Source organism: Haliotis rubra, unplaced genomic scaffold (assembly GCF_003918875.1).
Source record: "Haliotis rubra isolate DU_JTF1 unplaced genomic scaffold, ASM391887v1 Scf197, whole genome shotgun sequence".
Taxonomy (NCBI): Eukaryota; Metazoa; Mollusca; class Gastropoda; order Lepetellida; family Haliotidae; genus Haliotis; species Haliotis rubra.
The window spans coordinates 8583-80671 of record NW_025765969.1 but is presented as its reverse complement, the minus strand read 5'-3'; the positions used below and the strand labels follow the sequence as shown (position 1 = coordinate 80671).

Genomic DNA, 72089 nt, shown 5'->3' with positions numbered 1-72089 from the left:
CCACCTTAGGTTATGTTTGACATATCTACCAATTTTGGCTGAAAAATATCGAACGGTCTTTGAGTTATGCTCCGGAAACAAAATGATTATGGACGGACGGACAGACGAGGTGGGATAAAAAATGAAAAAAAATATGTAAATAAAAAAAGGCACTTCCTTGTGTTCTGTTTGTTCTACCAATTTTTGTTGAAAATTATGGAACGGTCTTTTCATATGCACTGGAAACAAAATGATTACGGACGGACAGACGAGGCGACGACTATATCCCTCTGCATTACATGCCGGGGAGATAAAAAAGATGAGCATATCTTGAACTACATGGCATTACCAGTATAGCAGTATGCTTTTCAAACAATACATAGTACAATGTTGTTTCTCAAAAGCAGTATGTTGGGTGATAAAAATATAGGATTTTGGGGGTTTATCTCTATGGTTTAAGTTCAAATCAACACATATATTCATCACGTTTTCCACAGTAATTAATTCACAAAACAGCATTCTTAACAAACAACTACTTTTAATGTAAGAAAAAATGCAATCCCTCCATATTGAAATTTGATATTTCTGTTATCGCAACCATAACATTTATTTTTAGCATCACTACTTTCATATTACAAGCATCCTTTTTGTCATCAATTTTTATGTGTACATCAAAATACAAAACTGCCTCTTTCCTTTGTCTCTTTTATTTCAAGTTAAGTGGAAGGGAAATGCTGTTCAATGGTTTGGAACAAGTTCCAGTCATTTATCGACATCATCCCTGTGATATTTAGCATGGACAGCAGCACATGAAAGGAAGTAACTCCACTAAATCGGATAATTTCATAAACTGAGTATTCTTCCATGGTACAGTCAGTGCCAATTAGTCAGACATAAGATTTACCTAATGCTGTATGACACAGCAGTGATTGATTCAAAGCATCTCTGGTTCTGCTCATAGGAATTACTGAATTTAGAAACGTTGCATTATGATCCTGTGAGTTAGTCTTTACAGAATACTAATTCATGGTTTACATGGAAACGCATATAAAATGAACATTTTTAAAAATAAGACAGGAGGACCAATGTAATTTTTTATGTAAAGTACGTACAGCATGAGAAAGATAGCCCTCAGCGAAGTTGACTTTTCGGTCTGGTCTTGGGAAGCTGGATAGAAACTCATCATGCCTCTGAAGTTGCTCCTCACTGAAAAACATCAGGAATATGTACTTGCTGTTAAACACCCCAACAATAGCCCTGCTATATGATGTCTGCCTGTAAACAGTAAAAGACCAAATGGTGTTTTGATATGAGGAAATTTCACAGAACTGCAACAACTGATCCATTTAGTCTAGTGGTGGAACACCAGAAAGGGGTTCACACATTGTACCCACACAATGGTATATGTCACTATTACAAATACTACATAACAAGTTGTTATTGCTTACACAAGGTGAACAACCATACACCGTTTACCTGTACCATAAATATGCCTATGTAAATCACATACCTTTTTCTGGGGCCATCGGAATGAGAGTCACATAGTGCAGTTCACACAAGTGGCCTATACTCAGTACTGCCATGTTGTCTCTCTGCTCAGTTGGTTCAATGAAGATTGGCTCATTTGCTATTGTTGTGATAACTCTGATGGATACCCTATACAGGTNGCAGCTGTTGCCTGTAGCAATATAATGTGGTCACCAGAAATGGGCTTAACACATTGTTCCCACCGTTTTCAACTTTTCCTTATACAGGTAGTTCCCTGAATGTGGGATAATGCTTCATTATCCTTACAAGTCCCTGAATGAGGGATAATGCTTCTTATCCAAGAAGTTCTTGAACGTACGCCGCTTGCCCTGCAACATATTGACTTATTGTGAGAAGTAGGAGAGTAGTTATTACAGCCTTAACTACAATCAAACGTGCATAGCAAGTGCATAATAATGTTATCACACATCACACAATGTTGTCATTAATAATATTATTTTACCGTCAAGTGTTACTATATATCAGCTTTTAAGTAGGAGCCAGTCACTAGATAATGTTTTGCATGAAGTTCCTTTGATACATTGCGCCCATAAAAGTACTGGTATTTAAATTTATAATAGCCATATGCATACATCACCACCTGAAATTCATCTTCATTAGTGAAACTGTGGTATAACATCAACTGTCATATATAAACTCAGTCAGTTGTTTTAGGTTTATCAAAACCTGGAAGTTTCAATGAGATAGTAATCATCTTTTCTTTTCACAGTACAAACATAAATCCAAGAGAAATAACAAATAGTGAGGCAGTTTGTAAACATGTTAAATGAGTGAGTATTTCACACCGCTTTTAGCAGTATTCCAGCAATATCATGACAGGCTTCACACACTGTACCCATGTGGGAATCAAACCCATGCCTTTTGCATCACACGAGAATAACCACTGATCTACCCCATCACCCGATAAACATGTTATAAACTTCTGTAAGTAGTTTATATCGGTCATTTTGCTAAGTACTAGTGTTGGGAATTGTTTAAAAATCTCATAATTGATGATTGGTTCATTACAACCGATCAATCATCGAACATAATTGGTTATTGTCATTTATGAAATGTTCCTGGTTATTTTTGTTAATGCTAAAATAAGGTAAAAAAAATGTAGTTCTTTGGGGTTGTTTGGTGCAAAATTTCTTATCTTTAAAGGATGACAAGTATGTAAGGAACATAAATTTCTTAGAGTCTTTAAGATAAATTCAATCATGACTTGGAACAAGCTTGTAGTACTTATGAAATGTAACAGACAAAACCAATCTTGTGAAAGATATTGTTAATGAAAAGAAGTGTCCCAGAATTCTTTGTGTTTAATTATGAGAAAACATGATCGATTGCTTGGTCGTATAACCAAGCGACCAATCTTCGATTATTTCAATTAATCGGACCACTACTAACCTGCACATACTGCACAACCTTCTCCCTCAGTTGTATGTGGCTGATGATCTCAATATCATGAATCTGGAGTTGTTGGGCCAGTGCAATAAACATACAGTTACCCTCCCCTTCATTGTTTAAAATTTCAAGATTGTAAAATGAGGCCTCGAGCTCCAGTTGTCTTAACGTTGGTGTCTTGTGTCCTGCATAAACACATTATCATAGTATCAGACATATTCTTCAATGCATGTACAAAAGTAGCATTTACCAACTCACACAATTCACAATTGATGTGAAGAAATGTGAAGAAATGATATTCTTAAGCTGTAAGCTAAACTGACCTCATATGGAACTTTTTTCATACCAATTCATTATTATTCATTTTTATTCAGTTTATGAGTCTCATACCCATCAGCTAATACCTTTCTTGGTTTCATTGCATCCACTGTTGGTTGAGGTTTGTTCCCCCTTTCCTGAAAAGTAGAAACATATACCAGCAAGTGCAAATAAATATTTAGCATAAAGTAATGCCTTGCATTAGTATAATTTAGAATTTGGCACTTTACTCCTTAATTAAGAACCAAAAGTGTTTCAACTAACAATCAGATGATTTGTTCTTTCAAAATGTGTGGGGCCGGGGTATTTGTCTGATGACTTGTTCAAAACAGTAAGTGTTCGAAACATGACATTTTTTTCACTCCCTCATGACATCATGAACTAAGAATTGAAATGGCACTATATAAACCTAGAGGATTTTTCCAAAAGCATATTTGACTGAAATGATATGTATATGTAACCATTTCTGTCTAATCTGTCTGTCCGTATACAAGAGTAGTTACTGAGCTATCAAAACAAAACATGAAATTGGTACAGGTGCCTGACTCTGAGGGTGTGGGTTCATATCTGGGATGGCACTGAACATGTTACATTTGGGATTACACTTTCTCAGTAAAGTACAGAATCTAGTACTTTTGTTGGGTTGAGTCCAATCTGGGAATCAAACACAACACATTGTGTAGTCATAGCTTTCGGCTTGTGGAGCCATGCCAATTTACTCTTACCAGAGGGGTACACAAACTCCACAGTTTAAACTACCAGTTGTCCTACGTCCATTTTTGTGGAAGCTGCGATGGCTGAGCGTTCATGGCGTCTGACTTTGTGTGCTGGCAATTAGGTGCCTGACTCTGGGGTTGTGGGTTCATATATGGGATGGCACTCAAACAACAAAAGTACTACATTTTGTACTTTACTAAGAAAGTGTAATGAAAATATAACATAGGTACACACCAATATCCAAGGCTAAGACAGAAATGCAAATGTTTAAAATCTCTGGAAAAGGCAGCAGTACACAACCTGGTCTTTGTGTGCACACAACTTCTGGAACATCTGATTAGTTTTAGAGAAATGGTCTATACATAGATTGTTCATATGGAAACAGGAAAATCATTTTCTTAAGACTTTAAACAAACATAATCAAAGACACAACTTCAGTCCTTGGTTAATGCTTGTAACAGGCTGTGATGGGGAAGTTTTCGAGCAATGCTCCAGAATTAACATCCACCTCGCTCCTTTTCAAACCATGCCCAAGCCTTTTCCATGAAAATCAATACAAGAAGAATGCCCAAAATTTCAAGTAAAGAAAGTCCCTACTTCTGCATCTATTTGATATATCTGCCAAGTTCAATTGAAACATATGCTGGTTTTATGAATTAGGGTATGCCCTGAAAACTAAATCTACTCTCTTTTTAGTCCAAATTATGTCCATGGAAAATGATAAAAATAACAATGCCGACAATCTGAATATAGCAAAAGGTATCAAGTTCTTTTGGATATATCCCCTATACTTGTTGAAATATTTCAATGATTTGTTTCTGGAAAGCTATGGAAACGACAACATTACAAAGAGACATACTAGACGCTGACGATAGACACATTAGAAGTGTCCTACGTTGTAATACCTTTTTGGTCGTGTGTTCTCCTTCTTTTGGCTGGCCTCCTTTTTTCTTGTGCATCAGGCATTGAGTCTGCTAGAAAGAAAGCAGGTGATTTTTTTTTTACATTTAGCCTACTCTGATATGAATTCAGGCATCAGCAATCTTCATACCTCTCATAAATGTGCTCGCCATTAGTATCTAGACAGCAAATATTTCAGCTACCATCAACCAATCACTCTTCATTTTTCGTGATATCAGTCCAGTGCTACTTTTCCATCTATGCTTTTGCTCAAAGAGGGTACAGTGAACTACGTCCTCATCCATTTATAACTGGTGCATAAAATCCCCAGAGGTGAAATGATAAGAGAATACTGCATTAAAGAGACAATAATAAGTGACACTACATCAATCATTTGAGCCCTTTTCTGAATGATTTCAATGCCTTGTAATGCTATGTATGAGTAATGATACTTTTCAGTGATTAGGTTTCAATGTCACAGCAAAGGCTGAAATCATTATTCCAAAACCACCACTAATTCCTTTCAGTTTGTATGGTGTCTCACCTTCCTTTCAATTGACTCTGCATTAAACAAACAGGATACTAAACGACGTTCCATGTAATACCATTGTTACTAAACGAGTTTGACTTGGTATCAAAACTCACTTCAATTCGTGTCATACTAAATTTTCAGGAGTTTCATGAAAATGGTATTTCACGGAGGCCAGTTCAGTTTTCTGTGTATTATTTTTCAACACAAATTTGATAGAACATTACTGCTTACAGTGTGTGCCTTTTGTCAGTCAAGCAAGATCTAGATCTAATACCATTGTCACAGAGGTATTAGCTTTGTGACATCATAATTGTCAACCATAACAATGCCATATATCTAGCGGTATTACACTAGTGTAATATTGCCATAAAAATATTACACTGTAGTATCTTCAACTGGCAAGTAATAAATTGGATAAGAATAATGATGCCTTACAATAAATTTGGTCAGCAAAACTGCGAAGCAAGTCACCACTGAACATAGCTATTAATTCCTTGGCATCAATTTTCACCATCTAATCCAGAACAATTGTATGAAAGGATAACTGCTGTGCCTGTTTGCGAAATATACTACAAATGCCAAATATAATTGAAAAAATGTCTTCATCATTATTGTTGTATGTACCTTCCAATGTCTTCTTTTTTCTCTTCTTTTCTTCCTGTCTGGTCATTGATGTCAGGTCTGACACTTGAACCCATTTTGTTCCTTCATTTTGAAGAGAAATCTTATATTTGTTCATTTCCGAATCAATTTCTGCAACGGTTCCCTCCAAGCACCTCTTTCTTCCTTTTTTCTGACCTCCTCTTTTGAGTCTGCTGTCCTTTGCTTGAATCCGGACTAAGACTTTCCATCCTATTTAATATACTGAAATGTTGGCATTTTTTTGGCGTTTCTTCACCATCTGTGATGATTTGCTGTTTGATAGCTTCAATACATTCCTTCTCAGGTCTGTAATAGCCTCTATTCTCTCCTGCACATTTTGGTCTTCAATGTCCTGAAGTGTCATAATAATGAATTATATATATATTATCTGCCAGTGTCAAGATATACAATATAAACATCAAATGAAATTACTTACACTTAAATGTACTTATATTTAATTACTAGAAATAGATATTACTGTTAATTACCAACTGTTAAATGGAACAATGAAATCCTACTCTTTCCTTGTTTACACTTGTCAGATCTGTGCACAGTATTATGACTTTATGACAGTCTTCAGTATGTGATAATGTAACATATCTTCCTTGCCTCATTACTCTCCGCAGACAGTTCTGAATGCTCCTCTTCTGAACAAGAGTAGGCATCCACTGAATTGCCAGCTTTCAACAAATTCTGGAAGTGCACTGGGGGGCAGCCGAACATTGCATGGTATGGTGAACAACCTGTAAACATATGAAGTTATTCTATTTACTTGTGTTTTTATGTCACAATAAATATATACATCTGGTCTCCACTAGCACAGCCTTGATATTTTCAGAGTAACCTGAAAGGGTGCATTTTGCCATAGTTTTGATATATATCTAAAAGAACTCATAAATCATTGCAATTGTTTGGATGGTTTCTCGATTTTAACTGATGTCAATTTTGCAATTACATGCTCACAGTATGAAGAGGATAATTGTGTGAATGTGCGCTTCACATTGTATGACATTGCCACATGGAAGCCCTCACTCAAGAAACTTTACCCAGAGCTGAATGACGGCTTTCATTATGAATTCTAGCATAGGCAGGTAGCTTTTCAACCCAGTTGAAAGTCTCAGGTTCAGAACTCTTCTTGAAGTCGAATTCTAAGTGTGTTATCCAATCACGGTGGGATCGTTCGCTCTGAAAATATATTCAAGAACAGAACATAAGAAATAGATAAAACAATTTAATGAACAAATACCATATAAGTCAATGAAGGGTAAAATGCACCTAAAACTGAAAGGTGTAATGGTAGAAGAAAAAGCTAATCTTAGAAGGTGTCATGGAATAAACATGTGAACTGTCCTACACTGATTCACTGAATGTAAAGTGACAAACATATCTGCAACTCTGCATATGGAAGGGATGACACACCTCCATTGAAAGCTGTCTGATTGTCACTGTGGCATATATAGTGCTCATCATTTGATATCAATGAGCAGGGTACCAGGGTTACAAATTACATCCTTCGTATCAAGCCTCAGTACGATGCCTCTGCACCTGTGACCTTAATCTTGCACATGAACTTTAAGCATCACACATAATATTTTTATGATATTTGTCACCTACCTTTCCTTGAGACTGGGGATGGTGAGCGCGACTACGGACAATTTTCGTTCCCATGTCAATGCACAATTGGTTCAACGCTCCCTTAAATTCTGAACCTTGGTCGCATTGGAGAATTCGTGGACTTCCCCATCCATATTCATAATATATTCGATGAAGTTCTAAAGCAACAGCGGAGGAACTTTTGCTCGACAGTGGGCGAAGCCAGAGAAATCTGGTGAATACATCTATCACTGATAGCACATACAGGAATGTTTCACAATCAAGCTCCACCTGCATGCCACTCAGATCCACAAGGTCAACTTGATGTCGCCCCATGGGTTTTCTCGAAGTCACTGGTTGCATGTTGGGCGCATTGGTGAATGTAGGGCGTAAAAGCTGTCTGTCACCCTGTCTATCGATAAAATCCTGTATGGTCTCTTGTGCAATCCCTGCATAATACTCGTTGATCATTGTCTTTATTTTCTTGGCACCTGAACCTCGTAACTCTTTGTAGAATTTTGAGATGATGTTGTCAACTTCTGATCTTTGAATGACAATCTTTCTTTCCTGATCAATAATTTCTTGTCTGTACTCTCCATGGACCGGGCTGTGAATTTCCTCCAAGCTTAATTTGAACTTGTTTATTCTTTTGATGGCATTGTAAAACCGGTAAGTCTTCATTTCTTTTGGAATAACAGTATCTTGGAGCTTGTACTTAATCCACTCATAGTGCTCATCCGACAGAACACCTACAGATCTGTGTCTTGATTGTGTCTGAAATGCATTAAAATCAATCAAGTTCAAACGTACTTAAAAATAATGTCATGTTTAGAGATTCTTTTCCATCTCAAGTTATGTGATTAACCTAAATAATGTATAAAACCTATTGAAAATGAAAATTAGGTATCTTACAAAAGTTATGTTACAGATATTCACTGTACAAAAAAGTAAACATACTCATCCAGTGTCAGTGACACATACATGCAATATGTTGGGCTATGCCAAGGTTTAGAAAAAACTACTATCCCATAATTATCAACAACGGCCTTTTGCCTCTTGTAATGTTTGTATTGTTTTATTATATTAAGCGACTACATGTTTCTACATTACTCCATATACCATGCTGACTACTGAATAATGGCTAAAAGTATAAAACAGAATTATGTGTTCAAATGAACTTTGACAGTGATGCATCATGTTATACGTATGATTCCACTTTTGGGGGTTCAGTCCCATTAAGCATTTGAACTCTCACTCTCCAACAAATGTCCTGCATACAAAGTATGCAATTTAACTGGCTTTAACTGGAAATGAAGTGATTTCATATAAATGGTAGTCCAGACGCATACTGAGCGTACCCCTTTGATATGCCAGTGTGAGTCTATATGAGCTAAATAAGTCAAACTGTAAGCACGTAATCATGGTAGAATTTTGTACAGTCAATACTTACACTTGCCACAGAGGTTGTACTGGTGTGTGTCTTCTTCCTTACATCATCTGACATCCTGACAGCTTTTCAGGAAACTCACCTACAAATAACATGAAACAAGTTGGTTCTTCATAAATGAAAGCATGTGGCTCCTAACACATACACCATACTTGCCTTGGACATATATTTCACATAAACATTACAGTTTTGAGGAAGTTTGAAAGTAAAAATTTCATCCCATGGCATACTTTCCTACATGATGATCCTTAGTCTAAGAAAGGCTCCTACCCCTAATCGGTATATCTTGAATGACATATCTTATGTTCAGAAGTATTTGAATAGCAATGCTATTTAATACAAAGAAAACTACATAAAGAAGGTTTGTTTTTTAAGGTTTGAAAGACCAAACAGTCTCTGAGGCTGTGCGGGAGATTGTTGAAGGTCATTGATCCTGCATGGAAAAGCACTTAGCTGTTTCCATACACCACTGTCTTTACTTTGGAAACAACAAGCAATTTCTTATCCTGTGAGCTGAGAGATTGGGACGGCACACACACTTAGAGGATTAGATAGATAAGAAGGTGCAGTACCAGTGAGACAGCGGAATAAATAGATAGCAATATTCCAGCAACAAGGTGCAGTACCAGTGAGACAGCGGAATCCCAAATAATATATATGAAGTAATATATACTATAATTATGAACAAAACCTAACCTAACAATTACTAGAAAACTCACCAAAATAACTAAAAGCCCAACCCCCAACCCCCATAATTACAATATATAAGGTGGAACCACGTTACCTCTGTTAATCTACATAAGAAAGAAATGGAACCATAGGGAAGGACCTCTTTCCCATAAGAGAAAAAGGTCCATCCGGAACTCGTCTGGAAGCCATTGGATTTGGAGAGTGTACACTGGCATTGTACATTAAGCCTCCAGAAAAAACACACATCTTTAACACAATGCAGCCCTTTTTGCCCTTGTTTTTCAACTCATGGTTACAGGTGAAAAATGTTGGCAGAGAACATGGCTTCCAGTGGTCCTGATGCTGGTCCAATCAGACACGGCAGTTTGATATCCCTATTTTTGTTTACTCTGTGCTCAAACAACTGAAGTGATTTAGTTTTCTTTGGCAGATGATTCAGGCCCTAAGTCTACACCTGCCCAGTCCTGGGCGACAGACAGGGCGAGACAGGAACTAGATGAATGTTCAAGTACTATGAAAAACACCAGTAGTGAAGCCATACACGAAACATGCGATGTTCACTTTCATTTGTGCACATACCTAAAACGTCAATCCGAACACCTTGCGTCCACCAGGGAAGTAGATATATATCAGCAGGATGCAACACTCGGGGCCCAACACTCGCTCACTGATGATAAATTCTTCAGCCTGACATAGATCAATGGAAAATTTCATGTGATGTCCAAGATAACAGGATTACATTCTTATACCACACTCAACCATCTCCAGTCTTCTCTGATGACAAGCTTGAAATTCCCGGAAGCGGTAGCGATTGGCTGTTGAAATCCAAAAAGTGTTTTCATGGGCTACTTCCCCGCCATTCATGCACACTCTGCAACCCAGGGTCCCAGTCGGAGAGCGGAGTACCTCGTCACATTCAAACAAATAATCCACTTAAAGTCATACATATTATAAATAAACATCCGTGAAGTAACTCACCACTATTATGTAACATCATTATAGTTGTAATAACAAGGAAGAAAACGAAGTTTAATTCACTGCACTACTTCCAATCTGTGCAATGAGCCATTGTTTACATTAGTTGTATGGTTCGCCTGCGCACTCCTTGCATAACATCACTGTCATCATGTGACTGGACTTTGGAAAGAGTTCCCACGCCTATTTTTTGATGAGCAAAGTCTTTAGTTTAGTCTAACAGTTTATAGTTACAAATTAGGTGGGGGGTACGTAAGGAACTCTTACCCTGGTTTCTCCTATCTCTACGGTGTAAGAGAATAATGAGCACGTAGGGGAAATCCATAAGAAACAGATGTATCCTTTAATATGAGAAAGAAAGTCTATCTATTGTGCTATGATGTACTATATATAACAGGCTTTGTTTTATTTGTTTTGGATTTGCTGCTACGGCGATAATGGCGGACCCATAATTGTGTACACAAATGTGATATACTAGTACATTGTACACAACAGAGTTGGGCTTCGATAATTTAACAGTAAGTGCCCACCACCCCCACCCCCACCCCAACACACACATATACACGTCATATTAAACATCAAGCATAACTTTATAACATAATTATTATTTACAAATTTGCTGAACCCACCCAATACTCACATACTAGGAGAATTACCAAGTACTACTGTGAATGGTTTTGGGGTGTGCTACGCCATTGAAATTGGCAAAATATGTTTGCTGTTTGGATTCTTACCTAGACTCACAGTTAGACTCCCTTATATTAACATAATTTTGTCCATTCAGAATTTCACATATCCACATTTTCTTTTTGATATGCTAGCTACTGTTACTACAGCCACATGTACACAAATCCTCACCTTTGTACGTCTTACTTGATCTCTACAAGCACTAATAACATGATCGCATCATAACATAATGCCTCATACTGGTATAACCTGGGGTAACAGGGGCGGTGGGGTAGCCTAGTGGTTAAAGCGTTGGCTCGTCACGCCGAAGGCCCGGGTTCGATTCCCCACATGGGCACAATGTGTTAAGCCCATTTCTGGTGTCCCCGCCGTGATATTGCTGGAATATTGCTAAAAGCGGCGTAAAACTAAACTCATTCAGTCAGTCAGTCCTGGGGTAACATAAATCAACACAATCTGATGTCACCAATGCCAGACAGAAAGTTTGGAATGTCATTCTTTCCCTCTTTTCTGTCAATGCACAGGTTCTGGAGGCGCTCAGCTGTCCGGATTCGGAATTTCTCACTGGCTTCTGTCATGAATGTGTGCTAATGAAAACTTGTGAAAAGGGGTAGCAATAACATATAAAAATGGGATTTTGTTCTGTGTTGGTCATTTCAGGTGTCAGATTTTGTACTGTGGTATTTTTTCTGGGTGGTATTTTGTGTGGTTGGGATTTTGTCCATGCCCCCATGAACGCTGTGTATGTCATAATCATGAACTTTAAATATCATGCCACATGAAACTAATACAATGGGTGTGAAAGAAAACATCCCTTCCAGATGTCACTATCAGTGACAATTTTGATGACGCCTGGCAATTCACAGACACAGTTTATTTCAGTAAAAGGCCTCCTGCCAGAAATACACACTTGGTCACAATTTTTACACAATGTGCATTTACATTTTTCAGATCTTATTTGCATGGTACATCTCTGTCTTATTACATGACTGTTATTACTATACTTCCCATCTAAAGTTTAGACTCACTGGTGTAAATATAGCCACTTACTTCAGGCAACTGTTCTAAACTATATGTTGCAAAATATTCCATACTGGTAAAAGGTATTGTTTACACATGAACTGATGTATTGTAAAACAAATTCATAACATTTAAAAGATTATTGTCATGAGTTCAGTATATGATAACAATCAGTGAAAATTGGTGAAATCTTAACAAAATTTACACAAAAACGCAGCTGTTTACATGCACAGTATTTGTACTTTTTCAGCAATTTGATGCTTGATCCTCGTGCAGTTCATGTGCATAAAGTTTGCAGTTGGTTCCCAAGTTAGAGGAGAAATCAATGTTCAATGTAACCATCTATACAATGTATATACATAACATATAGTGAGTTTTTGAAGTGAGTGTTAACTTTTGGTGGGAAGTATATTCATCAGTGCAACAAAATTTCTGAATTAATTTCCTTCTGTACACCAACTATATATAAATTACTTGCTAACTATCTTCAAATAGAAACATTACCCTTTTATTTCATCATGGTGAATACTTCTCTTCAAAAATAACAATTGTATATGTACCAGTTTAAACTGCTAACTTAAAATGACATCTAAATTTGGAGAAAAATAATGTAAAATATTAAGGAAGGTCCCTAATTCGTAACTATTTTTCAACATTTAAAAGAGATATGTATTTGCTTTCATAAAGAGGGATACAATATTCCTTGAAAATTATTGGCCTGCAATACTAAATTTGGCGTGCTCCCTTTGTTATGATTGAAAGGAATTTACCCTTAATTCCAACCTCATATAGTCACTATGTTAATATGATAAGGGTCTTGCGGCCCAGTTAGGGTGATGATGATGCTTTGGAGGTCGCCTTCGCCAGTTGGCATGTTAGGGTTCTGCTGAAATCCCTTATATAACTGGCATGCGTGTCTGGTTGTGGGGAATTAACTCAGCAAAGAGGTCAAAGTCACAAGAAGCTAATCACAGTGTTATTGACAAGAATGGAATTAAATGGGGTGGCCACAGAGAGTTGGTACAACCCTCTGCGCTAGAGCTAACCTGTGTTCAGAGAGTCTAAACCCTAACCAATGCAATACAGAATGGGGTGTGTTCTACAAGATCTACTGTAATGACCAGACATAGGGGAGTATTTAATCCTGCTAATTCTACTTCAACTAATCTCGTTCACACATTTACTGGATGCTTGGATGCTTACTCTGGTCCAGATCTTAACAAGCCTAATTTGATGTGTCTATGAGTTGAGTCGTTATTACCTTAGGCTAGGATTTATCTGAAGACATCTGTGAAAGAGTTTTGAATCCTCGCTAGCTTCAACCAACTTCTCCTTCTCCTGCTTACTGAAGTACTACTCCTTTTAGCTTTAAACACATTCTTCAAACTACCCCAAAATGGTAAATGCATTCAGACTTTGATTAATATCTCTGTGATCCCTCAGAGCTCTATATTTACACTGAGAGAAGTGGTGTTCGGTAAACAGGTCCTAGCTTTGCCAACGTAAAAAAGTCCTCTGTGAAAAATGTCCAGTTTTCAATTCTTAACACAAAATGTATAGAAAAACCATGCTTTTTTAGGTTTTAGGTTTTCATTGTCACACCTACAACAAGTGTAAAGGTCTTATGACATGTCATACTGAAATGTTGATATAAAAATCATATGAAATGACTACAGTCAACATTATAGGTTACATACTGCATGACATGATGACATGACATAGTCTAGGCCTACTGTTATGTATGAATTCAGATGTTCACCTAAGTATCAGTTTCAAATCTATTTACCATTACATTGAACATGACATAAGCACATCAGGTTTGTTACAGATGTCTTTCAAAAGTTCAATGTGAAAAGTTTATCTGTCATTATATGTGATTTCTTCATGTCTGTTTTGTAAATCTTTTAAGTCAGTCTTGTCAAATAAATAGCTAGATATCTTTTTACTACAAAGGGACTTGTTTACCATGGACTTTTACCGGTACCTTTTTACCGAGGAATATCTTTTAAGTCCTGTAACCCCATAGGAGGTTGCTCATCATGGTTGCAATTATCTGTAAACCCAGGTTTATATGCACCCTTGGTATGAGTTGCAGCATCATGTAGCAACATTACAAATAAAGATACAGAGTGATCATTGCTAGAATACATTCGGTTGTCAAGTTACACATTGAATGAATGAGTTTATTTCTGTCCTGGCCCATTTTGCCAAAATATTGTGGTTAGGTGCCACAGTACATTAGGAGGATATCATGTATAAATTTAGTGTAGAGTGGACACACTAAACATAAAAGTGATATTCATATTCTAGGTAACACAAAAGTAACATAGCCTTACACTTTATGTAAATTCTACTGTTCTTAATACACTAAACAGTCTAACAACAACTATCATAAAACCCACACACAAGATAGACACAATCAGTCTATATGATCTAAACGGGAGACCAAACTCCTCAACTCCAAACAGTAACAAGGTACTATCCAAAATGGATCTTCTCTAAATGATTCCAGGCATAAACCAGTAACTTGTATTCAGATGCACTTATCAAATTTTATTATACTTATATAACATCTAGGTTGGTATAATTAGCGAAACATCAATCTTCTCTCTGAGTTTGAAAAATCTCTGGTACAACATGAGATATCAAATACAAAATAGAGGTAAATCTCAACAGTCTATTGATCTAAACCGGGAAAGTTACAAACTTCTCTCTTTTAAACCTCAGGTTCCAGCACTTACAAAGAAAAACAAAATAAAACCCACAAAAAAGTAGAAAACACAAACAAATCTAAAGCTGCAAGACGACTAAACTACTCAAAATCAAACCAAAACAATCAGTCAAATGACCTGTACCAAACAATAGATGACAGCTCTTACAATGAACCCAACTTCAATACTTTGGTTGAATTCATTACGGAAGTGGCACTTAGATCCACCCCCTGTCTATATCTACAAACCTTGGATGGAAATATACTTACAATCTTCACACTAGCAAAAAAAAATCAGAATATATACCAAAACACTCAAACAGTCCAAGAAGGCAGTCACTATCACTGTCTCACACTCCAACCTTCAAGGAGCAAAAAAGACCAGGTTATTACTCCTAAAGACGATAATATGGTAACTCAAATACATACACATCATCACTTTAATTTTTTGGTTCCAGTCATGTTTTTATTTATGTCTTTTATCGTGTCGGTAAGTGTATTACAGTGGAACTGCAATGGGCTAAACGCCCGTCAAAACTAATTTAAGGCTCTGCTAACCAATAACATAATTTCACCTGATATAATTCTCCTACAAGAAACCAGAATATCAACAAGAAAATCTATATATTTTCCACATTACAATATCATCACAAAAGATAAAACCACAAACGTGAAAGGACCCCCAAAGGGCGGACTCATCACTTGATAAAACAAGGCATCGATTACAAACAAATCGATATCAACTAAAATGAAATAGAAAACATAACCATAAAAATAAAGCTAGTAAATAATCAAACTATAAACATAATAAATATATATATACCCCCAAATCATAACACAACCATTGAACATTTAAATGTCTTCAACAAACACATTACAAGCAGCACCTATATAGCAGGAGACTTCAATACCCACAGTGGCCTCTGGGGAGAGGATGCCACCACCTGTAAAAGAGGCACTATAATAGTAAAATGGATAGAAAACAATGATTTAATTATTTTAAACCAGGGTCAAGCCACATGGCACAGGTTAACCAAAAACCAATCCACAGCAAATTGATCTCTCATTAATAAACCCTCAACTAAGCCACGACTGATCATGGGTTATTGGTACAGATTCCTGGGATAGTGACCATTTCCCAATTCTTACACATTTAAATGGCAGTCTTAAAGAAAATTTAAATATCCACACATCAAACATAGAAATAAGGAAAAATATAATTTTAATACAGCAAACTGGGAAAAATTCAAAATGTTATGCACACAACAAATTGAACAAACCAACTTTTTTGAAGATGCAGACAAACTAAACCAGCAAATAATAGACATGTTAATTACTGCTGCTGACCAAAGCATCCCCTTAAGTAAATGCACAGAAAACACTCCAGTACCCTGGTGGAACAAAGAAATAGATATGGCCAGAAACAACAGAAAAAAACCCGATCTGTTGAATTTCTGATTTGAGAGTAGTAAAATGCAATCGACGGATGAGCACTGTGATTGTAGCTATTAATTAGTTATCAAAACATTGGATCATACCAAAAAAAGACTCAAGGGGTGTTGGATAGTGTGATTCACTATATTTTTGTACTTTTGTACTTATCTTTGCCTACTCTAATGATACACTGAGAAATTGATGCATAAAATATATGTTAGGACTCTCATTATTTTGTACTTTTGTACAAAAATATATCTGATGCTTAAAATATAATGCATTCATAAGGAGAAATCTATACAAATATATTTTTTACACACCTGAAGTACACCCTAACAATTTTTCTAAAATTATAAAACTATCACTATTAATCACAAATATCTTTCAACTGATGGTATATTCCCATCATAAAAATTAAAGGTGCATGTGAAAGAAGTTTTTAGAATAATAAGTAGAAAAACTCGAACGTCACCCTGTAGTATTTCAATGGCGGATCAGATCAGATCGGCGATATGTCATATTGTTCACACACCTCAAATACACCCTAACAATTTTTCTAAAATGATGAAACTGTCACTATTACTTGCAAACACCTTTCAACTAAAGGTATATTTCCCTTCTATAAATTAAACGAATATGTGAAATAAGTTTTCATCGATAGAATTTCATCCTTGTCTTTCTTCACAAGTAGTCTAATCCAGTACAAGCCGACCCCTTAATTAATGAACTTAGACACGCCCAGTGTGTTAACAAGGTCTGAAATTCGACCGATTAGCACAGAACCACTCAAGCATGATTCGACGGATCGGCACTGTTGACTGTTCGAAATCCGACGGATTAGGCCGTAATCGTAAATTACAGTCAACAATTCCAAAACAAATCTCAAAAGGCAGCATCCTACAACACACACAAAATTCAAATTTCACTTAATACTCAGTGTTTTGGGGGTTGTTTTTTTTATTTGCTGTTTTTGTTCCACCTCATTTCTTAATAAGTGTACTACTCCATTGCCGAATTACCTCAGTTGTGCGTGCAACATTAAATAAAGCAAATAACAACAACAACAACAACATTTGCTAATGTTTAGACTTATATTATACTATATTTTATATGATATATTCATGTGAGAGTAAATTCATGTGGTGCAAACAGATTTGTTGGTATTCTATTACATCTTTCCATCGATGACCTTTTTTCCTACCCATTGAGGGTTTTCTGTCATGGGGCCATTTAGCCTGAGGGTGTTTTGTGTGGGGGCTTTATGTCCTGGTTGGCCTATTGTCGTTCAACCCTGCGAAACCATCATGAAAATTCTGTCTTCATCATTAAATATTATTAAGAATGTCATCATTACATATTCCAAAGAGTATATTTATTACTAAAGAGGTAATGATATAATCACACATTTCACGGTGTTTGTATAGTTGTCTGTGTGTAGGTTCTATTTTAAATGAGTTTATTAAAACTCCCTCTAAACTTACAACCCTCTAAATCGACATTTTTCAAGTGTTACCAGGTGATGTGGGATTGGAGGAAGTCCAATGTACAATTTCACGGAACTCTGAAATTAATGGTTCAAGACAGTCAACATCCTGATATACCCATACATACCTGGGCTCACTTAACCAAAACCATAGTAAGAATGCAAATGTTTAATGCTTTGAGCCCAACACTTTCTTCCTGCTTCTGCCCATAAACATTACAAATTATATGTGCTACACAATATACTGTTAAAATCCTGGTGTAAAATCCTCAAGCAGCAATACTTGATACATGGTAATATCTACCCAGATGTAGTACCTGCTTATACAAGTTGTCAGCAACACATTCTACCACAGCAGAAGTGTGCATTCCCCACACCTCTGATTCCTACAACACTTGAAGAATTTTGACATCAAATACATATAACAATGTATTAATTGACAACTTGAACACAGTGTTGATACTACATCTTCTTGAAAGGATAACCTTTAAAGCCTACTCTGACATGCTAAGCATTGCTAGCATGACATGTCAAGATCCTAAACTGGAGAAAAGTACCTGTAAGTATTTGTAGGATGAAACAATTACTGATTTAGAACCATTAAAATGAAACCTTTCATAATTCTTCAATCTACCATCTTGACAGAATATCATTTGCTTGCTTCTATCTACATTAACCATAAGTTGCCATGTAGTACAATAACCTGCAACTTATACAGTGTCTTTTGTAGGCTAATAACACTACCATATCCTCAGCAAACTGCAACATGGAAGCATATAATACTCCTCTGTCCATCATCACCTAGAAAGTAATTAATGTCATTCATATACCAAAAAACCCAGAAATGGTGACACCTGACAATCCTGCTTTACATCAAATAAGCATTCCAAGAACTCTGAGTGGCTGTCCTGAAGAGAGAAAACAACATATAACCTTTGAATACACTGCGGTTATTAAACGAAACACTTTGCCTTTAACACCATTAACCCACAGCTTATACAACAAACCGCTCCTGGATACATGGTCAAAGGCTTTAAGATCAATATAGGCACAGCTGAGTCTACACTTATGCAGAGATAAGTATTCAGATAACAATTATACTTTCCAACCAAAGTAAAAGCATGTTAGAAATAACTTTAAAAAATGTTCACTTGGAAGCTTCCAACAAGGTTGTGCGTCAACAATTGTATGATATATTGACACTCCATTTCTTGTGAGGAGGTATTCTAAGTGCAATTTTCCACAAGTCAGGATATATACCAGTTTGATGAAACAATTATATTACTGGATCATGATTAAGGAATACTATAAGCATACCACTAATACCAGGGACCTTACCACTGTGCATATCTCAAATAGCATCTAAAATCTCTCAGAAGGAGACCTCTCTGTCTAAAACCCCTCCATATGACACCTTGAGTCAATGAAGTTTTCATAAACTTAAATCAAGTGCTGTTATGTTGTTAAAAGTTGTTGTTGGATTTTACACTTGACCTAAAACAGCCAAGAGGGTGCAGGGAGGGGCCAAGACATCATTGTGCATTTAAGGTTTTCTGTGCACTTACGGACTGCTATAGGAAACCTTAAGTGCACAGAAAACCTTAAATGCACAATGGACCTTTTTAAAAAAGGCACAGCAAAAACAACATGCATTTCATTTCCTACCAGTCCCCTGGGGTGCTTGGGGCTGGATGAAGCTCTCCTGGGCAGTTGGCAGAACCTCTGTGGTGCACACTGACTGTCCGCCTTGACGCGCCGAGGAAGCGGCCCAGCTTGGCTGAAATGGGAGAGAGAGTGAATGAAATTTTCAGTCTAGAGGGGTTGTACATGGTCAAAGGGATCAGGTTCAAAGGGGTGTTGAAAATGCCATGAAAATGATTTTATATTAATTACTTTAGAGGGAAGTTAAGTTGAAAATAATTGAAAGTGATTTTAACTGCCAATCAGTAAACTCAGTAAGACTTGCCAAAGTACCAAAACACCCTGGCAGTATGGTATCTTTGGAGGGATATACTTTGCCAGACATTTAAACTGGCCGAGGTGTTGACATGGTGTTTCTTTTTTATCCTTAATATATTTATCTGCACCTTCACACCAGAAACTAGTAATTTTACCATTTGGAGGGATTCCTCAGATACTTCAGATACACGAACCAAATTCCAGAAATATTTGTTGCCATGCTAGGTTACCCTGGGATATAAATCTCAAATATTTTTTTCAAAGTTTGTAGTGCCCTGATAGCCATGGAAAGGTAGCATTACTTTGGCCTGCCTGGGTAACCTTTCCTTCCTTCATTAGACGCCCTATTAGAGCTGACGCTATTGAAATACGTGGAGATAGTTTAATTAGATCTGGCAATATGTACGTACATATGTATTGTATAAGTATTTAGTTGGTTGACAAGAGATGTTATTGTGTTTGGTTGGAGAGTTATGAAAAGTCAGGACTGAGCAATGACAATATTGACATGTGAATGTTTCCATCGCAACGCTAGGTACCGTGGTTGTTCTCGAGGAGGCTTTCTCGCTTGAACTCCTTTACTGTGGGAAGTTGCGTCGCAAAACTTCAATACAGCACATTATATTGAATAAACGGCACGTATACTTCATGTTTACATATACCTCATATGCATATTGTAGCTGTCACATTGTATAAGGCAATAACAGACGAAGAAGCATAGGTCAACTCCCTCTACTAGTTACGCGGAAGATACTGTGCCGTGTATGTGACGTAGTGACATAAGCTCCGCCCACTCATGAATATTCATGATTTCTGTGCACTTAAGACCATTGTAGGTTTAAGGGCACAACATACGTGTAGTGACAGCTTCCTCACACTCCACATTATTACATCAACACGCAACTACATGTTACAAGTCCGGTATTACTTTACCCATACAGGGTCATCCGATATTGCTGTCTTGCTGCATAAAAGATGGACTGTTGCATGGTCAGGATCACGGCTGTTGATCACTGGAGTGTCTGGTCAAGACTCGATTATTTACAGACCGCCGCCATATAGCTGGAATATTGCTGAGTGAGGCGTAAAACTAAACTCACTCACTCACTCACACAATTAACAAGAACAGGTTGCTGGGAACATATAGTCTTACGTACAATTACCACCTCATATGTTAAGTCGGGTTGTGACAAAAGGCAAATGTTGCTGGGAACATATTCTAACCAAGAAAGACCACCTGGCCTACTTGGTTGCGTATGGACAACCAGCACAGGATGTTGGGAACACATTCTAACCCAGAATGACAGCCGATAGATTTGGCTGCGTCTTGACAACCAGCACAGGTTGCTGGGAACACATTGTAACCCAGAATGACAGCCGATAGATTTGGCTGCGTCTTGACAACCAGCACAGGTTGCTGGGAACACATTGTAACCCAGAATGACAGCCGATAGATTTGGCTGCGTCTTGACAACCAGCACAGGTTGCTGGGAACACATTGTAACCCAGAATGACAGCCGATAGATTTGGCTGCGTCTTGACAACCAGCACAGGTTGCTGGGAACACATTGTAACCCAGAATGACAGCCGATAGATTTGGCTGCATCTTGACAACCAGCACAGGTTGCTGGGAACACATTCTAACCCAGAATGACAGCCGATAGATTTGGCTGCATCTTGACAACAGCACCTGGGATCTAACCCAGAATGAGCCGATAGATTGGCTGCATCTTGACAGGTTGCTAGGAACCAGCACAGATAGATTTGCAACCAGCAGCACAGGTTGCTGGGAACACATTGTAACCCAGAATGACAGCCGATAGATTTGGCTGCATCTTGACAACCAGCACAGGTTGCTGGGAACACATTGTAACCCAGAATGACAGCCGATAGATTTGGCTGCATCTTGACAACCAGCACAGGTTGCTGGGAACACATTCTAACCCAGAATGACAGCCGATAGATTTGGCTGCATCTTGACAACCAGCACAGGTTGCTGGGAACAATGACAGCCGATCGGCACAGGTTGCTGGGAACACATTCTAACCAGAATGACAGCCGATCGGTTTGCGTCCTGACAACCGGCATATCTTGCTTGAAACCACCTCAAGCTGACATCCCAGTGGATCCCACTGATGTGGTCAGATAAGATGATACGAATCCCCTAAGCTGTGATATGGAAACAACAAAAGAATTTGTTCCAGTGCATTCAACCTTTTGGCAAAGACCAAGGTTACATGTTTTATTCAGCCAAAGAACAGACACACCAAGATTTTAAATATTTAGTGTAATAACTTAGTATTACAATGCCATATCAACTGGAATAGTAAACATACAATACTCTATCACATCATCACAGTCAACACTATGTCCCAAATGGATCCCCAAGTTTGAATACAATACAACTATATATTTGCTGGGGAGATACAGCCCTTCTAGCAAGACCAGTCTTATGTAGGTGCTCCCCTCAACCTTCTGAAAATGACAGTGGTCTCTCTTTATATATATATGATGTACGGAGGTCGTATAGCAATACACTCCGAATTACCATACTTGGTGTATGTCTCAAGACACTATCTCCAAATGGATCCTTGATTGTGAACACAATACACCTATTTGCTAGGGAGATATAGACCCTATAGCAGGACAACTGTTACGAAGGTGCTCGGCACGACCTTCTGAAAATGGCAAAGAAATGGTATCACTTTATATGTGTATGATGTACGGAGGTCGCATAGCAATAGGCTCCGAATTTTCATACTTGGTGTATCTCTTAAGACACCCTCTTGCAAATGGATCCTTCCATGCAGGTAGCAAAGGTACTGTAAGTCCCCATGGTCCCTGGTATGGTGATCTACCTTCAGTTGTTGGCGATCTATAGCCTGTTTTTATATTGTATTGTCCAAATATTGCTATTAGTTTTAACTTTCCACACTAGTTTTAATTTTAATTGTGATATTCTAGTTGTTTTACTGTCCTTTAATGACAGGTTTTTATAATATACACATATTCCATTTCAATGTCAAATATGTTCTCGTCACGATATGGCTTAAATATTGCCGATGTGACGTTAAATATTAACTCACTCACTCACTCCAAATGGATCCCCAAGTTTGAATACAATACACCTATTTCCTGGGGAGATATAGCCCTTCTAGCAAGACCACTGTTACGTAGGTGCTCGGCTCGACCTCTGAAAATCATATACTAGTATATGTATGATGTACGGAGGTCGTATGAAAGACACTAAACTCCCATCTCCCACATGATCCCAAAGTTTGAGGTACAAGTGTTCAGTAGGTGCAATCTTGACCTTCTGTAAAGCAATAGACACCAAACTCCCATACTTGATGCAACTCTTAAGATGTCATCTCCCACATGGATCCCAAAGTGTTGAACACGCTACAAGTGTTCAGTAGGTGCTCCCTCGACCTTCTGAAAATGGCATAGTAATGGTATCTCATTGATATGATGTAAGGAGGTCGAATAGCAATAAAAGCCAATTCGAATACTTGGTGTATCTTTGAAGACGCTATTCTCTGCTATAAAACATAAAAATAATGTCGAAACACCGAGGCCAATGTGAAAGTGAAATGTGTACCATGGCTACGTGAAAAACGATTTTGATTGGTCAATCAAAAAATAAAATCAATTTTGGATTAAAAAAATTCGTCTGATTTCATGACCGCTTCACTGCGCACGTACGCAACAACACTGCCACATCAGTTTGACCACCAACATGGCTAATATCAACACAACAGACGTGATGGAAATGCTGATAAACATTTATTAAAACTCAAAAAAATACAATTATTATATGATTTTTTTCCTCCACAATTATTAGGGAACCTCACTATCATAATTATTACCTTCTATAATGAAAATATTCAAACTCAGTTACAATACACAGCCCTAAACATAAACAAACAATATCTAACATGTAAATCAGAAAGCCTTGTAAATTTCATCCCCATCTATACAAAATGTGCAGCAAATCCTTATTAAGTATTTACCTACCTGGTAAATGGTATATTTGTTTCCATTTAGAATCATAAGAATGGGAAATTCGCAAGATAACGGTCAAGATAACGGTCAAGATAACGGTCAGGCGAAACACAGAACTTACGCCGCTCACACTCAATCATGTCCCGTTGCATAGTTAAAAAATACATGTTAAAAAATTGAACCACCAGAATTCCGCCTTCTGCCAGCTTCCCACAAGGCTGTCACTGCTGGTGATCTATGTTCGTACACTTTGAATAAAGTTTGTCAACAATCCAGTCCCAAATGATGAAAACAATGTTCCATGAAATCCCAAGTTAGTCGCATGTACACAAAGCAGCACTGTCACTCTTTTTCGTCGCATGCCGGGGTGGAGGCACCTACAGCCTATGTAAGTGAAATCATGATCCACACTCGCTGGTCATACAAATCTTCCAATAGTTACAGGTCGTAGGTCGATCAGAAAAAGGATCTATTCTTCGATTCTGCTGGGTTCAGATTCGACAGTCAGTCAAGTATTTTCCACTGTCACTCAAAATATAAACACTGGCTGTCCGCCATTTCAAACTGTTGCGTAACTGTCAACAACTACAGACTGCACTTCCAAGAAAATAAGTAGGTCAGACGATTCCATTATAGTGTGGCCAGGGGTTAGAGTAACACGGCACGCAAAACAATAGGCTGGTTTTTGGTCGTGTGGGTTGGGATTATATAAACCAAGCTCTTAGGTATTACATTATTGCATTGAATAAACAGTAGTTAGTTTTCTTTGGACAGAATATTATGTATGTTGCAATGTTTAAAAAATACGAACGGCACCTTCCACTCCCTTTACAGACGAGTTCAATTCGCCTCTCGCACCATGCCGGATTTCGCAGTGTTTTCCGTGGAAGGAAGGAGTTCGATTTTAAATTGGTTATGGTAGAATGGAGATAAACGTATTGTGTTGTAAAATTAGATGAATGTTAGGCAGAATTGTTCTTTAAATTAATCATTTGAAACCTCACGCTACGCGTTCGATTCCCAAATGAAATTGAGAGACTATCAATTCTGCCTAACATTCATCTAATTTCCCAACACAGTACGTTTATCTCCTAAATAATATTACTTGTTTCATAGAATAAGTGTACCTTTGCGTCGATGTTTTAACACTTTTAGCTTTCTTTTTCAAACACTGCTCCAAAACCCATCCTAAAGACCAATGATCCTCTTACATTTCGTTTGGTTAATTATTTAATACTTTTTCGGAAAGAAGGCGTTTACCGTGGAGCGATAGCTTTAACCACTTGGCTACCCCACAGCCCCCGTTCAACACATATCCACAAGCAACAGAACAGTACATCTTCAATCGTGCGTTTGCCAGCATCTACAACGTGTAATGTCAGATCTACTTGCGGCATCTTGATAGGAAATGTATCATTTTAAACCACGTACAAGCAATTACATTTCTGCAGGAAATACGGCATATCTCGGGAAGGCAGATTGGCCTCATTGTTGTCTGTCAGGAAGCCGCTATGAGTTTAGTTTTCCGTTGACCTCTTGACTTCCTGCCTATCATACACACGCAGTCACCAGAGTCTCCAACCGTCCACAACACGACTTACAGCTTCTTTGAACCTATATTCTATTTGTCAATATGGCGGGTAAGAGTTTTACTTGTTTGAGTGGCATTTTAGAAGTTGAGACGTACAATATGGAACAAGTTTTTATGGATAACAACTTCTTAATTTCGTGAGTGCGACGTTTCGATACAGATTCTTGTACCGTTGTCAAGCAAGCGGTGATACATGAAGTGGAGGAGCTGCATATTTATACTGTGTATAACAATGAAACAACATACATTGTAATTGACAAAGGAAACAACATATTGCCATATTGGTTAAGCAGTAAGCTGATGAAGCCAGTGAGTACCCAATCTATTGTATAAACATCGCACCCATTGTATAAACATCTCCTTCATTGTACCACTCCTGTATTTATACATCTCTGGCTTCCATTCACTATCCTCTGTGTACTCACTGGCTTCATCAGCTTACTGCTTTAACCAATTATGGCAATTATGTTGTTTCCTTTGTCAATTACAATGTATGTTGTTTCATTGTTATACACAGCATAAATCTGTATCGAAACGTGGCACTCACGAAATAAAGAAGTTGTTCAAAACTTGTTCCAAAGAGTTTTACTATAAAACAGCTGCTGGTCTTTCACGAAGAGTGACGAATTCATATTTGGTTTCTGAATTATCTTAGTTACTTGCACATGGGTAATGCATGCATCTCGTATTGATGGGAGTTGTACTGCATGCACTTCTGTTACCGTCATACAGTATACACACATGTATGCATTGAATGTTCATGACTCCGGAAATATATTCTACAATATATCATATGTGAGTGAGTTTAGTTTTCGATCGTATTTAAACTAAACTCACTCACTCACTCCGTCTGAAACGATTGTTGTTCAGACATATCCCCTTAACTCTCTAGTGCCCCGTGTGCATGTATCATGTATACAACATTTAACCTGTGTGATGACTATATGCTGCCTGACGATGTAAGGGTTGTCTCCCTTAGACTACCTTGGAGAATTCCATACTGCACTTTCGTGCAAGTGGAAGATTAGCTTTTCACACAGATCATACAAAATAGTCAGTGCCATGTTGACTGCTTGTACCCCTGCATTCGGATTTTCATTCGTACAGTTTACAGACGAAATACTATATTTTAAAAATTAAGATGAAACGCACGTTTTTTCCTATTCGTATATAAACGATGACATGTATAAACGTAAGAGAGCGAACCTGACCACGTCATTTCGTTAATCACGTGTAATGTGTGTGCGTGTGCCCAGATCGTCATGTATACAAGTGAAGTATTAAAGAAATGGTTGTAAGTAGTAGTAGTAGTGGTAGTAGTGTAGTTGTGTGTAATAGTTGTAGTTGTGTGGTAGCAGTAGCAGTAATGTATGTATGTATGTATGTATGTATGTGTGTGTGTATGTATGTGTGTGTGTGTGTATGTATGTATGTGTGTGTGTGTGTATGTATGTATGTATGTATGTATGTATGTATGTATGTATGTATGTATGTATGTATGTATGTATGTATGTATGTATGTATGTATGTGAGTGCGTGCTTGTTTGCGTGCATGCATGTATGGATGGATGGGATGTATGCGATGCGTGCGTGCGTGTGTCTGTGTTTGTGCACCCATACAGCGTGCCTATTTCACTCACTGTGTTGTGGTTGTATAGCTGCAGCTTACAGTTCCTGGCCCTGGGACCTGATTGACGCAAATAATGCAGTCTGCTGTTAAAGTTGCATAAACGCTGCATGGCTGGGTAATTTGCTCTTTCAAGGTTATTTTCAAAGAACAGTTTGAATAGGTAATGTTTCAACAGCTTGAATAGGCAATGTTTCAACAGTTTGAATAGGCAATGTTTCAACAGTTTGAATAGGCAATGTTTCAACAGTTTGAATAGGCAATGTTTCAACAGTTTGAATAGGCAATGTTTCAACAGTTTGAATAGGCAATGAACTCTATGTAGACAAACTAGAAGTGCTAACCCAACAGTATAGCCAGATATTTCAAATTGGACAGTTCCCAGATTTGTGAGTTTAGGGTCATATGTTAAATCTTGTATGAAGACTGACCCACACAACTATAAGGGATTGGTATATATAATTGGTAGTACACGTATATCTTTACATTATATCCTCCATGTATTCTAAGCTTACATCAGGTTTTAGCAACAGCTGCGAGCCCTACTTCTTCGTTCAGGTGTGAGGTCGGTATCTGGCAGTCTGCCGCTATTCATTATACATGTATTTATTAACAGGGTTATCGCAACTTTGGACGCATCTGGCGGAAAGGGCGTTCACCAGTCTAAGTAAACTTAGGCTCAGTATTATTTCGTTACACTGCTATACTGAGTCTAACAAAACCTTGTGGAAGGTCGCGTCAGGTAACCTTTTCAGTTGGGCAATCAGAACACAGCTTACCAAATTGCGAAAGTTGACATTCGCACATACCGTTTGAACTTTTACCTCGAAAAAGTTTTGTACCCGAACGATTCCGAATGCTATTTTCCGTACGATCGCTTCCGAGTGATGCACATGGTGCACGCCAAAACCGTGAGTAAACAGTCGCTGAAAATAGCGTTTTGTCAGTATTCAAGGATGTCAGATTGCGGAAATATTAGCTAATGATAACCATGTCAACAGAAACCCCAAAGCGTGTATTGTGCAGGTCATATATCTGTGTTTAATGAGGGTTTTCATTTGTTGTGAGATCAGTGCTGGCGACCGGGGAAGAGTAAATTCATTTTGTAAGTCCCGCCGAACCCTTAATAGTAGCCGTTGTCTGATTGTTTAAATCCGTTCTGTCTTCTCGCGTTTGATTGGACGGTCATAGGTCGCTCAAAGGTTACCTGACGCGACCTTCCACAAGGTTTTGTTATACTCAGTATAGCAGTGTAACGAATAATACTGAGCCTAAGTTTATTTAGACTGGGGCGTTCACATCTGTGGCAATAAAGTAAATGTGTTGCCTTGATGTTTGTGGATGACGTGTCAGGTGTTGCGGACACAGCTCTGGGTTTACGGAGGAGAATGAATGCTTTAGGGCTATTTTGTAAGCAAACAGGGATGGGGGTTTATCTCAGAAATAAATAAGGTCGTGATCTTTAGAAACTCTGGGCCCTACGTACCTATGAACAGTGACAAACACTCATTCACTGCTCGCTGCTACCAGAATTAACAGTATTCATGAAGGCAATCATGTTCTGTTCCAATTTTGGACATTTTTGGAAACATGATGTTTCCAATTTTGGACATTTTTGGAAATATGATATTTCCAAATTGGAAATTTTGGGAAATCACAATTTTTTTTCTTGTGCATGTTCTGACAATATTCTTCTGCTATTTCAGCTAAAGCAGTGTTTGAAAATATCACTGGTGAGTACTGCATGACTTCGAAAACGATTTTCTAATGATGACCACCATGAAAGTCTTCATATTGACATACTCCATGCAAAGGATTCAGTAATCCGGACACATGTTAATGCGGGCTATTTGTATTGCTTTCATTGTGTTATAGCACAATAAGTTGTGAAATATGATTAACTACTTACATAAAAAGCCTTTATATCTGGAAAGAGTCCCATGGTTTATATCTTAATTTACTCTTTGTCCCTTTAGATGCAACAAGGACGTTGATACAGTATCAAGACGCAAGGAAACATGTTTCGACGTATTATGAAAGATCAGCCCTAAAAATACTGAGAAGAACTGGATCTATATTCATCAAGGGAAAATCAGGCTCAGGAAAGTCCAACCTTGGTCTCAGGTTACTGGCGCATATCAACTCAGAAACTAAACGGACGCCTGTTGTAATCACATCTGCCTCTCAGTGGAATACCATTCCAAAGTCAGGAAAAGAAAACTATATTGTCATGTTGGATGATATATTTGGTTCCAGCAGTATGGTGCAAACACGTGTTGATGAATGGCTGGGAAAGTTCAATACCATGTGGCCATTCATAGAGACAGGAAGAATCTTCATAGTCTTAACATCAAGGCCTGAGATATATGACCAGTGTGCAAAACAACTAAACACAACCATACTTATGAGAAACATCAAATGTTTAACTCTGGACAAAGACGAGTTTAAGCTAAGAGAGAGTGAGAAGAAGAGATTTTTGAAGTTGTTTTGTGGGAAGTCTGGTTTCACCAAGGAAGACTTCCAGGAGATAGTAGAGAAAGCTGAGCCGCCCCTTGGGTTTCCACAATGTTGCAATTTCTTTGCCATCAGCAGACGAGCACAATCAAATGGCAAACATTTTTTCTTGAAACCGTATGAGTTTATCGCCCAAGAACTAGACATCTTGGAAGAGAGCGACCCTTTTGGGTACTTTGTGTTGCTGCTTGTGATGATTCATAACGGTCGATTGGGATCAAATGAGTTGGACTCCATCCGACCATCAGAGGACTTTCGTAAGGCAGTTCATGCTTTGAAAGACATTTACAAGCTGCCATGCATGCCATCACGCATCAACATAAGACAGAAAGCTGAATCACTAAGCGATGTCTATCTCATACATTGCAACAAAACTTTCCAGTTTTGTCATCAATCAATATTTGATGTTTTATTTCTGAAAGTGAGTCAAAAAGATCATTCAGTTTGTATGAAGATATGCCCAGCCCGTTTGTTGGTTGAACATGTGAGAGCACAAAAACAAGAACACCTTTCTTCAACCAGTGGTATGTTAGAGATCCCATTCGAGAGCTTTGGTTTATTAGCTGATAGAATCACTTCAATACTGTTGTCAGATGAGGATATTGAAGTACTTGACCATCAGTCATTACGAGAAACATGTTTCGTCCAGTTCTTGTTTCACAAATGGTGCAAAGATGTTGCTGTATCTAAACTGTTCAAGGCCACTTTCAAACACGTTTTGAAGGCAGAAGTGCCCAATCCTTGTAGAGAAGGTGAAATGATTTCATTGTTTGAATGTGATAGTATGCTGTCGTGCATGGCATTAAAGGGAAACACTGAACTTGTGAGCTTACTTATACCCGTTTCTGAACAATATTTGAATTCCTCAGTGCTTCAGCAGGTGCTTGCATGTGCCATATTTGGCTGCAAGCATCAGCTGTATGATATGCTAATGGCAATGGGAGTACAATTCAATGACGATTGTTTCCGAGCATTGTGTGCCATCCAAAAGAAAGATATGGATATAGCCAATCATGTTGTGTTTTCACCAGATGTGCAATATTTCAAGATGTCAGATTTTACCAACTTGTTCACAATTGCTTTTCTGAATCACAACCCGCAGATGGCAAAACTTCTTCTGAATCCCGACCCATTGCACTTGCCGATCTTTAGTGCATGTGTAAAAATGCTATTTCAGGTTTTGGAAGAGCTGTCTTATTCACAGAGCAGCATGTTTGAACTAAATGACTATAGAGATGAAGCATACACTACTGTCATTGAGGGGCTATTGAGGACGGGCTGCAAGATCGACCCAGAGTCCCTCCTACTTTGTGCAGCATGCCATGCAACAGCAACAGCCATGCGGTGTATATTCAAGGTATGCCCCCTCATTAACGTGAACAACATGCTTTGTGAAAACACTGCTCTTGAACTGGCGCTAGTTTATGGAGGAGCTGAATGTGTGTCATTACTTCTGAACCACGGTGCGGAAATATCTGTGACAGAAAAGAAATCATCAAAATCAAGTGTGTTACATATGGCAGCAAAGTCGAAAAGAAGTAGTAAACAGAAACTGGAAATGATGTTTGCAAAAATTGTGGCAGATCCAAAAACTACTGATGTTCACAACCAGGCAGGCACAGATATGCAACAAACAGCTATCGACATAAACGGCAAAGAGCGAACGAAAGACATTTCAATCCCCATGAGATTAGAACATTTAGTAAATAAAATAAATCTGTACAAACAGACACCACTTCACGTGGCAGCCGCTGCTGGAAACGCAGATTCAGTTGAATTCTTGATACGTGCTGGAGCTAGGATAAATGATCAAGGTGATTTTAACATGACCCCACTTCACATGGCCATGATGGTAGGTCATGCGGAGTGTATCACACACCTTATAGAAGCAAATGCATCTTTGGGAATTAGGGACGAGTTCCAAACTCTTCCTTTAGACATAACATTTGATAGCAGCATCAGTTCCTTGAAGGCAATTGTTTCAACTCTGAAAACAAGCTTAGAAAACAATAGAGAACTCAGTGGTCCCTTGCTCATAGCCGTTCAAAATAATGAACTAGACAAAGTAAAGCTGCTGTGCGGGAATGGAGCTGATGTGAATTCGAACTTTGCTGATGGAACTCTATTACATCACGCAGTTGAGACAAGTGATATCGACATGGTGATGTACCTATGTGAGGAGGGGGCAAGTGTTCATGCCACTGATATTGATGGGCATTCTGTTGTTCACAGGGCAGTCACGTCAGAAATTGAACCAGTGGAAAAACTGATGTATCTACTTGATGAGAGACATGCACCTGTTAATGTTGAAGACAGAAGCTATAAACAAACTGCCTTGTTTTCAGCGGTGTTATCAGGAGATGATGAAATTGTCGAACTTTTGATAGAACGACAGTTCAATCATATGCATACCAATATCCATGGCTATTCGGTTCTTCATGCACTCTGTCTTCAAACGAATTTCAATGAATCCGTTTTTAAAGTGTTGTTAACATTTGATCACCAATTTCTGAACATCCAGTCTAATGAAGGCAGTACTGCTCTTCACATACTTGCAACAAACGACAATGCATATGGCATGAAAATGTTACTGACGAGAGGCGCTGACCACTCTATTCAAGACGTTGGCGGTATGACCCCATTTCATGTTGCTGCGTTGTGGAGTGTTGATTGCCTACAGCTTCTGCTCCATTTTGAGGCAGACCCGCACATCAAGGACTCCAAACGTCGTACTGTACTCCACCATGCTGCAAAGGCAAGTAGCACCAGTAGCCTGGAACACCTCGTTACATCAAAACTAGATTTAAATTCGGTTGATGAAGATGGATGGACAGCACTTCACTCGGCTGCGGAATATGGACGCAGAGACAACATCAAACTACTGTTGGACAACGGGGCTGATCTGTACATTCAGGACAATCAAGGGAGAACAGCCCTCCATGTTGGGTGTGAAGAAGGGCATTGCCAAGCTGTCGATTTACTTCTACAGACAATGTCAAACCCGAACGTACTGGACGAAAGAATGAGATCGCCACTTCATTTCGCTGCAAGAAGGGGAAGTAGCGACAATGTGAAGCTCTTGCTAGACAAAGGAGCAAACCCTTTTGAGAAAGACCTGAAAGGGAGAATACCACTTCATCTAGCTGTCAAAACCAATGATAGTCAATGTGTAAAGTTGTTGATCGCTGCGAAATCGGATGTATGTGCTGCTGATAAAAATGGCGACTCTCCCTCTTCATCTTGTAACCAGAAGGACTCCCAGCTCCAGCTTTGAACTGCTTCTTGAAAACGGTGCCAGTTCCAACATTCAGAATAATGACGGAAACACGGCACTTCATCTTGCAGTTTCCAGGGGATTAAACAAATACGTGAAATGTCTTTTAGAAAACGGTTCAAATCCATGTGTACAGAACCACACAGAACAAACGCCATTACAGGTTGTTACTAAAAGGGGGAATCAGGACTGTGTCCGTCTTCTGTTACAATATGGCGCCAATGCCTCTGTGTGTGATACGTAAGGAAGAGGCCTTGATCACTTAGAACTGAAGTCTTTACAACTTACAAGTTAAGTGCTTAATAGACTCACTCACCTAATGAATACAGTATGCTTGTTTGTAGCATTGATGAAATTAACGAAAATGCCTGAAATAGTGACGTATCTGTTTGACGTGAGACAATAACTTCCCATTGTAGCATCATGAACCCATTGTAGAACTGTCATATTTTCAGCAGGGAGATCAGGAGATGATGAACTTGTGGAACGTAGGCCAACATTTCAATAATCTGTATACATATGCATGTGGATATAGCTCGACATAAGAAGATTGATTCTAAGGAAATTACATCAAATCACTTTTACTATGTGTTGTAAATGTGGATGAACAAACATAGCGTGATGCTTTAAGATTTGTATTGTGTGTGTGTGTGTGTGTGTGTGTGTGTGCATGTGTGTGCATATGCGTGCGCGTGCGGGCGTGCGGGCGTTCGGGCGTTCGGGCGTTCGGGCGTTTAGGCGTGCTTTGTATCCTCTATTCCATATTATTGTTTTCTTATATGACAAGGACCGTAAACCGGTGGCTTGTGGTATTTAACACTACTTAACCGGAAATGAATAAACATGTGACTGTACTTATCCTGGGCATGATGAGGGCTTGATAGGATAGCTACCTTCATTTATCATGTGTTTAAAGAAATGTGACTGAAGAGCTTTAACAATTATTTTGTAATTGTAGCTAGATTTGCGGGATGTCACAACAAAGCTCAGTATTATCTGAAGCCTTTTTGTACAGTCCGGTTTTGCTATACCTTGATAATATTTTTATGTGAGTGTCCCTCCGTGACATAATTCGTTGGAATTAGGATGTACTTTATACACAACCTACGTTTTCGTCAAGCAAAGGTGAGAACATCAACGAACTTTTTAACTGGAGAAAATCACAAATCACTCGGTTGTCTTCTAAGGGTATAATGGCCAGTTTTGACGAAGGTCGTGTAAGAGACAAGTTTTGTGAAAAAAGGTGATTTCACTAAAAATCCCTACGAACGTATAAAAGATGACAGCCGTCATATAGTTAAGAAAGGACTAAACATTGGCAGCATCATCCATCAGATAAGCGCCATACTACTTTCTTCAACGTGGTTTGGGGGCGATGGGCTAGCCTTGTGGTTAAAGCGTTTGCTCGTCACAAATGTTATGCAGACAAAGTAAAGTATTGGATGTACACACAGGTTGTACGCGCATACCACCATAAAGGCATGTATATTGTTATAAATACATCAGTCAAGAGTTATTTTTTCCACTCTGCATTTTAATTATTATCATAAAAATATGGACATCAAAACGAAAACAATCTTTCTTTCCGGTTAACTGTTACCTCTGCCACAATGAGTGATTGAGTGAGTATGGTTTTACGCCGCTTTTTAACAATATTCCATCAATATCACAGCGGGGGACACCAGAAATGGGCTTCGCACATTGTACCCATGTGGGGAATCGAACCCAGGTCTTCGGCGTGAAGAGCGAACGCTTTAACCACTAGGCTACCCCACCGCCCACTGCCACAATGAGATGTGCTGATCTCACACAGTTTAAACAAAAGATGTGCCTTGTATTTCATGTTGGAAATGTCTACACACATAGTAATACATACTTCATGATATAGGTGACTTTCAAAAATATCATAAAAGGTGAAAAACTATATATATTTGTGTATTTATCGTTCACGATGTTTGTACGATTTCCTGCGCAAGCAGCGGATTCCGGCTGAAAGGTAGAGATATGGCCACTTTGTTGTGTAGAAAAATAGGCATATTGTCACTGTCACTGAGGAATATCTTTATCATCATTCAACATTAAGGTGAAACACCATTGAAGGAAATTCTTCAGGCGTCTTCCTTCATTAAAGAGAAGAACGCGTAGGTACGTGATTTGCAAATTAGCTTTTGGTAGTGGTGTAATACACTTCGATCGTGGAACGAAAGAAGCGATATAGAGCCGTGATTATCAGCAAATCAGGATCAGTGATCCATCAGGGTTATTGCCTAACTCTACCCTGACTTCACTAAATACTGGATTGTGATTTGTTAATTATAGTTATATACCTCTGATTTTCCAACACAGTGTGTATTTTTAAAAAAAAATCTTAATAAACCTTTATTCAGATTTAGATGAATCTATAGTTTCATCGAAAAATAATCGACAAGAAATACCCTTTGCCCAATATGTGCCATGGAGGCACTAGCAATTTATTGAATTTTAAGAACAGAAGGTGTTGTGCATGAGTATCAATGTATAAAATGCGCAGGGTACAACATGTAAATATTGAATAATTCTTTTATTGAATTTCATTGAATAAAAATATGTAAAATGTGCATTTCTATGAATCCTTGTTTGTAACCACACACACACACGCACGCACGCACGCACGCACGCATGCACGCACGCACGCATGCACGCACGCACGCACACACACACACACATCCGGACGTAAAACAAGATTGAGAACAATCTCACACGCACCCTTTAAACTCCAAGTGGATTTCACTGACATGAACAAAGACATGCTACCTTTGCACCACTTAAAGGACACCAACCCGACATCTTTCTCAATACTCACGGCCACAAATATTGACCCATTTCATATACCCATAGCAGCACCCACAACACCCAACTGGCACCCATCTCAGGACCCACGACGATCCAAGTTAGCAATCCCTTCCTCCTATATTTCCTGTGTAGATGTATTCAGTCTACCTATGTTAGTTAATGCTGTTGCTATAGACCCAAGGACCAAGCATGCTCCTGAAATGAAGAAACAAAACAAAAAAGTTATCCTGAAAGTGACTATTTAAACGACCTTTACACAAATATCCAATACTCAGTTGAGTTTCTGTGCATGTTGAAAACAGGAGATCCTTCTTTGTTTGTAGATTACTGTCACAGATTGAATACAAGTTATGTTCCATATGTACATTTGTCATGAAATCACGATAGGACGAGACGTCTGTCTGTATCTTTGTTTGTAGATTACTGTTACAGATTGAATAGAAGTTATGTTCCATATGTACATTTGCCATGCAATCACGATAGGACGAGACGTCCTGTCTGTATCTTTGTTTGTAGATTACTGTTACAGATTGAATAGAATTTATGTTCCATATGTACATTTGTCATGAAATCACGATAGGACGAGACGTCTGTCTGTATCTTTGTTTGTAGATTACTGTTACAAATTGAATAGAATTTATGTTCCATATCTACAATTGTCATGAAATCACGATAGGACGAGACGTCTGTCTGTCTCTTTGTTTGTAGATTACTGTTACAGATTGAATAGAATTTATGTTCCATATGTACATTTGCCATGCAATCACGATAGGACGAGACGTCTGTCTGTATCTTTGTTTGTAGATTACTGTTACAGATTGAATAGAATTTATGTTCCATATGTACATTTGTCATGAAATCACGATAGGACGAGACGTCTGTCTGTATCTTTGTTTGTAGATTACTGTTACAAATTGAATAGAAGTTATGTTCCATATCTACAATTGTCATGAAATCACGATAGGACGAGACGTCTGTCTGTCTCTTTGTTTGTAGATTACTGTTACAGATTGAATAGAATTTATGTTCCATATCTACAATTGTCATGAAATCACGATAGGACGAGACGTCTGTCTGTCTCTTTGTTTGTAGATTACTGTTACAGATTGTAGTAGTATATACAATGGGGTTCTGGATCACTTTCAACCAAAGCCTCTGCAAAGCCTTATTTGGTAAATAAGGCTTTTGTCGGGCCCTTAGCTCTTGCTACCATTTCCCCTACTATGAAAAAGTTTGGGCCGATAGCGGTTCTGGATCACTTTCAACCAAAGCCTCTGCAAAGCCTTATTTCACAAGTAAGGCTTTGGTCGGACCCTTAGCTCTTGCTACCATTACCCCTACTACAAAAGTTGGGGGATGCGAACGCACCTCCTAGCCGCGCCGGGGGCATGGCTGGAGTGTGTTGGTATCCTGGGATTGCATGGGCTGCGTCTAACGTGCCGCTATGGCACTATTGTGCCGCTATGGCACTATTGTGCCGCTATACCATGTTTACCTCGATGAAACAGTTTAATGTGAATCGCCTATGATCTCTTTGGTGTTTGTAATAAAGGCTTGCCGGGCTTTTTTCACCCCTTGTTCTATGTACTTTTTTTTCTCGTCCTCGCTGATAGTAGACTTACGAGACTTGGATCGAATCTCTTGTTTCATTTTGTTATATTTTGTGAGTTCAGAGAGTATTGAACTAAACTCATCCTCTGAGATCTTACTGTCAGTGAGTGCAGTGGAAATACGCTCACTTACTGTGTTCAGCTTTGCTTCAGCCAGAACCCTGATCTCGTCGTGTTTCAATGCCTTACGATGCAGTCTACGTGATGCCAACTTAAGCACCAACCCTAACACCCCTGCCACCCCAGCTGTTATTTCAATACCTAGTACTATAGGTGCAGCCACGATGGTAGCTAACAACCCAACACCTGCCGCTCCCAGCCCCATGCTGGTTGCCATAAGGGCAGCGTCAGCCCCCGTCCACGATATTGAAAGCTCTATGGTACTTTTTACATAGTGCTTTACGTGTGTCGCGGTCTTGCTCTAGTTGACGTTTTACATCACATAACTGCCTCAGCGGAACCCGTCTACGGTTTCCAGGGTCTTCGCTACTTCCTCTACGACTGGGTATAGCCCCATCCTATAATATATATTACAAAAGATAATTTAATTGAGTTTCAGTTAGTCGTTTGTCAATGTACCTGAGGTTTATAAAACTGAGATTCTCGTATGTGTAGATAAGGGAAGGGTCAATAGGTAACTTTTGGTATATCTCAACACCAAAGCCGTATATTATTGGGGGTAGTAATCCCTGTTGGGAGCTTCCAAATTGTATAATGAATCTGCAACGTGTAAAACCACTTTCTGCAAGTAAGTCACTCCAACGTATTGTTACACCGGGTAAAATCTGCAAGTTTGGGGATGGGACACGTTCATTCGAATTAAACTTACCCTTGTGAGCGACTTTTACGATGAGTGTGGAGCCTGGTTCCATAGCCCTAACCCCTACTATGTTATGATGGTGGGTGGCTATTAACTGGGATTGCCTGGGTGAAATTAACAGGATGTCCTTAGGTAAATAGTCGGAGTCAGAAAGTATCACTTTTCCAGTTGGAATGAAAGACGTGATCAAGGTACCGTTGTTCTTAATTTCAGAGACATAACCATCTTTGTCTAATGAGATATAAGGTGAGGCGAGGGTTAAGTTGAGTAACCATTCAGGCTCTTTAAAATAAAATAACGGCACCCGCCTATACACGTTGTCTTTCAAGTGTAGGATGTATGAGCCATCTTCCTCACCAGGCTGATCGAATCCCTCCGTGTCCCCTAGGCCCTCGAGTGTGGGCTTGGGTAGATGATCGGCCATTGCTGCCCGCCTATACACGTTGTCTTTCAAGTGTAGGATGTATGAGCCACCTTCCTCACCAGGCTGATCGAATCCCTCCGTGTCCCCTAGGTCATTAAGCGTAGTGTTGGGCCGATGACTGGTCATTGCTATAATACTATTACGATATAATTTCCAACTGGTTTTCTGATAATAGTTCAGGGGTTAACTTCACCCCCATGAAGTGTATGTTGTCAGGTAGGAAGATCTTGGTTAGTGATATAGTGTTTTCCACGATCACGGTGACACCCTGCAGACTGGTGTTGGAGCCGACACCCACCCGCACGTAAACTGTGCAAACGTGATACTGGTGTCGTTTCACCCACCCAAGTTTGATCCCCTTCACGATCTCGACATCATTCCCCGATGGTTCCCCTAGGTAGACTTTGATGATCAGTGTTGAGTTCGCCGGTAGACTCTCTAGTATCCTGACCACGCCTTCAAATTCAGACACCAACTGCAATGTCACGTTTTGCATGCCCGCTTTACTCGATAGCATGTGGGCTGCCATACTGGCGACTGGGCTGATGACTACGCTTACGTCTCTGAGTCGGGACGTAAGCCACGAGCAGGGTTCCGTTGTTAACGACTTTGTTTAGGTGGTTGTCTTTGTTATCCGTGAACACATAGGGGGAGCCGAGCCTAATATTGAGAAACCAGTCGTCTTTATCTGGTAACAACACCCACTTGTCATCTTCGGTGAAGACGAGCATATATGGCTTGTTTCGGGCGACGGTAGTGCTCTCAACATCGTCTAAGTCGAACAGTTTGCCCCCGAACGATGGGTATATTATCCAATTATCATTACCGGTGGTGACTAGGGTGTACTTAGTGTTGACTACCGCTCTTGAGGTATCTACTATATCACCTAGGGCTCCACCGGAGGGGACTTCAACGCGTTTGTAAATGTTGTTTTTCAGTTGCAAGGCGTACAATTTACCATCTACTCCGGGAGCGTCGAAACCGCGTGTGTCCCCGAGGTCGGAGATCCCCACATTGACGCATTTTTTCACCCCGGGCCCTTGTGCGCTGGTCATTTTATGTGAAGCGTTAAGCTGAGGTATCCTATATTCACGGGATTATGATTTATATCTAACACCGATATTATCAGCTCAGGTATGTTGCCCTGAGTCAACCTCTTATACTGCCGCGGTGAAAACGACTCGGTTCTACCGTCGTTGTATTTCTCCGTTTTCACCGGCACGGCTCTCAGTATAGTGGAAGGGTGACCCCCTTGAATGTTGTACGTTGTGCTCACCTGACCTAGATGAATGTACAGCTCTCGGTACGGTACTAGGTCGGGTAACTTCGTGCCTGTGACGGTTGTTGTTGGTTTTATCTCGTCAGGTGACATACCGAGTGTCTTCGCCAATGGCCGGCCGAGCCTCAAGGAGTTTCTTCCGTTGTTGATTAACACCACTGTGCCGTTTGAGTCGTTCATCTTGAGTTCGGCTCCCAGGGTTTGAAGACCTCATCGGCTTAGCGAGCACACGCTGTAGTAGCCGTCAGTTATCTGGCTGCGAGTTCCACTAACGAACAGCTTATTGTTGCTGGCGTTGATGTTAGTCCATTCGCGGTAGGTAGGTGATATCGCCAGAGTCGCGACTTCGAGTTGACGGACGTATTATCGATCGCGTGCGTCAGCTGAATGGCCTCACCGCTTCGTTATTCCTGGAAGTGTTATGTACATGTTAGAGTATATATGCTCATTATATAATAGTTTTAAAATGTATTCCCAAGGATTCCCCTGGTGTGTTTTACCCTAAACTGGACATAGATTTCTCACCCATGAAGATCGCGGTTGCTGATGGGATGTATTTCAACGCCCAGCTTTTAGATGTGTTCAGCCTGTATAAATTTTCGGTGACTAACGCTAAGGTAGTTCATGCTTGGTTCAACAACCCGATGCAGTTCTGGCAGAATCAACTCAACTTCGCCGTGTGGTGCGCTACAGCGGGTGTGGTGTGACATTGACCGACACTTTCGGCGGGGACGCTGAGTCAGTCTGTGTTCAAGTTCCGTGTACTACCAGGTCAGGCGTATCCTTAAAGAAATCAGCGTCCCGCTCCCACAGGACAATGCATGGAACCCATTAAACAACAAGTACGATAGGCGAGCCTACGAACGTATTTGCAACGAATTCGAACTAAACCCGAAGACGGATTGGCGTTTGCCGGGGCCGAACCACGGGTTGGGTATCCCCATCGTTCACCAAATGCCCTTGTGGAAGCCAGCAAACTGCTGGTGAAGATTGGGGATACAAGTCGTATCATCTCTTCACAACCAACGAGTGGGATGACCGTTACATGGCTTTCAATGCCAACAAGGAGTACAGAGTCTGGAGGTTTGATCAGGGAGGGGCAGCGGATGACTGGAAAAAGTTTATGTTGGACACGTCGAAAGGGTTTACTCGTGCCGGCACTGAACGCTTAAACGACTCGATTCGAACGTACGTGTGGGCGGTGTTGGGTGCGCAGACGCAAACGCGTTCCAGTATTATCGGTAAGGGGACTGCTTACGGCGCTCAGAAACAGTTCGTTGTCAGCGTAGAGGATGCTATCAATGCTCCAGTTGATCTCCCGAGTGCCATCAAACGCTACCAAGACGTGTTGGAATATGCCAGGTCGAAAGTCGACTACGTGTTCGACGTGGGGTTGTACATGGCTCCGAGTGATATGCAACTGAGAGTAAAAAAAGTGGTGGGCTACAACAACGAAATAGTTGTAGCCACGGCGGACCAAAAGTTGGGCGTCAACCTCGATGTCAACGTCCCCACGTCCACCACCCACGACCGGTGAAACGGGTATAGTGGCGCCACCCCCGGACCTAGGGCTCAACCAACACCCCTGTGGGGGTCACCCCACAATCCAATCAATCAGCACATCGATCGTAAAACAGCCCTGGTGGTTGGTGGGGTAGCTTTGGGGCTTATTTGGTTAAAATTTCTTAGCGCTTCATTACACCAAACCCACCATGGCGACAATGGCTGCCCACAGGTTTTGACTAAGCCACGTGGCAGTTTTAGCCAGAGCACCCAGCAGCCACGAGACGATGCTACCCAGGATGCGGGTAGGGCTTCGGCAGCCTTACCAGCCAGTTTAGCCAGGGCCTCCCGAGTTTTTATCCACTCTTTGATACCACCTGTGGGTGCAGGCGTGGGGGTACCCCCACCGCCGCCGGCAGGGCTACCCCTGTCAATGACACCACCAGGGTTGATATGATGAAGCCCAATGCGGTCAGAATGCTGGCGATGGTGATGCCTTGCTCTCGGAACAGGATCGAATCCTGTCAGCTAAGCGTGGTGTCTTCATTTAGGACTCGATCGATGGTTTCCGTACTCTACTGATCTGTGATCGGGCGCTTCCGGTTAGAGGCGGATTCAACCGAGTCCGTCTCGTCTTCAAAGTTTTTATTCTCTCCTCGTCGACGTTTCATATCACCATCCGGCCCGGTGAGTTTTATTTTCTCGCGAGCGATGTGCTCATCGATTTCATTAAGTTTCCCCATGTTGTTCACGAGTTCTCCGGCGTACATGTTTCAAGGCTTCGTCTAGGCCTCGCAGTTCCCTCAGGGGAAATTCGAGACCGGCAAGGAGTTTGTCATGAATGCGTGGTCAATAGACCACCGATACTGTCCGACGTTTCTTTAGCATCCCCAGTATTGGCCCTGGCTGCTTGCAGATCTTGGACGACCTTTGGGGGAAGCTTTGACCAGCGCCGCCGTAATCTATGAAGCCTAGTTCATCACGGGATCAGCTGACCCCATGGCGACTGGTGAGTGTTGACAAAGCAAAGCGGTTCTCTCGTCGCTTATTCATGAGATCGATCTCGGGTAAGCCTTCAATGCAGCGTGCCCTTATTATCGACTGTAAACTTGGAATAGTCCCTTCCCAGCGGCTTGATGTTGTCTCTATTTTCAACTGCGTTGTAATAATCGTTGACAGCTGGCTGTATAAGTTCAGTACTTAAGGGGTAGTGAATGAGGTGTCATCCTCGAATGCCTGGGCACTATCATCCCACATATCATCCATAGGTATGTACTCTGCCATTATTTAGTATTAAAATATATTTCATTTATATAACAATGTACGGTAGAAAACTAGATCCTTTCAGAAGATCAAAGAGAGCCTCTAGGTGCCAGAGCCGTGCGCCAGTCGGTGACCATCACCAACAATCCCAGCAAGATAGACCAGAATCAAACTCTGCTGGTTAGATTCCCAAACCTTGGCGAGAATGACCTCATTGTACCAGGCACGGTTCGACTGGCGTTCAACCTCCGTTGACCTCCACCAGCGACAAACGTGAGCTAGTGCGGAGCGTAGGTCGAGCCATCATCAAAGAAAACCACCATCAAGATCAGCGGTAATGAGGTGCTGAGCATCGGCGACAGCGGCGTGTTTCACTGCTACGGGGATCTCTGGAAAAGCGAGGAGAGACGTGTCAATGGCGTGTACCAGGGTATCAACAAATCGACCAGGTCGCGCATAGGGTATGCCTTCCGCGCCAAGACCAGCTAGACAAGATCCGCGGACGGTGAAAAGGCCATCGCTCAAAGCGTCACGGGAACCCGGTTCTGCGTGCGCTCGACTTCGAGTTGCTCCGCGGGACCGCAGCGCCGTTTTACCAGGCAGCTGGGTGATAGGCTTGAATCACGAGCTAGCGTTTAACGACTACAGCAAAGTAGTGCGTCGCCCGAGCGGTGATGAGGCCAGTTCGCCATAGACAACATCTCTCTGGAGTTCGACATGGTCACTAGCCCAGAGCTGGCCAGGCAGGTTCGAAGCCAGTACTCTGGGAAGATGGCCATCCTGTACGACCGCATACTGAGGCATAGATCAGTCGTGCGAGATAAGAGCGACACTGTGTGGAATATCAACCTGAGCGTGCGGCGCGATCGATGAAAGGCATCCTGGTCGTCCCGTGGAGGATTACGAGCGTTCGGAGGGACAGCGAGAAGTTTTCAACCCGAGATTGAAAGGTGGAAGTGACCATCGAGGGCGTGCCCAACCAGCTGTTCAGTCATGGTATGAGGCCATACCAGCAGTGGGATGAGATAAAAAGCTACCAGCCAAACAACACCACATAACCAAAGACCTGGACCTATCCTCCGTGAAGATCGGTGAATACCTGACCACCAAGTACGCCCTATGGTTGGACATGCGATCCACAGATGACGATAAACTACCGCGGTAGCGGCGTCGCATAGACAATGGCAGCGAGGGATTACTATCCAGATTACCAAGAAGGCTCAACCGGCTGGTAAGTTGAAATTATATCTATGCGTTATTATGGACGGCGCAACTTAATATAGACAATGGGAGATTCGTGCAGGCCATCTACTGATTTGCCTGCCGGCAAGCCATCACTGCCTGCCAGCAAGCTATTGCTACCCCGCGACCCACACTGTGCCATAGTGTGCGGGCAGACTGGTTGTGGGAAGACCGTTTTCGTGTTGGATATGTTGGAGGGGTACTACAGGGATGTGTTTGATAACATCGTTATCATGTGCCCTACTCTGAGCATGAATAAAACGTACACGGAAAGACCTTGGGTGATGACGGACCCGGACGTACACAAAGTCGACCGGGAACACGCCTGCAGGACTGGTTGAAAGCTCTTTATGAGAAATTTAAAGGGAGTCTACACTGTTCATACTGGACGACTGCAGAAGCTAATCGTGAGATAACAAAAAGAGAGACATGCTATCGTACCTGGCCTTCTCTGGCCGACACGCAAATCACAGCGTATGGGTACTGACGCAGAAGTTCAACTCGGTGTTGAAAGACCTCAGGGAGCAGACGCGATGGGTGGCCTTATTTCACTGCAAGGACAGGGATTCGTTCGAAGAGTGTTTGAGAGAGAACGATGTGATGAGTAAATTAGAACGGGAACGGGTGAAGAAACAGCTCGCTGAAACTAAACACGCTAAGCTCGTGCTCAAGACCGATCAACCAGTAGCCTATAGGGTGTTTTAGCTTAGCAAAGCTTAGCAATGCTTAGCAAAGCTTAGCAAATGCTTAGCAATGCTTAGCATTTAGTTATAGCTATGATATTTGAAGTGTTCGTCGTGTGCAACTTAACCTTTATTTCGCTGTGTTTTGCCTGCATCGGGTATTATATTGTTAAAACTAAAACTTACTTGTTACATTATAAGATGGAGTGTGAGGAATTGCTCGAACAATTGTTGGTACCCCAATCACCACAGGTGGATGATGACAAGCGAGAGAAACTGGTGGCGTTGGCTGTTGGTGGCAAAGCCAAACATTACTTTGGGGAGTACACTCCGGATAAAATTCACAAAATGACAGCCGAAGAAATCGATAAGCTATACGCTAGATACGAGTCCTGGCTCGGAGCAGAGATGACAAAGACAATAGGATCGGCTGGAAACCCAGATATACACTGGTATTGCGTCATACTTCTATCCCATTCCCCAAATGTCGGCTTTACCTGTGGGAAGACCTTGAGAAAGACCCTTTTATCGAACACGCCTTGAGCTCTATTAGCTGCCAGCTGTACCACAAATATACGGTATGTTGTTGTTAGCCCGGTGACGGCGGCGATTATCCACGACAAAGCATTGTCAATTTGAGAGGAAAAATAATAATAGTAGTATAGATGGATGCTGCACAGGAGGAGATGGAAACCCCAGGGAGGAGACACCCCAGACCCCCCTTCAGAGGTGACGGGAAACCCCAACAACTGGAAACCCCAGGGGAGGTGACCCCTACAGTAACCAGGCAGAAGAATCCTAAGAGAGTAGCTGCCGGTAAAAACGGTGGTGTAACCAACATAAAATTATCCACGGTGACTCACCGACTCGACTCTTGTTGGCTGTAGGTGTAACTGCTGCCGTGGTTATCGTGGTTATATACCGACACAGGAATCCCAGGGAGGAGGCCCTCACAGTGAGGGAAACCCTCACAATTCCAGGTGATCCGGTCCCCAATTAGAGGTCGACCCGCATATCATGTTATAATTTAATATTTTATATCATATACATAATGTCTGAGGGAAAACGTTCGTCAACGACGCATACCACGCCACAGTGGTTAAGCCAGTCTAGCTGTAGGATCACATTTCGGTTGACCAAAATGGTGCTTAAACAACCAACTATCAAGCTGAATTTCAACCTACAGGATATGGGTATGCTCATAATGAACCTTGGTATGGCGATGGCTACAAAAGACATCCTAGTAAAACAAGGGATACTACCTGAAAATATTATGAAATAGATATAGGATGGCCCACGATAGCTATATGATGAATGATTGGGGAAGTTAGTGAATGCCCTGGCATTTTCGAGGGTAATTTCCTCTTCTCGAAACTCGAGAGTCACACGCGGCTGAAATACAGGAAGAAAGCGGCATGATCTTCGCTATTGAGAACCTACAAACAGCACAGGCTGAGTACGCTAAAAACGCCTCCAAGAGGATCGATTACATTAACGAACAACTCAGGCGTGAAAACCATGCCGTTCAAACATTCCACGATGTTGACGACGCAGCGAAAGAATACTACTTACTAACTGGTAAACGGTTTGCAACAGCTCAATAAACCCACACTTTCAGGCTCAGTACTTACACACCATCCAAGGGGCAAATGGACCGTGAACTGGGCTTCATAGCGCTGGGATATAGCAGCGACTCGTTGGTTCTTAGCGAAACAATTAGACTAAATACCCATATAAGTATGCTAAACATGAGGACCTGCTCCATACCGATCGCGAATACATACTTATGGGAAGACCGAGGCCACTGTGGTAGAAATGCAGGACTCAGGGGTGCTGTTATTGTTTCCACATGGGAAGCCCTAACTACGTGTGTTCTGTGTGCGGTATAGGGTTAAGGGCACTACTGTCTATGTAAAGCTCGCGGCGAGTGACGTAGTCAGGCATCACCTCATCTACGAGAATAAAAGGCCTACATAAAAGAGCGTAAGGCGACTTCTCAAGATAACAGTGTAGTGTCCCAATTAGAGATTATACACACCCTACGTTATAGCTATGTTTGTGGAAATTGAGCCCAGGGAAGGTTGCCTGAGCAGCTGGCAGATGGATGTGGGGGAAAAGTATAGATATCAGTGTCCTCAAACCCATGATTATTAGGGAACTATATAAAGGGGTGCTCGTTTACAATCATTGTAAAAGTAGGGTTTGATGTGCCATGGACTGGGCACACTTGGAATTACTTTGATGGTGGTAAGTAGATGTGCATGGGGATATAGATATACTTGTTGGCGACTCGTTGCAAGTAATACAAAACACCCTACTATGCTGCGCATATTCCGGGTGGAGTTGAGGGAATAATCGATAAGGTGTATCTTGATTTTTACCTTCACGGTGGAGCCAATTAGACATTGGTTCTCTTAGGTGTATGTAATGCGCAACTATGGCCACTGTTGGTGAACTTAAGCGAATTTAAGCCAGGTAGAGGGTGTAATTGGGTATTCTCGAATGCCCAAACCAGCATTGTTGAAATTACTAGGTTTAGAAGCCCCTCCTACGGTAAAACAATTAAAAGCTCAAAGCAAAACAGCTTGGATTCACGGGTTATTCAAACCTGGGAGGCGGGTTAATCGCATTGTTATCACATGCCCCGGTAGCAAAACCTCCCACTGTAAAACAATTGAAAAGTTCCAGGCACGTGATTTGGGGTTAGGGGATATTCCCGAATGAGAAAACCACAGCTTGTAGAACTGTTACGGCAGAATAGAGCTGTCAACCTACAGTTCGTGCGCACTGAGCGTGCTGTAGGCAACTATTTGAGAGGCTGGCGTATGCATGTTGATAGGAACATAGATATCGCAGATATCAAACCTCTGATAGCTGATAAGGTCAACCAGGAACTAACCAGTCTAGGAAGTATCAAATTTCAAATCACAGTTAAAATGTCACTCGATAAGCACGGGTGGGGGAGGTGTCACTGGTACGTTCAGCCTTACTTCCGGGGGTAAACAAGAGGTCGTGACCCATATAGAGACCATTGACGCATCAATCGATACTAGTTTTCAGCAGATAAAGAGAATACCTAGAAGCTACACACACTTAGGGTCGGTGGACTGTAGATAAAATCGATAATGTCTATCTAGACGCAGCTAACTTCGATGCCGTTCAGAGGCGGGTCATACCTAGACTTGCCTCCCTACTGTAGGAAAAAACATGCCGTAGTCAACGTCAGGAATAGAGGAGACGATTGCTTGAGGTTAGCTATCAGGTCAGCCTTGTTTCCAGCTGGCACTAATTCGAACAGGGCCTTCTAGTTATCCCCAAGACGATGGGCTCAACTGGGATGGTATAGATGAACCCACCCCATATCCCCAGATAACTAAAATAGAAAAACAGAATAATCTAGCTATAAATGTCTTTGGGCACGAAGGTAACACAACAATAGTGCACAGGGTCAGCCAGTGGTGGGAAGAACCCCAAGGGGAACCCCCTCGTGTTATCAATATATTCATGATCCAGCGAGGTGACAAGTACCACCTAAGCTTGGATAAAACACTTTAGCAGGCTGTTGTATGACCAATCGGCGCACAGAGAAAAGACCCACTTCTGCGAGCGGTGCCTACATGGCTTCACACGAGCTGATTTATTAGAATCCCACTGGGAGGATTGCCATAAGGTGTGGGGCAGGCGGCTATACGAGTCGACATGCCTAAAGAAGGTGACAATATCCTAAAATTCGGTAAACACAAGAACCAAATGTCTGTGCCTTATATCATATACGCCCGACTTTGAAGCCTTGGTTAAACCAGTTGAGGCTGTTGGGGTACCCCCACCACACTCAAAACACAGGGAGCATGAAGCCTGTGGGTTTGGATACATTGTCGTCCGTTGTGATGGGGAAGCGAAAGCTCCGTGGTGTATGGTAGGGGCCCTGGCGGCTGAAAGGTTTCTAAAGTGTTTGCAGGAGGAAGAAAAAATTGTGTAGGAATGCACTGTATAGAGTCGCTCCCATCGTATGACCCGAGCCGACAGGCTAGCTCACGCCTGTAGCACTAACTGTCACGTGTGTGACTCACCACTGAATGGTGATTAGGTGAGAGATCACTGCCACGTAACGGTGAAGTATAGAATGCAGCTCACAGCACGATGTAACCTCAAGCTTAGAATCAACCCTAAGACAATAAACATCCCGTTGTCTTTCACAACTTGAGAGATAATGACTCTCACTTAATCATGCAGGCAATCGCGAAAATCGATGGTAATATAACGTGCATCCCCAACAACATGGAGAGATACATCTCCTTCAGCTTAAACGGCCTTAGGTTCATAGATTCAGTACAATTTCTATTGTCTTCATTGAACAGTCCGGTCAAGGCCAACGATACCTTCCCTATCACCCGACCGATACACAGACACCCGAGACTAGACCCCTGCTTATGAGGAAGGGTGTGTACCCCTATGAGTACACATGGATAGTTGGCCCAAGTTAAGCTGAGACCAGACTACCCCCATCAGAGAATTTTACAGCAATCTGGACAGACTCGGAAATATCCCAAGATGATTACTCCCATGCTATTAATGTATGGAATAAACTGGGTTGTAAGAACCTGGGGGATTATCTTGACCTGTGCCCGAGGACAGATGTACTGCTGTTAGCCGACGTGTTTGAGACGTTTAGGCGGACATGTTTCAAGCAGTGCATAAACTCGACCCCGCATGGTATTACACCAGCCCAGGTCTGTCGTGGGATGCTTTGCTTAAAGACCGGAGTTAAGTTGGAATTGCTTACAGATTATGACACACACCTATTCATTGAGAAAGGCTTTTGCGAGGTGGGATCTCCATGGCAACCAAAGCGATACGTAGCGAAGCAAATAATCAATACGTTAAGGGCTACGACCTAGCAAACCAACCAATCACATTCTCTACCTCGACGCCAACAACCTGTATGGCTGGGCCATGAGCCAGTATCTACCCACAGGGGATTCGAATGGAGCGTCACAGGAGGTCGATGTTATGAGCATCGCACCAGATTCGAATAAAGGTTATATCCTCGAGGTTGACTTGGAATGCCCCAAGGCATTACACACATCACACAACAGCTACCCCTGGCCCCGAACGTATGAGGGTTAACCCAGACTGGATGTCACAGTACCAACATAACTTGTTAGGTGGGCGTGTGACAGACGTTGAAAAACTCGTGCCCAACTTAATGAATAAGACCAAGTACATGGTTCACTATCGCCCAACCTACAGCTGTACCTGCTGTCGTTGGGTATGAGGCTGACCAAAATACACAGGGTGCTCGTGTTCACCCAGAGCCCCTGGATGGAACTACTACATCAGAATGAACACAGACCTCCAGCTTGCAACCAGTGACTTTGAGAAAATCTCTACAAGCTCATGAACAACTTCGGTGTTTGGTAAGACTATGGAAAACCTGAGGAAGCGGCGTGACCCGTGAAGCTGGTTTGGTCGAATGAGGAAGACAAGCTCCAGGAGACTGATAGCCAGTCCGGCATTCAACCGTAGCAAAATATTCACCGATGACCTAGTTGCCCTACACATGAAGAAAAGCCACATAAAATTCAACCGGCCTGTTTTACGTGGGGATGAGCATCCTCGATTTATCAAACACCTGATGTACGACTTTTACTACAGCGAGCTCAAGAAACAGTACGACGACAGGTGTGAAGTTCTGTACACTGACCGCGGATTCCTGCTGATGGAGATTCGAACCGAGGGCGTGTCACGAGGACATGAAAAAACACCTCGATTTGTATGACACCAGCGACTACCCTAAGGGCCATGCCATACAGTCACGGTAAAATAAAAGGTCCTAGGTAAGATGAAGGATGAGTGTGCTGGCAGCCCATAGCCGAGTACATAGGGTTGAGGCCTAAGATGTACTCCATACTGAAGGCCGACAATGGTGAAATCCGGAAGGCTAAAGGGTGTTAAGAAGTATGTGGTGAAACAACACATCAAACACGCCAGATTCAAAGGGAAGCCCTGTTCAAGACCCACGTACCTTTAGGCATAAAATGAACACACTTAGAAGTGATGGGCATAAGATATATCACGGACTGACTATAAACAAGACGTCCCTGTAGCCAGCCTATGGACACTAAGCGTTGGATAGCTATTGATGGGATAAACACGCTATGCAGTTATGGGCATGAGAAAATTGAACATATCCGCGGAACCAAAAGAAAGTTTGAGGGCTATTTACTACAGCCCGCGTGGGTACTGGAAAGGAGCTAAGCGCTGTAGATAAGCTAACTAAAATGGCGAGCGAACCCGCCGAGGAGTCAAAGCGTGGCTTGAAAAACAAGCCCTGTAAGCAGATCTATTTGCCGGCACCATCATCGGCGATGCCTAGAAGGAGGTTCGGTATTAACATACCTAATAGCGTTCACCAGGCAGACCTACTGTTCCCTACCCCCGACCAAAGAGGGTACAAGTATGCCTTAACCATTAGTGGGCGTAGCCAGTCGCTACAAGGAAGCCGAACCCTTGACCGCTGAGAAAGATTATCAGCCCAGGTAGCCAGAGGATTGAACGGACATATACAAAGCATGATCCGCTGACGTGGGCCAACAGAGCTGCAAGTTGACCCGGACCGGAGTTCATGGGTGGCGATGTCACAACCGCTGGCCAAACCTGCGATACAAAAGGTCAGGCGTGAAAGCGCGGCTGGAGCCCATCGCACGCCAAGCACATAGTTGAGAGATTTAATGGGACTTTGGCTGAGCGCCTATATTCCGGGACATCAGTATCATGCTGGGAGCTGGCGGCCCGGGGAAAGCGATGCGACTGAATGGGTCAATACGAGGTTACCTAGCGGTGGTGTCGGCAATCAACCATGAAGTCAATTCGCCTCACCGATAAGAAAACCGGCAGGCGGCTATCAAATTAAAATCAATAGTTGCAGAATTCGGCCCGCTCCATTGCGTTGGAAGGAGAAACAGATCCCAGATAGGGCCCCTAGTTAGGTGGTATCTATACCAGCCTGGGAACCACGAGGGTGATAGCGTAAGCGAGCCACCGATCCTATATGGTCACATTCGTTTGAATAGAAGTTATGTTGCATATGTACATTTGCCATGAAATCACGATAGGACGAGACGTCTGTCTGTATCTTTGTTTCGTAGGTTGCTTTACATCCCTACCGAGCTGCAGGTAAGATTTAAAACATTCGAACCACACCTGCAAAGACATACGTGTACTCGTATATTCCACTTCCTTTGTATAAGGTGCCTGAAAAAAAATCAAAAGCCAATGATAATAATTTACCGATAGAACGTGAGAATATTTCAGTATACGGGTAACATCAACTCAAGATACTTGCAACACTTCATTAATTCAACAATTATTTTACCACTCAACATCTGCTATTTCCCATACTACCTTCTTTGGCAACAGCATCGTGACCTCGATCTGCACGGAGCTCTCCTTCTGTTGTTAGTAGTTTGTCCTTCTGATAGTTTAGCGAGGAATGCATACTCAAAGACGAACACAAATATTTTTCAAAGCAACCATGTCAATTCTTGTGGTAAAATTGTTTCATCTTCCTCGGGCATTAGCTGTCATCCCCTCGAGATTGAAAACTGAGAGCCTACCCCAAGGTTATTATATAAATAAGAACAGATATGAGCTACCCATGGGTATAACATACTGAGCCTTTAAGAGAAATGGTAAACAGCTGTGAAGCGATGAAATCAGACATACGTGTATAGATTCACTTGAAACATTATCTCTCCATGATCACATGTGACATATCCCTGATGTACGTACTTGTTATAGGAGGTCCCAACAAGTGACCAAGCCCGCAGAAGAAACACACGATTCCATAGGCAACGGCAACGTGGGGCAAGCCAAGCAGATTTATGATGATTGGTCCGATGAGAGTATTAATACCTTGACTGTACGTCGCATAAAAGTAGCTGAAAGCCAGCTGTGACATGTACGAAGATGAACCAACGGTAAACAAGAATGAAACTGTTCCTGCTAAACCCGATAGCCCAACTTGTAGCAACACGGCATCTATATTGGAGTCTGAGGCTGCTATCCCCGCAAATACCCGTGAGAACATACTCCCTGCTCCCATAGCAGTTAGGAGACTTGCAGCCTCTGAAGGAGATCGTCCTTTGTATTCAGCGTAGTTCGGCAAATGGAACACCCAAGCAGCTTCTCCTAGACTCCAAAGCATAATGCTCAAGCTATACACGACAAAGGGAAATTGTCCAAATATGTGAAATGTTTTACGAAACAGAGGCCAGTTAAAACATATCATTTTCCGAATGTGTTTGGTTTCATTTAAAGAAGTCGATTCTTCAAATTGTGTCGTGACTTGTGGTTGATCTTTAGATATAGGTCACCTGTATATACATATGTGATGCGCCACCCAGGCATATCCACGGTCAATGTCACGTGTATACGCCATCTGTAGATACAAGAAACAGTTATCCCTTATGTTGGACCCCTGTATTTAAAGAAATTATTTCCATGGTCAATATCCCGTGCAGGATCTCTGTATATAAAGCATGGTCAATGTCTATTGTATAGGTCACCTGTATATACATATGTGATGCGCCACCCAGGCATATCCACGGTCAATGTCACGTGTATACGCCATCTGTAGATACAAGAAACAGTTATCCCTTATGTTGGACCCCTGTATTTAAAGAAATTATTTCCATGGTCAATATCCCGTGCAGGATCTCTGTATATAAAGCATAGTCAATGTCTATTGTATAGGTCACCTGTATATACATATGTGATGCGCCACCCAGGCATATCCACGGTCAATGTCACGTGTATACGCCATCTGTAGATACAAGAAACAGTTATCCCTTATGTGTGACCCCTGTATTTAAAGAAATTATTTCCATGGTCAATATCCCGTGCAGGATCCCTGTATATAAAGCATGGTCAATGTCTATTGTATAGGCCACCTGTTTATACATTATGTGATGGGCCACCCAGGCGTATCCATGGTCAATGTCACTTGTATACACCATCTGTAGATACAAGAAACAGTTCTCATGGCCACTGTCCCTTTACATAAAGTTGATATTGCCATGGTCAATGTCGCATGTGTTTGTCATCTGTATATACAAATTCAACTTCCAATGTGAATGACGCCATAAATAGCTAAACCAATTCTACAATTTATGTTAGTGCATAAGCATTGACGATGACATTGTACTTGAAACTGCATTAATGCCTAATTTAGCTGAATGCAGTGCAAGTTGTCATTTTCTATACAGCAATATAGTTTATGACAGTAGGCCGTGTCACCAGTCTCTCAGCTGTCCCCTACTCATGTTACAGCCATGATTCATGGTGTGATGAGTTACTTAATCTCTATGACTTAGTTATGTAGGAACACTCCGCGAGGATGGTTGTTTACTACACGTCAAAAGCAGGCTATGAATGTCGTAAGACAAAGTGAGTGAGTTAGTTGGGTTTTACGACGCTTTTAGCAATATTCCAGCAATATCACGCGGGGGATACCGGAAATGGATTTCGCACATTGTACCCATGTGGGAATCGAACCCGGGTCTTCGGCGTGACGAGCGAACGCTTTAACCACTGAGCTACCCCACCACCCCCGTAAGACAAAGACGGGATACACAGGTTCGGGGAACTGTCAGACTGTATGTTAATGTATCCTGACTGTGTTGGACGTTGGTCAAATTGTAATCCAAGGGTTGTCTTTGTCATACTCGAGCCAGAGGGGTAGCCTAGTGTTTAATGCAATTGCTCGTCACGCCAAAGACTTGGGTTCCATTTCCCACATGGGTTCAATGTACGAAGCCCATTTCTGTTTTACAGAAACGACTATTTACAGGCCGCTATCAAACCGGTGAAATATTGCTGAGGGCAGTGTTAACAGAAAACTGGTCGACAAGACAGTCTAATTGGTTTAACCAACCGTCCTTGAACACCTGTGCAATACATTGCCTTGTTCTTGCTTACATATTCTTTCAACATTACCTTGCATCCTATATATGGTTTTAGTCCGTGAATTTCAGATCAATTTCAGGGGAATCAAGTGATGCTTACACGTGGTACACGACAAGTGAGATACATCAGTTTTAACAGGGACTGGAACAGACTCACATTGATGATGCATTTCCTTCGTTTCCTGACATTGTGCACAACGACATTAACAATAATCGCCTCCAACCCCCAACCCCAACCCCCACCCCCACCACGAAGACGCTACTACATACAAAAACAATATAGAGATAACAATGATTGAGTATCCTGTTCGAATCCGTTTCCCGAAAACGGCTGAAAACCGTGTGTGAGTATCAGATCTAAAGTCATTCTGTGTTATTACCGTTCTTGTAATTTGGATTTTTGAAGGCGACATTCTATGTTTCTTTATGATTACGCTTTCTATTTTGTTATGCAGTTCGGCGAATTCAGTCACTAACTGGAACTGGTATACTTACAGACACCATCAGTTAGTTCCCTTACATATGAGTGAGTGAGTGAGTGATCAATATGGTTATACGCCAGTTTTACCAATATTTCAGCAACATCAAACATGTGGGAAATCAAGCCCGGACAGCGAACGCCACTAGGCTATAGCTAAAGCATCATCCCGGCCATATACTTCAATAATAGAGAGGTATGGGCTTCTGACATTGTCCCGAGTCTTCAGCGTGGCGGGCGAGCACTTTAACCACTAGGCTATAGCTAAAGCATCATCCCGGCCATATACTTCAATAATAGAGAGGTATGGGCTTCTGACATTGTCCCGAGTCTTCAGCGTGGCGGGCGAGCACTTTAACCACTAGGCTATAGCTAAAGCATCATCCCGGCCATATACTTCAATAATAGAGAGGTATGGGCTTCTGACATTGTCCCGAGTCTTCAGCGTGGCGGGCGAGCACTTTAACCACTAGGCTATAGCTAAAGCATCATCCCGGCCATATACTTCAATAATAGAGAGGTATGGGCTTCTGACATTGTCCCGAGTCTTCAGCGTGGCGGGCGAGTACTTTAACCACTAGGCTAGTGCAGAATCAAAAAGTAGAGGTGTTGTTTGAATCAAAACACAAGTATCTCATAAATATTGGGCTTCTTATCCTGATTGTTACACGCCAGATGGTACTACCTGCATGACTCCCACCGAGAAGGGTGTGTGTGTGTGTGTGTGTGTGTGTGTGTGTGTGTGTGTGTGTGTGTGTGTGTGTGTGTGTGTGTGTGTGTGTGTGTGTGTGTGTGTGTGTGTGTGGTTTCTCTCATACTGCAGGATGTTTCATGTTAATGTTTCAGCAACACCCATACAATGCCCACAAACAAAACTGATAATAAAGTTTCAATAACCATCAAAAAAGTAATGTTGTCAAAGAGCCGAGAACTTCACCAGAGAATGAAAATGACACAGCCGGGGAATGCAGGATTATCTGTACAATTGCCAGCCTCTGCGTGTCTTTATAACGAGTGCCCCCAAAGGAACAGGATACACTCAAGAATACCTGGTGTCATCACTGTTTGATAGTGGAAAAAGTGGAAAAGGTTTTGTCGCTTTTATTTACAAAGATCAGTTTTCGACATAGATGTCTGCTCAAGCAGTTGTTATCCTATTTGTACGGGCGCCGCCAGTCAGTCACCGGCATTTACGTACACATTGGATTGCATTACTTCAACGCATGGTGTTCCCCATGGGTAGGTCCCCGGCCCCGTCGCGTTCATGCTGAATAACGAAAGGTTTTGTTATGTACAGCCCCAGTAGCTCACGATTTCACCAGAATCACCAAGTCATGGTGGCAGAAGAAGAACCAGTTAGTCCTAATCCGGGTCCAGTGAAACAAGATTCGTTCATCTACATATAGACAGTAACTGTTCACACAAATGACCTTGATATATTCACGAGTAACAGATGCTCTAGTGTAAATAATGCAACAGCACAATTGATAGTATAACAAAAGTAGCTAAAAAAAAAGAAACAGGGTTTAGCATGGATAACAGTTAAATGTTCCAGAATCCTCAATATAGTAGTAGTAGTTGTATTTACATAAGCTGAAGTGAGTGAGTTAATATTTAACGTCACATCGGCAATATTTCAGCTATATCGTGACGAACATAAGCTGTAGTAGTAGTACTAGTAGAAGTAGTAGTAGTTGTTGTAATAGTAGTAGTTGCATTAACAGTTGTTGTAGACATACAAGTAATAGCGACACGTGTAGTAGTTGTTGTAATAGTTGTAGTAGTAGTTGTTGTAGTAGTAGTAGTTGTAGTAGTAGTAGTAGTAGTAATAATAGTAGTAGTAGTAGTTGTAGTAGTAGTAGTTGTAATAGTTGTAGTAGCATTAACAGTTGTTGTAGACATACAAGTAGTAGCGACAGGTGTAGTAGTAGTAGTAGTAGTAGTAGTAGTAGTAGTAGTAGTTGTTGTAATAGTTGTAGTTGCATTAACAGTTGTTGTAGACATACAAATAATAGCGACAGGTGTAGTAGTAGTAGTTGTAGTAGTAGTAGTAGTAGTTGTAGTAGTAGTAGTTGTAATAGTTGTAGTAGCATTAACAGTTCTTGTAGACATACAAGTAGTAGCGACAGGTGTAGTAGTAGTAGTAGTAGTAGTAGTAGTAGTAGTAGTTGTTGTTGTAATAGTTGTAGTTGCATTAACTGTTGTTGCAGACATACAAGTAGTAGCGACAGGTGTAGTAGTAGTAGAAGTAGTAGTAGTAGTAGTAGTAGTAGTAGTAGTAGTAGTAGTAGTAGTAGTAGTAGTTGTAATAGTTGTAGTTGCATTAACAGTTGTAGACATACAAGTAGTCAAGTAGTAGCGACAGGTGTAGTAGTAGTAGTAGAAGTAGTAGTAATAGTAGTAGTAGTAGTAGTAGTAGTAGTAGTAGTAGTAGTAGTAGTAGTAGTAGTAGTAGTACAAGTTGTGATAGTTGTAGTTGCATAAACAGTTGTAGACATACAAGTAGTAGCGACAGGTGTAGTAGTAGTAGTTGTAGTAGTAGTAGTAATAGTAGTAGACCGCAATGGGACGAATAATATTGATCAATTGGTCAACGTCCTGCGAACCCGCGGTATCAGACCAAAGGGGTTCCATTAACGAAACAAATTTTACTAAGGTTAACCTTACAGTTTTTGTAGCAGTACGGTCTCGAACAACGTTGAATATAATTCTGCATGAGAAGAATGTGCTGGGCGTTTAAACACTTGAACCACTTTAAACATCGTCAAATCAGTGGAATACACACCCTCGAATAACAGATTGTGTAGTCCTCGTATGCCTTGCAAGCACAGACACATATAGGCTGGATAATAAAACCGGAAGCAAACTAACAACAAAATCACACAGTGTGTGCAAATACACCTTTGTACACTGTGGATAGGGACGCGCAAACAACTCCACTTCAAACACCCACCTCCACCATCCATCAGCTTGAGCCTACTGCTGATTGGGAATCACAGAGAAGCATAATGGGTAGGCCATGGTTGTCACCACTGACTATTTAATCAAATCCAAGTGCTTGTTTTAGGCAGAAATACTAGACAGTCAACCCGTAAAAGTCATAGCTCATGCATCTGCTGGAAAATTTAACGATCGGAAATTTGGGGAAGAGAAGACAGATGACATTTGAACCAGGACTGGTTTTTTTTCTTCATATTTTTCTGACACTGGTACTGTATTACGTATTGTTATCAAAGCTGTATGCGAGATAGCCAATACGGTGAGCCTTTGGAGGAATCAGGCCGCCATTAATTTCAAAATGAGAAATAACATTCGTCATGATGCTGAAGTAATATCATTCGCAAGTTGAACTTAACATTAAGCACAGACAGTGATGACAGCAGTTACATTACCTTTCTCAGTATATCATTGATTTCCACCTGCCAACCTGTCAGTACAGTGAGCGATGTAATACACCTGTCTGTATACGGCGACTGTCGGTTGAGTACTGTGCTTCTCCGGCACTGTACACCTACACTCATTGACGCTGGTCACGGCTGTTGGTGGATGTACAGTTGGTCTGCCTGTTGTTGTGTTGCTTCTTTGTTGTTTAACGCCACAATCAACAATATTTCAGCAATGTGGCAGCGGTCTGTAAATAATCGAGATCAGACATCCCAGTCATCAACAGTTGACAATGTATAAGAGTAGTAGTAGGTGAAATTGGGTTTTACGTCGTGCTTGAGAATATTTCGCTCATATGACGACGTGCATGCGTGTGTATGTGTATCTGCGGCTGCTTGTACTAGCCAAGATTTAAGCTGGTTTTATAGTGCTAGCCCACTGAGTTACCATGCCGCAGTGAAGCATGAATACCCCACTCAGACACATTATACTGACTTCGAGCCGACCAGTCCTTGTCGCACCCATTAATGCCGAGCGCCAGGCAGGGACAAACAAGTACCATATTTTAACGTCTTTTGGTATGACGCGGTCGGGGATCGAACCCGCGACCTTCCGCTCTCCGGGCGGACGCTCTTACCACTACACCACGGAGGCGGTTAGTACATGTAGTATAAATAGTAGTAGTATAAGTATAAGTAGTAGTAGTAGTAGTAGTAGTAGTAGTAGTAGTAGTAGTAGTAGTAGTAGTAGTAGTAGTAGTAGTAGTGGACCCCAATGGGACGAATAATTTTGATCAATTGGTCAACGTCCTGCTAACCCGCGGTATTAGACCAAGGGGTTCCATTCACGAAACAACCTTTACAAAGGTTAACCTTAACTCCCATTCTTTAACATTGCACGAAGGTTACCTTAGTGACTTACGATCACCTTAGTGGTTTGTGAAAATAGGTCCAGGAATCATTATTTGCCTCTTACGACAAGCATAGATAGCTGACGATCAGTTCTAATCCGAATCTTTATCGTTTAGTTGACTTAACACACACCACACGTGCATGCGTGAACGCACGCGCGCACGCACATATACACACGCAACCAACATACCACACGCGGACTCACACACTTACATATCATCTCAACTGATATGCTACCAAGATTAGGCATACACTCTGCTTCTGTAGGTAGGAATAACGCGCCAAGGAGCCTCTTTGTCCACATGGAGCTTATCTTACAATACCTGTATGTATGAATGTTAGATCGGCACGCCCAAAGTGACAGCAATATCATATTACAGTCATCTCACGAGCGTGAGCTTCTCTATGATGCAAATATTTGGAACTCTGCGATACACTGCGATTCAGATATATGAGCTCCTATCACTTGACAATAACGTTCATAAAGGCCAATGCAGTGTAAACACTTTGGTTGCTGTGCACTGTTAGATTCTGACAGATGTTTGGAGGTTTTTGCCATGACCTCGGGAATAAGAGTTGCACTGTTCAGATTCGATGTAGAGAATCAATTCCATAAAGCCACGGCCTGCAAGTTCAGAACCAGTTATCAATCCATGATCACATGCACAGTCTGCATGAATACAAACATCCAGATATGATTAAATGGAAGTATTAACTATATATAAATTGATGTACGAACAATGTGATATATAATTTTAGCATATACCATATTTCTTATCTAGCATACGATTATTAATATATAGTTGTTATATTCTGTATTGACCTGTAAGATTTACCGCTCCATGGATTATGACGTAAGGGCTCGAGGTTGTTCGCATGGGCAGCTCAGAGCGCCCCTTTTGTCTCCAGGTAAACCATTCGGTAAAGCTAAGCTAACCCCAGGATCAATTTGCTTCTTGCAATGGATACTTACTCTCTGGTTTCAGCTCGTCATGGGCAGCATATTTGATTCCTCAGGAGTATTTGCCATTGCTACCAATGAAAGAAGTAGAGAGCGATATGAAAATTTCATCCTGGTCTGGTTCAAAACTCCTTGGTTCTTTCAGTAATATTTAGTTCAGCTGCACACTTAACCGAAAAAAGATGCTTGTTTAGTGACCAATTTCATATATTTTTATTCTGCCACTTACAGATACTATTCTTGTCTTCATAATCAGTGATATGATGTTTACTCTGTGTATTCATATTGATTAGTAAACATATATCAATTTTGTAATTGTATGTACTCCTTCAGGGTCAGTTGTCAGTTGTTCAATAAACATTTGGATCTGAACTGACGCAGTCGCAAATGACATGTTGATATTTTTGGAACTGGCACTGGCACCAGTTTAAAACTGATTCGAGTGTCACTAACATATGGACTTGCAACACATCGGCAGTAAAACCGTACAGTCATTTTCAAGGCATATCATGACAGTTCCATTACAGATCTAATTGAAAATGTATTTTTTAATGCGTTGGCAAATAGCGAACGTACAAGTAACAGCTGTTGTATTGATGTAGTTTATGTATTATATAGCATTTACATTTAATTACCCACCTTATAGCTGGAATATAGCTGAATGCGGCGTCAAATAACAACCAAACGAAAACCTACATTTAATTACGTCATGGGATATGCTATGACGCAATCGTTGTGGGAGAGGTATTGTGCATATATTTTTACCGGAAAATACCAGCTGCCTATGTATTGTGCATTGCATTAGACTATGTATTGTGCATTGCATGAGAAGCACTGGGTGTCTTTGTAATTTGGTCGCCTATGATGAATATTATATACTTTGAGATCTAAATATAATACATAGGTGCGATGGAACCGGCTAGGGTCGGGATGGGGAAGGAGGTTGACGACTCCATTCCATTGTCCCATCATTCCTTCAAACGCAATGTGTCCCTGTAACAGAATCATTAGAACCGAGAAGGAGATTACCCAAGTTAATTTGTAGAACTGGTTCTGTGAGAAAATGTGTTCCAATGGTCCAGCTGAATAGTTCAATCAAAATGCTTCCTAAACAATATAATACGTCAATACAAATAAGCACAACTTACTCAAATCTCCCAGCCATTTCTTTCTGATGGCCAGAAGGCCGGAGATCATGTGTTCTTGTGCCCAGTCTGAGACAAATACTTAGGATTTAGGGTCAATCGGAATGGGATCAATGGGATTTCAGAAGCTCCATTGGTATGTACAATTAGAGTGTTGCCGCAGTCTCAATTTCTCAAAGATTACCGATCTGATTGTAAAGTTAACAACAAATAAATATGGCCGGTGTTCCCTGACAAAAGGATGTCAGTGTCATTCAGTCTTATGGTGAAACCACTACTGATGTATCCGCCCCCAACAAATCCTGTGGTCTGTTTCCTCCATGCTTGATAACAATAGATGCCGCCATCATAAAGCTGTAATTTTGCTGAGTGTAAACAAACAGCCACACTTTGTGGTGGAAACCTTATTACATGTAAAACGTTCCTGCTGAGGAACTATTACTACTTTCTCGCCTCATGTAAAACTGTAAAAAAACACCTTGGTGTTTTTATTGACTCTAACTATGAAAAGCAAGTAGACTTTTCTCCAAAAATATTATTTCATTTGAGAAATATAGGATCAATTCGGCACCTTCTTCCAGCTGAAACTACAGCCAGTCTGGCCAGACCACTGATCCTGTCTCGCCTTTATTACTGTAACAGCCTACTCGTGGGAATGTATGGAATGTATACTACGTTTCGTTATAGATTCTTAAACCGTTGTCAACGTTTGACAACGATATAAGAATCTATACCGAAACGTCGCATCATATACAATAAAGAAGTTGTTATCCATAAAGTAGCCTAAATTCTTATATCCGGTGAGTCATTTGTATATATATTCCTGGAATATTCTTGGACACGATGACACGTGACAAACCATTTAACAGAACCTGCCTGTTTGATCCGTATCAGTGAACACATAGGACAAGTTAAAGTTCAATGCTCAACCTGCAATTATGAATAGACAACGATCTGAGAACTAGAATCCTGTCCAAAACTTGGGATTGTTACTTCTATTTTACCTTGTGACATCCCCAGCCCTGTATTCCTGCTTTCAGATAGCGTTTAGTTTGGTTGGAGCAACGATTTCGTCTGAGCTGAAGGGTACCCTGGGGTGGCACGGCCTGTTTCATAGCTGCTGGCATACCTGTTATCAGTAGGGTATTTTGTGGATTCACAAAAGTAATAAAACTTATTAAAACGAATATCTATTAAGAAGAATTTCTGTACGTGATTGCCTTAGTGAGTGAGTGAGTGAGTGAGTGAGTATTATTTTACGCCGCTTTTAGCAACATTCCTGGGGGACAAAGTAAATGAGAATGACGCTTTGTACCCTTGTGGGGAATCGAAACCAGGACTTTCGGCGGGACGAGCGAATGCTTTAACGACTAAGTTACCCCAATTTCGTTAAGTTTAACCGTGTATCAGTTCGTTTCCTGTCTGTATGCCCATTATTCGAATACTGTCGTGGAACGTAATCTCAGCTGTTTGATAGTTCAATGTTATGTCCACGTTAAGATACTAATGGCATGGAGACAATTTCTGCTATCACAGTATATATCCGTCGGCCAGTGAATAATTGAAATTCAGTATGAACTTGCTTGATGAATTTACTCTTGCGTCACAGGTTTTCTCTTGTTACTTAGCTCTATTTCAATACCTGGGCAATGGACGAAAAGCCAAAACCTCTTTTGTGATTTGATGTGATGAATAGCTGTAACATTTCAGGACCGTTCGTAGTGTTTGTGTTTAAAAAAAGAAAATAGGAGTTGATACAGATAGACGTGCTGTCGGGGTACATAATCAATGAGTTGATAATGAGTTGATACAGATAGACGTGCTGTCGGGGTACATAATCAATGAGTTGATACAGATAGACGTGCTGTCGGGGTACATAATCAATGAGTTGATACAGATAGACGTGCTGTCGGGGTACATAATCAATGAGTTGATACAGATAGACGTGCTGTCGGGGTACATAATCAATGAGTTGATACAGATAGACGTGCTGTCGGGGTACATAATCAATGAGTTGATACAGATAGACGTGCTGTCGGGGTACATAATCAATGAGTTGATACCGATAGAGGTCACAGTTCGTAACACCGTGATGCCAGGTGTATCCCACATATACTGTAACACCGTGATGCCAGGTGTATCCCACATATACTGTAACACCGTGACGTACCAGGTGTATCCCACATATCCCATGTATCCCACATATACTGTAACACCGTGATGCCATACTGTAACACCGTGATGCCAGTATACTGTAACACCGTGATGCCAGGTGTATCCCACATATACTGTAACACCGTGATGCCAGGTGTATCCCACATATACTGTAACACCGTGATGCCAGGTGTATCCCACATATACTGTAACACCGTGATGCCAGGTGTATCCCACATATACTGTAACACCGTGCCAGGTGTATCCCACATATACTGTAACACCGTGATGCCAGGTGTATCCCACATATACTGTAACACCGTGATGCCAGGTGTATCCCACATATACTGTAACACCGTGATGCCAGGTGTATCCCACATATACTGTAACACCGTGATGCCAGGTGTATCCCACATATACTGTAACACCGTGATGCCAGGTGTATCCCACATATACTGTAACACCGTGATGCCAGGTGTATCCCACATATACTGTAACACCGTGATGCCAGGTGTATCCCACATATACTGTAACACCGTGATGCCAGGTGTATCCCACATATACTGTAACACCGTGATGCCAGGTGTATCCCACATATACTGTAACACCGTGATGCCAGGTGTATCCCACATATACTGTAACACCGTGATGCCAGGTGTATCCCACATATACTGTAACACCGTGATGCCAGGTGTATCCCACATATACTGTAACACCGTGATGCCAGGTGTATCCCACATATACTGTAACACCGTGATGCCAGGTGTATCCCACATATACTGTAACACCGTGATGCCAGGTGTATCCCACATATACTGTAACACCGTGATGCCAGGTGTATCCCACATATACTGTAACACCGTGATGCCAGGTGTATCCCACATATACTGTAACCATGCCAGGTGTATATATACTGTAACACCGTGATGCCAGGTGTATCCCACATATACTGTAACACCGTGATGCCAGGTGTATCCCACATATACTGTAACACCGTGATGCCAGGTGTATCCCACATATACTGTAACACCGTGATGCCAGGTGTATCCCACATATACTGTAACACCGTGATGCCAGGTGTATCCCACATATACTGTAACACCGTGATGCCAGTGATATACTGCCAGGTGTATCCCACATATACTGTAACACCGTGATGCCAGGTGTATCCCACATATACTGTAACACACCGTGATGCCAGGTGTATCCCACATATACTGTAACACCGTGATGCCAGGTAACACCGTATCCCCCACATATACTGTAACACCGCGTGATGCCAGGTGTATCCCACATATACTGTAACACCGTGATGCCAGGTGTATCCCACATATACTGTAACACCGTGATGCCAGGTGTATCCCACATCCCATATACTGTAACTGTAACACCGTGATGCCAGGTGTATCCCACATATACTGTATCCCACATAACACCGTGATGCCAGGTGTATCCCACATATACTGTAACACCGTGATGCCAGGTGTATCCCACATATACTGTAACACCGTGATGCCAGGTGTATCCCACATATACTGTAACACCGTGATGCCAGGTGTATCCCACATATACTGTAACACCGTGATGCCAGGTGTATCCCACATATACTGTAACACCGTGATGCCAGGTGTATCCCACATATACTGTAACACTGTAACACCGTGATGCCAGGTGTATCCCACATATACTGTAACACCGTGATGCCAGGTGTATCCCACATATACTGTAACACCGTGATGCCAGGTGTATCCCACATATACTGTAACACCGTGATGCCAGGTGTATCCCACATATACTGTAACACCGTGATGCCAGGTGTATCCCACATATACTGAACACCGTGATGCCAGGTGTATCCCACATATACTGTAACACCGTGATGCCAGGTGTATCCCATATATATACTGTAACACCGTGACGCCAGGTGTATCCCACATATACTGTAACACCGTGATGCCAGGTGTATCCCACATATACTGTAACACCGTGACGCCAGGTGTATCCCACATATACTGTAACACCGTGACGCCAGGTGTATCCCACATATACTGTAACACCGTGACGCCAGGTGTATCCCACATATACTGCGAATATCAGTAGGTGATTGAGAAGACCATACAAGAGAAACAACACAGGCAGCAATCATAAATTACTACCACTGAATGTGTGGCCAGTGTGTTACCAGTACACGCAGATATTACATACGGGATGATTGCGAAAAGTGTTGAGTTGAGTTGAGTTGAGTTTGGCTTTACATCACATCGGCATTATTCCAGCTATAAAGTTACGAGAACAAGTCTGCATTAATAAACATTGTAAGTACAGAGTCAAAATGAGTTTTATTTCAAAAACATATATTTATGACATTGTCATTTAAAGACAGAAAAAGGCATAGCACTAAATTTAAAGGCAGGCAATTTGTTAGTCACATTACACAGTTACAATTTATGATATAGATCAACTTCCCTCAGGTAGTTCACTATCAGATGAGCGATCACGCGGGAGAACAGATCTTTCAGATTTGTTGCATCATAATGTGTGTCCCTTGCAGACGATACGTCCACGTCTTGACTGACAACCCAAGTAGGTATAACCAATTGTTGGCTTCAATTCAAACAGTTTATTTCTTCCTACTTGAGTGTCCCACCTATTTTGCATGAGGTCCCGAGTCAATGATTGGAATGTTTTTGGAATGATTCTGCTGTTAAATGTTGGTCAAAGCTGAGAAGATAGCTTTGGCCTCGGCAGTGAAAATGGAACTGTTGTCGGGAATCCTAGAGGAGACAGTCTTGGATCCAATGACTGTAGCACTGGCAACTTGGCCCTCATCCTTGGATCCGTCTATGAAAATGGATCTATGGGTGTCATACTTGGAACGTAACTGGTTGTATTCCTGCTGGAACACCAAAGGATTTGTTTCGGACTTTTTTAGTTTAATGAGGGTAAGGTCGACCTGTGGTTTCACCATCTGCCAGGGTGGCGAAGACAGGAGTCGGTAAGGTGCTATGATATTGAGATTAATTTTAGCTGCAGATATGTGTGGTTGAATTCTGATTCCAAGTGGTGGAACCAGGCTTGGCAGTTTGGGAAACAGGTTTTCATAGAGAGGGTTGAAAACACAATTGTATGCTGTATTGGACTGATTTGAGCGTAATTTAGTGATATACTGCAGTGAAAGTTTAATGCGGCGTTGTTCAAGGGAAGGTTCGTTAGCCTCTGCATATAGACTGTCTACCGGAGAGGGCCTTAAAGCTCCCAGGCAGAGCCTTAGGCCCTGGTGGTGGATAGAATCCAATTTTTCTCTAAATTGCTTTTGCAGGCTGGAGCCGTAGTCTAGTTTAGAGCCAACCAAAGATCTGCACAAGTGAAGGGGGGTAGTCTGATCCCCTCCCCACTCTGTATTTGAAAGTCCAGAGCCTTCAAGCACTTGGTTTTCAAATATTTTATGTGTGGTAAGAATGTCAGGTGACGGTCGAATATGAGTCCCAGGAATTTGGTCTCTTCTACTACCTTGATGGGAGTACCATCTAAAGATAGGTCTGGATCCTTGTGTGGTTTGTATTTACGACAAAAGTCAATACAATTTGTTTTGGATTTTGAAAACTTAAAGCCATTTTCATTGGCCCATTTTTGGATTTTGTTAAGACAGAGTTGTAGCTGCCTTTCTATTGCGTGCATGTTCTTACCACGACATGAAATATTGAAATCGTCCTCGAAAAGTGACCCATCAACACAACTGTTCAAGACGTTAGTGAGGCTGTTAATTTTGATGCTAAAAAGGCTGACAGATAGGATGCTTCCTTGAGGGACGCCCTGATCTTGGTGGAAATAATCAGACAATGTGGAAACTTCCCGTACTTGAAATTGTCTGTTGTTAAAAACTGAGATATGAACTGAGGTATTCTGCCCCTCAATCCAAATTCATGTAAATCTTTTAAGATACCATGTATCCACGTTGTATCGTATGCTTTTTCTAAATCGAAAAATATAGATACTGTATGCTGTTTGTTGACAATGGAATTTTTTTATAAATGATTCCAGACGCACCAGATGATCAATGTTACTTCGGTTCTATCGGAAACCACATTGGAGGTCACTAAGGAGGTTATTGGTCTCCAAGTGCCAGATTAATCGATTGTTGACCATGCGCTCCATGGTTTTACAAACACAGCTAGTTAGTGATATAGGACGGTAGTTTGAGGGATCAGTATGATCCCGGCCAGGTTTTGGTATAGGGATGATAATGGCATTGTGCCACGAAGGAGGAAAGTTGCCGGTTGTCCAAATGTCATCGAATATATTGAGTAGTGTTTCCAAACTTGAATCAGGGAGGTGTTTGATGAGCTGATAATGAATATCATCAGCTCCTGCCACAGTATCGTGAGCCTGCCCCAGGGCAGTGCGTAATTCATGGAGAGAAAACGTTTCATTGTAACCCTCACCATTATCAGAGTTAAAATTGACTGATTTCTTTTCTTGTTGCGTTTGGTATTTCTGGAACTTGAAGTTATAATTTGTGGAAGAGGTGTGGTTTGCCAAAGTTTCGCCAAGTTTATTTGCAATTTCAAATTTGTTTGTTAAAGAGAGTCACCATCTTTGAGATGGCGAACACCAGATTTGGATCCTTTGCCCTTGTTCCACTCCTTGGGCATGGGTGTGCGGGAGTTGATTTTGGACACATATTTCTTCCATGACCGGCGTTTAGTTTGTTTAAATGTACGTTTTGCCCTGGCATTCAGGCATTCTTATGCACAGTATGATGTTGTCGGAAGTATTTTTCCGCCATTTCCTATTATTCCTAGCTTGTTTGCAGTTTGTATCAAACCATGGTTTGCGTATGTACGGGTTTGCAGAGGACTTAGGAATGGTTTCGTCTCCAATAGTATTTAAGATATCAGAAAATAGTTCCATGGGACCAGGCACGTTCCTGAAGTTGTCCGGTATAAGTTTTTCAGAGCAGAGAGTTTGGAATAATGGCCAATTTGCCTTAGTAAAATTCCATCTTGTTGAAGGTGGTTCATCCGCGGGATTGATAGGAGAAAGAATAGTTGGGAAGTAGTCAGTTCCACAGAGGTCACCGTGGACCGACCATTCAAACTCGTTTAAGAGATTAGAATCTGTAAGTGATAGATCAAGTGCAGAGTATGTTCCAGTGGCAGGATGGAGATAAGTGTTTGATCCACCGTTGAAGATGCATAGATAATTATTGGCGAGAAAATCTTCAAGGACCTTTCCCTTATTATTTGTATCAGTATTCCCCCATATAGGGTTATGGCCATTCAAGTCGCCCATGATTATGCAGGGCTTTGGGAGTTGATCATACAAGTTCTGAAGATCTGATAGGTGGACAGTTGAGGAGGACGGAAGATAGAGTGAACATAGAGTAAACCCTATGTTCAGAGTCATGCGGACAGCAACAGTTTGTAGGTTGGTGTTAAGTGGAACAGGGCTATGGAGGATGCCCTGCCTCACCAGGATAGAAGTGCCTCCTGTAGCTTTTACACCGGAGTGGTAGGAACTGTGCCGACGGATGTCAAATTTATCAGTCCTTTTTAGGTAGGTTTCTTGGAGACAAAACGCGGATGGTTTGAAGTCTTGAATCAATAACTGTAATTCGTTATAATTATTCTTAAGTCCTCTGCAATTCCATTGAATCATGTTTTGTGGGTTCATGGTGCTTCCACTGGTGACATGTCACGTGAACGTGAGAAAGCGTTTGATGAACTCCTATTGGTGTCAGGTGGAGATGGAGTGACCTCCATATCCAGAGGGCCAAAGGAGTTATGGACCTCGACGGGGACCTCTGAAGGAGAGGTGGCCTTTGGTTTTGTGTTTGGCAGTTGCTCAAGCTGCTTTAGTCTCTGTAGCTTCTTTCTTTCCCTTTATCGGCGCGCGGTTTCTGTTTCTGGTTTTGGCATATGTTCTGGTGTTTGTGATTCAGAAGTTTTGGCTTTGGAGATGGAGTGGCTGAGATGGGCTGGGTTGTGTTGAGTTGAGTTTGCTGAGTAGACATGACCCATGTCAGATCGGTCTGACAGGAGATAGTTGCAGTAGTGATAGAAGGACGGGAGACAGCAGAAGAGTAGGTGATGGTTGAAGGGGCTACAGTTAAACTTGCAACCCTCTTCTTAGCTTCATGAAAATAGACATTTTCTTTGTGCTTGATCTTTATGATCTCTGATTCGCGTTGCCACAAGGGACAAGATTTGGAGGAAGCCATATGGTTACCACCGCAGGTTGGACACTTCACTTCCTTAGTACAGTCAATGCTCTCATGCTTGACACCACAGCGGTAACAAACAGCAGAAGAAAGACAGGACTTGGATCCATGTCCAAACTTTTGGCAGTTGTAGCACCGGAGTGCATTAGGTACATACACCTCCACACCAAAGCTGCAATAGCCGGCTCTAATAGTTTTGGGAATCTTCGATCGGGCGAACGTAAATGTCAGATAGGTCCCGTACAATGCCTCTACACGTGTTTGTGGGTTGAACCACACCGTCCCTCTTTATAGTGAATCTCTTCACAGCTGTGGCAGACTGCTGGGATGATCAAAAAACGTGGCCAGTAATCGGGTCGAATGGGCGTACTCTCGTCAGACGAGAAATTGTCAGAGTCCATATGTCTTCGTTTTGAACCGGGGTATTGGGAAGCCATGTCGTTAGGAATGTGGTTCGGCATCCCCTCTCGCCACCCACCATGGAGTGTCAACAAGGACGATCTTATATTGCCGCGGATATCCAAGCTGCAAAGACCGGGGATAAGGGGGTGTTATACTACAGCGAAATTGACATGAAATGCTGTAGCTGTCTATCAGATTAAAGGTCAGGATGGTTCGGCCCATGACAATCAATTGGAGACGTACAGAAATCGGAGGTCAGCATCACAAGATTGGCCCATGAGCCACCGCCTTCTGTGCATGGGTCTGCAAGGCTAATTTGTTTTGGTAGAATATCAGTTTACATTTTGAACATGGCCAAAAGTGTTATGTAATACAACATTTTGTATAAACATTCCATGCACAGGGCAAGGCGTGACCAGCCTATTGGTAGAATCGGGCCTATTCTACCGCCCGTCTAGGCAAAGTTAGGGAGGTCGACACAAAGTCGAAGTGGTGTGTTGGATTATTGAACACTATTGTCGGTTCTGTCATCCTCAACCACCAGACTCCCTTCCTCTGCCGACACAGGGATGCAACCCACGGCAAACGGGTTGCCCAATTTGGTCGCCTCTTACAACCAGCAATGGGGTGCTGTGGACCTATTCGACCCCGGGTCCACACAGGGGGATTGCGAAAAGAAGTGACAAAAACACAGCAGGAAGACACACAATATTTTCAGCCCATGACACAAATACAATGTAAGGTAAAACGTATTGATGCGCACATAAAATGACTTAATAGCTTCAAGTCACAGGGGCTATGGCTGTAAACCCACATTTTACATAATAGAAAGTTGCACAGTGATCCTCTGAGTTGTTTGACACCTTTAAACAACAAAACCAAGAAACATATACGATGGCAAAAAACAACAAAAACAAAACCAATACTTTTGTACAGATCTGTTTCTGCTTGCAATGATGAAAATCATATTGTGCATTTAAATAATCTGATCAATTTATTATAACCAAACGCGGGCTGCAATAAAAACAACAGACCAACTCTAGAAAAAATTGCATAATTTGTGTCACAAAATTAAAAAAAATTGTTTAAGAAACTGTCATCATTTATTTGTGTTGTTTTTATTGCAGTCCGCGTTGGTTTGATTCTTTTATGTCTATTTGTGTTTGTGTTCTATTAGTGGGACTGATAGTGTAAATTGTTGCCCATGTTGCCAAATTGTGGTGGAATACAATATTCTGACTATCTCATTCATTGTTACAAGGTGTAGGTTTGTCATCCGTTTGTCACCCATTTGTCCCCAGTTTGCCATCCGTTTGTCATCAGTTTGTCTCCAGTTTGTCACCAGTTTGTCATCCGTTTGTCATCCGTTTGCCACCCGTTTGTCACCAGTTTGTCGTCAGTTTGTCATCCGTTTGTCATCAGATTGTCACAGTTTGTCATGTTTTTCATCAGTATGGCATCAGTTTGTCATCCGTTTGTCACCAGTTTGTCATCCGTTTGTCATCAGTTTGTCACCTGTTTGTCGCCAGTTTGTCACACCTGCCAGTTTCATCGTGGCTACTATTGATATGAGAATGTGTTTTTGATAATGATGATGTCACATTGATTAACGTTTCATTTTTCTGGGTCACAAACGTTTAAAGCGCTGAGTGTGATTTGAACCTGCATCTTACTTTGACTGTGTGATTTCGCTTGTTGAGAGTGGGTTGAGGAGCTGCGCTCGGGAGTTACCCCCTCTTTGCTATGCTCCCTGTTTGCTGCTTCCGCTCTGATTCTCGAAGC

General features: G+C 41.4%; 3 protein-coding genes across 3 annotated transcripts in view; 1 reads left to right on the top strand and 2 right to left on the bottom strand.

Annotated features, from left to right (window-relative positions):
• LOC124274965 overlaps nucleotides 1-1237 on the bottom strand; it is a 7121-nt gene extending 5884 nt beyond the window's left edge. The window contains exon 1 of the mRNA XM_046710339.1: nucleotides 1092-1237. Within this exon, the coding sequence (XP_046566295.1) occupies nucleotides 1092-1196 (105 nt within the window). The 5' untranslated portion in view covers nucleotides 1197-1237. The remainder of the gene's footprint in view (nucleotides 1-1091) is intronic.
• Nucleotides 1238-25361: 24124 nt separating this feature from the next.
• LOC124274963 (alpha-latrocrustotoxin-Lt1a-like) lies at nucleotides 25362-33031 on the top strand. The gene is made up of 3 exons (XM_046710337.1): nucleotides 25362-25665; nucleotides 28950-28976; nucleotides 29220-33031. Exons 1-3 carry the CDS (start codon nucleotides 25659-25661, stop codon nucleotides 33029-33031), a joined length of 3846 nt encoding a protein of 1281 aa, XP_046566293.1. The 5' UTR covers nucleotides 25362-25658.
• A 2755-nt stretch (nucleotides 33032-35786) lies between these two features.
• Nucleotides 35787-53032, bottom strand: LOC124274964 (monocarboxylate transporter 5-like). Its single transcript, XM_046710338.1, has 3 exons — nucleotides 52479-53032; nucleotides 51891-51941; nucleotides 35787-36058 (listed from the first exon to the last, which is right to left on the bottom strand). The coding sequence occupies exons 1-3, from the start codon at nucleotides 52975-52977 to the stop codon at nucleotides 35979-35981; spliced, it is 630 nt and encodes a 209-aa protein (XP_046566294.1). The 5' UTR covers nucleotides 52978-53032; the 3' UTR covers nucleotides 35787-35978.
• Nucleotides 53033-72089: the final 19057 nt, after the last annotated feature.

Bases quoted from the DNA above. Each gene is read 5' to 3' on its own strand.
- LOC124274963 (XM_046710337.1), top strand. The intron at 28,977-29,219 runs GTGAGTACTGCA...TTGTCCCTTTAG, and splicing joins AGTGTTTGAAAATATCACTG to ATGCAACAAGGACGTTGATA.
- LOC124274964 (XM_046710338.1), bottom strand. From the start codon at position 52,977: ATGATATGTTTTAACTGGCCTCTGTTTCGTAAAACATTTCACATATTT. The intron at 51,942-52,478 runs GTACGTACATCA...ATTTTTTTTCAG, and splicing joins GTTGGGACCTCCTATAACAA to GCACCTTATACAAAGGAAGT. The intron at 36,059-51,890 runs GTGTGGTTCGAA...TCTTCATTTCAG, and splicing joins GTACACGTATGTCTTTGCAG to GAGCATGCTTGGTCCTTGGG.